The sequence below is a fragment of the Bos grunniens genome, chromosome 23 (genome assembly GCF_055505025.1).
Source record: "Bos grunniens cultivar Pamir isolate PY7600 chromosome 23, Bosgru_T2T1.0, whole genome shotgun sequence".
NCBI lineage: Eukaryota > Metazoa > Chordata > Mammalia > Artiodactyla > Bovidae > Bos > Bos grunniens.
In genome coordinates, this window is record NC_141187.1 from 25,806,368 (window position 1) to 25,861,809 (window position 55,442).

The 55,442-nt window shown below is 45.3% G+C and overlaps 1 protein-coding gene and 1 pseudogene across 5 annotated transcripts; both read left to right on the forward strand.

The window, feature by feature from the left end:
• The first annotated feature begins 642 nt into the window (after positions 1-642).
• On the forward strand, positions 643-45,230 carry PAQR8 (progestin and adipoQ receptor family member 8). 4 transcript variants are annotated; one of them, XM_086369059.1, is made up of 3 exons: positions 836-992; positions 18,035-18,119; positions 40,614-45,230. In XM_086369059.1, exon 3 carries the CDS (start codon positions 40,633-40,635, stop codon positions 41,695-41,697), a length of 1,065 nt encoding a protein of 354 aa, XP_086225185.1. In that variant the 5' UTR covers positions 836-992; positions 18,035-18,119; positions 40,614-40,632; the 3' UTR covers positions 41,698-45,230. The 4 variants fall into 4 exon arrangements, with proteins under 4 accessions (XP_086225183.1, XP_086225186.1, XP_086225185.1 ...); XM_086369058.1 differs by having other exon boundaries at positions 863-992; positions 18,035-18,227; XM_086369057.1 differs by lacking the exon at positions 18,035-18,119 and having other exon boundaries at positions 643-992.
• Positions 18,731-20,551, forward strand: LOC147346957 (translation machinery-associated protein 7 pseudogene; annotated as a pseudogene). The gene has a single exon (XR_015152050.1). The product of XR_015152050.1 is annotated as a translation machinery-associated protein 7 pseudogene (transcript).
• Positions 45,231-55,442: the final 10,212 nt, after the last annotated feature.

A 55,442-nucleotide genomic window follows, 5' to 3' on the forward strand; every position in this document is an offset into this window, starting at 1 on the left:
GATTTTTTAACAGCAAAGCCAGTTTGATTTGTTAATTGCTCCTATTTTCTTTCTTTCTTCTTCTTCTTTTTTTTTTTTTTTGACTGCACCAGGTCTTAGTTGTGGCATGTGGGATCTAGTTTCCTGACCAAGGATGTATCCCGCCCCCCTGCATTAGGAGCAAGGAGTCTTAACCACCGGACCACCATGCTCCCCTGTGCTCCAATATCTTAGGTGTAATTTTCCTTATGGTAAAACATGGACAGCAATGCAGGAAGAGGACAAGTCTGGGGAGGACCAAACGTGGAAATTCCTCTTCTGACCACCTCCACTCCGTCCCTTGTGGACGTAGGTCATGCTTATCGGAACCTGCTAGAGGAGATGGGGGTATAGAAGTGGGTGACGGCCTGTCAGTGTAAGAGGTGTATTTGTATGGAGCGTGTCATAGGGGAGTCCTTCGAGGATGGGTCTCAGGGGTGTGAAAGTGTGTGTCGACAGTCTCCCTCCTCGGCAAGTCATAACATGATTTCATGGGCAGAGTGACCCTGAATGTGCAGATTTGAGTGCTTAAGAGTAGACTGGATTCTGTCTTAAAAGGAGAAGGTTGTGTTGCTTTTCCCCCTCCGGAAAGACTTCTGCAGTGCCCCCCCAACCCCCACCCCCGGAAAGACCAGGACAGCGGCTGACTAGTCTCTTTTTCTCCTGTCTCCTCGGGCCTTCAGCCGCCGAAAGGGGGCCTTGCGGGCCTGACCCCCGGCTGGAAGGAAGAGGCGTAAGTCAACTTCCTCGCCGGCAACACCCGCGGCGGCGGTGGGTGCGCGGGTCTGCGCATCCCGCCCCCGGGCCGGGAAGGGGCGGAGCCGGGCGGAGCCCGCCCCCGGCTGGCCCCTCTTCCTCGCCGCTCCTCCGACCCGCGCTGGCCGCAGTCACCGCCGCCTGCAGGAAGCTGGGAGCGGGATCTTGGGCCGGGAGTGCGGGCTGGGCTGCGTGCACGGGCTCGGCCGCCGCTGCCGGTGAGTCCCTGGGCTGGCGGCGCGGTGCGCGGAGGGAGGCGGGTCAGGACCCGGCTGTTGGGGAGCCCCAGGGCGCAAGCACCGAGATGTCAAGATCGCGACTGTGGGGGCCCCCGGAGGAGCATCGCGAGGTAGAGGAGCCCGGGGGTGGGGAGTCAACATGCCCCCGGTGCTGGGGCGTCCAGGAGCCCTGAAGGCGAGGCAGAGGGTCAGGAACTCGAAGTTGGGGCGTCCCGAAACCCGATCCTGGAGGACTACGGGGTTAGGATCCTGAGATTGGAGAGGTCCCCAGGGGTGCGGAATGAGGGCTGCCCAGTCGGCCTTCTCGGGGCGCCCTCCGTAGGGCGGAGGGGAGCAGAACCCGGGAAGGGAGTGCGGAGAGAGGAAGCCTAGGCGGGCGGGGCAGGAGAGAAGCCCCAGGGAGGGGAGCCCCGGACAGGGGAGGGTGGGGCGACGCGAGTGACTTCTCCGGGGAAGGATGGAGGGGGTTTCGCCGAGAGGGCGGGTGCAGGTAGCGGAGCTGTGCGGAGAATCCGGGGTTCTGTTCTGGAGGATGCGGGATTGGAGAGCTAGAACGCCGCGGCGGGGGTCCGAGGTGACCCGCGGAGCTGTAGGGCGGGCACTCAGGGAACATCTCGGCCTAGGGGACGCAGCCCACTCGGTGGGGTCATGGCCATCTCAAGAGGACATCCTCTCAAGGGAGCAGGAAGGGCCACCCTGGACGAGGTTGGGTAGGGACCCTCCACCTAGCGAGCAGTGTTGGCAAATTAGGCAGGGGGACCGGAGAGGGGCGCACCTGGCAGACCTGCGTGGGCACCGCAGTGCCCTAAGCATCTGTGGCCCTCAGGCACAGACTCACAAAAGGGAGACCTGTGGACTGGACAGGCTTAGGGTTGCATCTCATATTTCTGAGCTGGGTTAGAAGTGATTTTGCCCAGGGATCCGATGAAAAGAGTCTGGGCTTATAGATCAGAATAGCTCTGGAGTGAGTTTTCAAATTGTATAGGTAAGCTCTACCTGTGTGTGTGTGTGTAACTCATAATAAAAGTGTGTGTAATTTTTAGATCCACATGTGCTGCTTGCTTCCTCCTCTTTTGTACTTTGTGAGAGGTTGTTTCTGAGTAAAAACTGAAGGAAAATCAGGAAGGTTTCAGCGTACACACATACAAACTAACCGCCCACAAATGCATTGCATTCCACGGTCTAGTAAACATGAGTATTACACTTTTGGATTGCTTCTGTTGGCGAGGGCTCCCTTTAGTGGAGTGAAAAGGAGTTACCTGCATGGAAGGTGGACTGCCCTTGACTGCCCTCTTAGGATGTCCACAGCCTGGACCCACCCCTGAGTTGCTGCACCCTTGACCAGGTCACCTGGTGGGGCGCTAGCCTACTCAGGACCTCAGGGAATGGCATTCTAGAGTCTGTCTGAATATAAACAAATGACCAACGCACTGTCTGGTTTATCTTCTTGTTTTTTCCCCCCTGTTGTTTGTCTTAGGTGTCTGGCTCTCTTTTACTAGTTAAATAATATTGACATCTTATATTAATGTATTCTATATGGTTAATTATGGGTGGTAATTACCTTAATTATTTGATATAACAACTAATTCAGGAAGACCTAGGGCCTTGGGAATCCTGTTAAGTAGATTTCTCCCTGAGGAGGTTCCTGGGCTTTAAGGGGCAGCGAGAGGGGGAGGGAATGGGCTCTACTCCTTTTCTTTTCTGCTGTAGATATAGGTCCATCCTCTAGTATACACTGAGATTCGAGCTTCCTGGGAGGACCAAAGACTTTTGGCATCTAGTATTTGGCTCAGATGGTAAAGAATCTGCCTGCAATGCAGGAGATCTGGGTTTGATCCCTGGGTGAGGAAGATTCCCTAGAGAAAGGGATAGCTACCCACTCCATTATTCTTGCCTGGGAAATCCCATGGACAGAGGAGCCTGACAGGCTACAGTCCATGAGTTCACAAAGAGTTGTACACTATACACAACTTAGCGAATAACATTTTCACTTTTCACTTTTTAATATGTTGGGCCCATTTTTTTTTTTCTTCATGCAGAGGAAAGCTCATCAATAAGTATGCAAGTTAACGGTAAAGTGATCTATTCAATTTCACAGGTGTCATTTCAGGACAAGTTTTTTTCCATCAGAGGGTGGTCAGAACCTTGCACCAAAATCTGCATTATCATTATTGCGGTAGCATATTTATCCACTTGGACATATAGCTAGCTGATTCTTCCAATTCTTTATCCAAATGTTAGAATAAGTACCTAAGTATTTATACATTCAAATAAATTCGTGTTTCACCCTTTCTTTCTCACCCCTCATCGTGGCAAGCTGTGTACTAATTCTAGTGATGCTGTCATTGCCGAGAATAATTTTGGAGCCCTGCTTTGGAGTTGCCTTCAGAGTTGGCAACACGTTGACTGAATTGCCTCTGTGATGGCAAACCTTCCGCAGTTGGGAAACAGCCAAACGCTTGTGTGGAGCCAACTTTGGTGGAGAATTGGGGTTGTTATAGGAAGTGTGTCCATTAAAGTAATGAAAGTCCTCTTGAAGGGCTAGCAGTTCTACAGGGGTCATCCAGTAAAGAGTATGTGTTTAGGATTGTAAAGTAGTTGCTTTGAAATACAGCCTTCATTTGATTGTTTGCGCTCTGGTGCATGTGTAAAAAAAAAAGCAGAACTGGTGCTAGAGGAGGAAATGGCAACCCACTCCAGTATTCTTGCCTGGGAGATCCCATGGACAGAGGAACCTGCTGAGCTACAGTCCATGGGGTCGCAAAGAGTCGGACACAGCAGCAACTGAGCACAGAGTGTTATACTCTGTCGTACCTTATGGTTTGGGGGCTTCCCAGGTGGTGCTAGTGGTAAAGAACCTGCCTGCCAATGCCGGAGATAAAAGAGACTCAGGTTCCATCCCTGGGTCAGAAAGAGCCCCTGGAGGAGGGCACAGCAACCCACTCCAGTATTCTTGCTTGGAGAATCCCATGAACAGAGGAGCATGCGGGCTACAATCCATAGGGTTGCAAAGAGTCAGACACGACTGAGGTGACTTAACATGCACCAACACCTCATAGCTTATAGGGCTGGAGAAAATCAGCCTTTCTTTTCCCCTTCCATGTCCTCTGTACCAGGCAGTTTCCATCCCCTTGTATTTTTTACCGAAAGCAAAATGAACAAAAGACTTGTTTTTTCCAGCAAAAAAGGTAGTCAGAAAGTCACTTACCCTATTGGGCATTACCAATAGGTAATATTGGTAATTAGGTATCATTGCCTGATACCTAAGTTTTTATGTGAAAAGATCTATATAGAGTCAAGGGGAAGAGAATGATATCTGAAAATCCATTTTAGTTTTGGGATTCCATAGCACATAGCATGAAAAATCAACATATCCCATTTCTGCCTTTGTTTCCCTAAATTCTATTTTCCCCCCTCAGGTTGTATAACCTGAAGTTTCAATACAGCCATAGCTTGAATCTTGATTTAACTGTGATCTTGGACAAATTACTCATCTCTTTTGGCCTCCATTTTCTTACCCTAACATGAAGATGTGATGAGCAGGTACCTCATGGGGCTGTGATGAAGATGAAGTACGATTTGTGTGTGTATAACCCTGAGATCAGTGTCCCTACATAATCAGTGCTCCATAGAGTCTAGCTCTTTGCGTTATTAAGAGTGCTTATTGATCGTTTTGTATTATAATTCCTTTTAAGCCATGTAAAAATTTATAATGTCCAAGTAATGATAGTCCCTTTGGCTGGGCTTTGCAAATGAACCTGTCCTCTCAGGAGTGTTTTAAGAGTGACCTTAACAGCAACCATAGCTAGCTACTTTATTTTGAATTCCTATTGGGCTTCCCAGAGGTAAAGGATCCACCTGCCAAGCAGGAGACTCCAGTTTAATCCCTGGGTCGGAAAGATCCCCTGGAGAAGGAAATGGCAACCCACTCCAGTATTCTTGCCTGGAAAATCCCTTGGTCAGAGGAACCTGGTGGGCTATAGTCCATGGGGTTGCAAAGAGTCTGACGCGAATTAGCAACCGAGCATACACATATTTTAAAATATGAAAAGTCCAGTTTTGAGTGTGTTTTAGGTGTAGCAGTTTGGTAAAAAGCTGAAGGAAAATTGTTTAAAAGCTTCTCCTATAATTTTCTTCCTGATCCAATGAAATATTATTCTAACAACATAGCTCTAGTTCTCTTGGCATATATTGAAACGGATGATTCTGGAGAACGTTTGTTTCAGTTAAATTGGAGTTTTGTTCTGTTCTGTTTTTTTTTTTTTTTTTAGTGGTAGAGAGGAAGAACCTGGCACTGCATTCTCAGTTCTTTCATAAATACCAACAGTCAGTTTTTGCAAATTTATGAATTTTATTATATTCAGTTAATTTTACCTTAATTTTAATGAAATAATTTATGGTTACTATGAAATAGCTGTTTCATGAAATGTTCAACATTTAGTGAGAATTCTCTGTGTTTCAGTGAAGTATGTGCAGGAGACGAGGTATAAGGAACAGATTTTCTCCCCCAGAAGTTCACATAATGTGCCCTCTTACTTAGGACAATACATTAGCGAGAATTGTTGGGGTTTTTTTTTCTCCTAATGGCTTACAAGGCTAAGGGTTAATATGAATTTCACTATATGTTCCTTTCCCTCAATTTCTTGGAGAAGGCTAAATATATGGATCTCTCAATAGTGTTTATATTTTTTGTTATGGATAGATTCTTTCAGGATTAGATCCTACTATGTACTCAGATGCCATAAAAGGAAATAAGGGCTCTAAAATTACTTAGTGAATTGTAAAGTGATAGACAGTCTGCCTTCTCTATGGGGGCTGGTGTGGGGGATGGAGTCTGCATCATCAGGTTCAACCAACCGAGGATGGAAATGTCAATGAAAAAATTAATCCATAGTCAAGCTAAGAAAGAAATGGAACATTTTATTCAAACCAACCTGAGGATTATAACCTGGGAGACAGTCTCTCAGAGAGGTCTGAGAACTGTTCCAAAGAGGTGAAGGTTGTGGCCAGTCTAGATGTGACTTTGGAGAAGGGGGTACATCCAATCAAAGCACACATCTTGGTAGAGTTATTGCTATCTGCAAGAAATAGGTGTCTTAGTTGATGGTTTTAGTGCCCTGTAAGTATGGGAAGATTCTAGAAGCTGGATTCATAAAATTTTCTCCTGAAAATATCTTAACCACCTGAGGGTCAATTTCTGTTGTTCTGTAGCACAAAATGCCTAATCCTGATCTTTGCCCTGAATTCCTTTTGAGGTGTACTGCATAGATCAGTGACCAAAGTGGCTGATGACTTAATCCTTGTAGAATTGATGATGGACAACATTATTTTTACAATCCCCTCCTTTTCAGTCTTAGTTTCGACCATGATTTGGGAGGCATTTTGTGACCACTTTGTCTCATGATGCCAGGAACGCTCCTTCCCAGGTTGGGCAAGGATTTCTTTGATAGGCTTCTCAATGTGCTCTTGGTGGACAAGACTCTGTTAACAGTAGCCAGAGCCTCTGGCCAGCCTGTAATATTGTCCAGGAAATGGTTTCCTCTTGTTGCTTCTTCCCACATCTAGAGTTACACTATTATAATCATCGATCTTATAGAATTGTATATTTCGTCAATCATTTCAAGTCACCTAGTCAACAAAGGTCCGTCAAGTCAAGACTATGGTTTTTCCAGTGGTCATGTATGGATGTAAGAGTTGGACTGTAAAGAAAGCTGAGCGCAGAATTGATGCTTTTGAACTGTGGTGTTGGAGAAGATGCTTGAGGCTTCCTTGGACTGCAAGGAGATCCAACCAGTCCATCCTAAAGGAGATCAGTCCTGGGTGTTCATTGGAAGGACTGATGTTGAAGCTGAAACTTCAATACTTTGGCCACCTGATGCAAAGAGCTGACTCATTTGAAAAGACCCTGATGCTGGGAAAGATTGAGGGCAGGAGGAGAAGGGACGACAGAGGATGAGATGGTTGGATGGCATCACCGACTCCATGGACATGGGTTTGGGTGGACTCCGGGAGTTGGTGATGGATAGGGAGGCCTGGCGTGCTGTGGTTCATGGGGTTGCAAAGAGTCAGACACGACTGAGCGACTGAACTGAACTGAATCATCATTAATTTTACCAGACCTTTGGCCACATATTTGGTCATGCAAGAAACAATCATCTTATTCAATAGGAAGAATACAAGTAATGCAGCTAGTGGCATTAATAAGGTCATAAGTAAGTATCTAAGTGAAGAGCTTCCATTAGATGTGACCCAATATCTCCCCAGGTTCTCTGACCAGTCTATTCTATACCAGTTGCTATATTTAAGGCAAATGATATATTGGTATTGTACATAAAGCTCACCAAAGATGTCTACAGGTAGAAGATGAAGGTGGGTTATCATGACTTCTTAAAGATTGACAAAGTAATGTTTTCTAAAGAGTTGTGTGACTGCCAGAAGAAGCACAAGTGATCTTTCTGATTGAGCAGGGATTTCTGCCATTGGGGAATCCGGTTAATGCATAATGCAGATATACAATGACCAGTGGATGGGAGGGAGGAGGCCAAAGGTCAGAGAAAATGTTTTTGTTTAAATTTTTCTTGTCTAGCCTTAAAATGTCAGTTGAAATAAATGTCAGAAAATAGTCAGGGAAAAAAAAAATCCCAGGGGAATTTGGGGGGAGCATGAATACATGTATCAGTTCAGTTCAGTCGCTCAGTCGTGTCCGACTCTTTGTGACCCCATGAATCGCAGCATTCCAGGCCTCCCTGTCCATCACCATCTCCCAGAGTTCACTCAAACTCATGTCCATTGAGTCGGTGATGCCATCCAGCCATCTCATCCTCTGTTGTCCCCTTTTCCTCCTGCCCCCAATCCCTCCCAGCATCGTAGTCTTTTCCAATGTATGGCTAAATCCCTTCTCAGTTCACCTAAAACTATCACAGCATTGTTAATAGGCTATATCCCAATACAAAACAAAAAGTTAAAAGAAAAATCCCAGAAAGTTCCAGAAAACAAAACTTGAACTTGTCATGCCCAGGCAACTACTTACACAGCATTTATTTTACACAAAACAGTTACCTTGTATTTACAGCTATTCACATAACATTTACATTGTATTAGGTAATATAAGTAATCTAGAGATGTTTTAAAGTATGTGGGTGGATGTGGGTAGGTTACATGCAAATACTGTGCCATTGTATATAAAGGACTTGAGCATGCACAGATTTTGGTATGCCAGGAGGATCCTGGAAGCAATCCCCATAGACACTGAGGGGCCACTGTATAACTGTAGGATGGGGCTATTTTTGTTGTTTATCCCTTCTATAATGGCATTTGGCCTTTGCTCTGTCTGTGTTCTGAATGGTAGTTCACACCCAGGAAAACAGTACCGCAGGGTGGTTGAGATTAGAGCAGGTATTCTTAATAAGGAGCATGGGCAACGATTTTACATCCCTTTCACCCCCAGGCTGCCAGGATATTTGACAATGTCTAGAGATATTTTTCAGAGAAGGCAATGGCAACCCACTCCAGTACTCTTGCCTGGAAAATCCCATGGGCAGAGGAGCCTGGTAGGCTGCAGTCCATGGGGTCGTGAAGAGTCGGACACGACTGAGCGACTTCCTTTCACTTTTCACTTTCATGCACTGGAGAAGGAAATGGCAACCCACTCCAGTATTCTTGCCTGGAGAATCCCAGGGACGGGGGAGCCTGGTGGGCTGCTGTCTGTGGGGTGGCACAGAGTTGGACACGACTGAAGCGACTTAGCAGCAGCAGCAGCAGCAGAGATATTTTTGATTTTCATAGCTGGAAAGGAGAGAGATGTTACTGGCATCTAATGGGTAGAGGCCAGAAATGCTGCTAGATGTTGTATAATGCATGCAACAGCCCTTCACAGCAAAGAATTTTCCAGGTAGCTCAGCTTGTAAAGAATCCCCCTGCAATGCAGGAGACCCCAGTTCAATTCCTGGGGTTGGGAAGATCCACTGGAGAAGGGATAGGCTACTCCCTCCAGTATTCTTGGGCTTCCCTGGTGGCTTAACTGGTAAAGAATCCGCCTGCAATGTGGGAGACCTGGATTCGATCCCTGGGTTGGGAAGATCCCCTGGAGAAGGGAACCCACTCCAGCATTCTGGTGTGGACAGTTCCATGGGCTATATAGTTCACGGGTTCACAAAGAGTTGGACATGACTGAGCGACTTTCATTTTCATTTCAAATGGCAGTAGTGCTGAGAGATCCTGAACTAGATTAAGGGATCTGGAGTGGGGACCAACCGGTGTTAGCATCCTAGAATGACCCTGGCTGAGCTCCTTAAAAATGCAGGTCTGAAATGCTGTTGTTCAATTAGATGGGATAGTGTATATAAAATACTTAGCTCACAGAGTTGCCCAGTAAATGGTAACTCTTAGTATAATGTCTGGTTAGTCAGTCCAGGGACTATGCATCAAAGACATAGCTTTGGCTTTGCACCCATGGTGCACAGATCCAGGTCAGGTTTCCTGATCCCATCCATGTGTCCTAGAGTAGGTAGGGCAGGGACACAGAACTACCTGTGTCTGTGGTTCCTTCTGCATTCTGGTTCTGCTGGCAGTGGGCTGCAGTTGCCTCCAACCAGGTGAGCAGGGCAGTGCTTTGGACCTGTTTTCTGGGGGCAGAGATGAGCTGAGGCTGGAGGAGCTCTGTTTCCTCCTCCACACGTGGAAGGAGGAGAAGGCTAGGTGGTGAAGTCCTCCCCCCACCCCACACCTCCCACCTTGTCTTCTGGGCTCTACTGGGACCCCTATCTCTGCACAGGCACAACTTCCTCTACTGTGAGCAGCCCTGGTGTCTGGCAGTTTCTCTTTACTTTTTCTTAGCCTCTTCTACTCAAGCAAAAGTTCTTGGCGGGTCCCTTCACTTTTAATGAAATACTCCAAGTCCGCTGCCGGTTTTGCTCTTCGTGGGCCTTCTTGGCCATCTGGGGAGGACAGAGGAGGCCGCCCATGAAGCTCAGGCCCCACTTTGACCTTCCTGCTTTGCTGTTTTTCCTTTGCACTTTGAGCCAGAGGAGTGAGTGGTCCATTCAAGCAACCAGAGGCGCCTCAGCGGGATGGGGGTGGGATGACATTCCGAGAGTGTTTAGCAGACCCAGAAGTAAACAAATGGAGTGGTTTTTCAGCTGTGAGCTAGAAACCATCAGTTCTGTGGTTCTCAGTCCTGGCTGTACAATAGAAGTACCTGGGGCTTTCTAAGAATTCAGATGCCCAGGCCCCACCCAAGACAGTTGATTCAGACTCTCAGTGGGGAGGGCTAGGGCATCACATTTTTTAAGATGCTCCTGAGATTCAGAACCATGCCTTGTGAAATTAATGACCTGCATTTAAGAAAAAGGAAGAAAGAGAGAGGAAAACGAAAGAAAAGAGAGCCAAACTAAAAATGAGAGTAACATAAGTAGTGTTTTGTTAAATGTTTATTTTATGATGAATGTATCACTTGCTTGTGATGTAAAATATGTTCTTTCCAAAGGGCTGTAGTCAAAAAAGTTTGAAAACTTTATTTTAGAGCCTTAGAGGTATTTAATTAATGTTGGCAAATTGCCTCTTGAAATATTTCTGTATGTGTTTCTGCTAGACAGTTTTCTAACTGCTTTTATATACCTTGTCAAATACAACTTCTGCAGTCACTCTGTGAGCCATGGAACGCAGATATCATTATATTGATTCTTTCATACAGATGAAGGAAACCTGGGGCTGGAGAGAAGAGAAATTTGTCAAAGTCACAGTGAGAAAAGGGGCAACATGGACTCAAACCCAGGACTTCTGATTACTGCTACAGGGCTCTGTCCACCACATCTTTCTGTCTCTTCTGATGTAGTTGGAGCATGGCCTTGATGCAACTTCAAATAATGCATCAAAATAACTATTGACTGAACACCTACTGATACCAGGAAACATAGAGTTGACCCTTGAGCAACCTGTGGGTTAGGCCATCCTTGGGTCTGGCCTGGTAGTTCTAGCTGAGAAGGAACCTGAAGACTGACCCTGTGGAGTGAGATTGGATAGACTTCCCAGTAGTCTGGGAAGCAAAGGCTATTTTGTTCATTTGTTTATTTATCCACTCACTCATTTATCAGTATTAAAGCCTTACCAGGGCTGGGGTCCATGCTGAACACGGGTAAAGATGGAATGCTGAACTCAGATGCAGTCCCCGCCCTTGTGGAGGTTACAGTTTGGAGGTGAGTACTTAAGGGAGGATGCTGTGCTTCAGAAGCAGGTGGGGAAAGGATTCCTCAAGGCTTTCTCATACCTGAGCACAGAGCTGAAACAAAGCTCAGGCCATGTGTAAACAGAAGTACAGACAGTTGGTTGTACTCAGGAGCTTAGCATGGAAGAACAAGACCTCACGTTAGCCCACATGACATTCAGAACCCCAGTTCCCCAAAGGTGGGGAACCACATTCTGCTGGAAGTCACCTGGGTTGGATGATCAGGTTGAGTTAAGCCTGGGGCTCAGGGTGTGTCCTCGGAGTGTCTGGGAGGGTACAAGCTCCAAGCCATCTAGATAACTAATAAACTGTCCCTTTTCTCTTATGTGAGAAGGACTCCATACCTCAGCAGACCAGTGTTTGTTGAATGAGTGAATTAATGATGATTATGAAGAATGGTCATCTATAATAAAGGTAATGGAAGATGTCAAGGTTTCAAGACAAGCACACCCAGAGAAGAGTCAAGTTCTCCCCACTTTCCAGGCTGAGCTGGTTCCTGGGACTGTAAGAACCTAAAGGCAATCAGAGCTAGGGTTATTGATTTAAGAGTTTAAGGGTTGGTCTTGAGATATTAGCGTTAAGGGCAGTGACATTTATTTCCACTTATGGTGATGTAGTCCAGAATTAAGAAAAGCAAGCAAGAAAAAACTCAATTCTTTTTTAAAAGTATTTTTATTTATTTATTTGGCATTTGTGGGTCTTAGTTTCAGCATGCAGGGTCTTTAATCAGCATGTGGGATCTACTTCCCTGACCAGGGATTCAACCCAGGCCCCCTGGATCAGGAGTACAGAGTCTTAGCCACTGGACCACGAAGGAAGGCTCCTGACCCACCCCCATCCTAATTTTTAAGGAACAGATAATTGTTGCTTTTCACCAGTAACCTGAAGCTATGTATTTGCCCTATTCTTAGCACCTGCTCTCTGGAGGCTAAGAGAATTTCCCAAGAGGTTCAAGATCAATCCGTAGCACAGAAACTGGGAGAGGGCTACTGTTCCCCAAACCACTTGAAGATGGAATAGAAATACTCTGCTAAATGTTGCCTGTAGGTCATACTTTTTGTGAGAAATAAAACTTTGTTGGTAAAATCTCATTTTCCTTTTAGACTCAAACTGCTTGTATAAATTATGGAAGAAAAAAAGAGGAGGATGTAAAAATCAATGTTGAGTGTAATGGCTCTTGAATTAGAAAATTTAAATTCTCCATGGTGTATTTCACCCTGTCCAAAGGATTCATTCCAGGAGTTCAATCTTAGCTTGCTGTTCCTGCACTTAAGCAAGATGAGGGCATCAATATTGTTCTCTTGAGTTGCCAGGAACCCTGAGCACTTTATAAAGTGGCATTAGTTAGTTTCACGCATGGACTCATGCTGGGATTGGAATTGGCTGCAGTTGTAGAATGTCACCCAGACAGACAGGTTCAGGTATAAAGTGCCAAGAATTTCATTGAAACTGGGCAGCATTTCAGCAGGTAGAAACGGATTCGTCAGATCTCATTGTGCTGAAGAGGTTCAGATTAATTCATGAAGTGCATGCACAATTTTGTCCCATGAAAGAAAAAGAAAATATTAGACTGTTTACAGTTATGTGACTGTGATGTGTCTCATGGCCTGGAGGACCATTGTGTCTAGATACATTAACCTAATTCCACAGGATGTAATAATAATAATACGCTCATGTGTGTGAAGGCATACTGAAACACAAAATACCTACTATTTTGATGAATACCTACTCTATTGAAGATTCCTATGTGCCAGGCATTGTGCAGTGCAGTGTTTCTTTACGTTGTCTCTACTGCTTGAAACAAATTTAGGAGAGAGAGATCCCAGTTTACCAATGAGAAAAAGAAAGGAAGTGGCTCGCCCAAGGTCACTATAGTTAGAAAGTGTCAGAGCTGGTTATAGATTCGTTATTTGTGAAAGGGCCTGTGGCAGATGAGTTTGTGTTTAATTTAGGGCTCCTTTACAAAGCTTCTATAGCCTGGAATGGGTCCAGGGTGGGATTTCCTGTCTGCTCAGTTCATCACCCTATATAACAGATTCCAGAAGGTGGGAGTTGCTAAATTTATATATGTGGTTCCTTGAACCTACTGGAAGCATTGGCTCTGGGGGCAGGGGGCAGGGTCTCGGGGTGGTGCATCCAGCTTTTTTTCATGATTTCCTATGCCTACAAAGCCACATATGTGTGTGTCAAATAGCTGCACAGACCATCAAAACTTGGCAATCCTTTGCTTTTAGCTCAGGTGATAGTAGCTTCATTTGGAGCCACCTGCCAGCTCTTCTAAACTCTAACCTGAGATTAGGTGTAACTGACTAAATGATACAGGGTCATGAATCATTGAATGGATGTGGTTGACTTACTTTCAAAGCATGGAAGACTAATAATGATCACTTTGACACAAGTATGATGGGACTTCCCTGGTGGTTGGGCTTCCCTCATAGCTCAGTTGGTAAATCATCTGTCTGCAATGCAGGAGTTCAGTTCAGTCCAGTTCATTTCAGTCAGTCAGTTGTGTCCAACTCTTTGCAACCCCATGAATCACAGCATGCTAGGCCTCCCTGTTCATCACCAACTCCCAGAGTTCACGCAAACTCATGTCCATCGAGTCGGTGATGCCATCCAACCATCTCATCCTCTGTCGTCCCCTTCTCCTCCTGCCCCCAATCCCTCCCAGCATCAGGGTCTTTTCCAATGAGTCAACTCTTTGCATCAGGTGGCCAAAGTATTGGAGTTTCAGCTTCAGCATCAGTCCTTCCAATGAACACCCAGGACTGATCTCCTTTAGGATGGACTGGTTGGATCTCCTTGCAGTCCAAGGGACTCTCAAGAGTCTTCTCCAACACCACAGTTGAAAAGCATCAATTCTTCAGTGCTCAGCTTTCTTCACAGTCCAACTCTCACATCCATACATGACCACGGGAAAAACCATAGCCTTGACTAGACCCGGGTTCAATTCCTGGGTCAGGAAGATCCCCCGGAGAAGGAAATAGCAACCGACTTTAGTATTCTTGCCTGGAGAATCCCATGGACAGAGGAGCCTGGCAGGCACAGTCCATGGGATCGCAAGAGTCGGACACGACTTAATGACTAAAACACACACAACACATCCTCAGTGGTTAAGACTTGGCACTGCTACTGCAGGCGGTACGGAACTAAGATCCCACATGCTTCACAGTGCAGCCAAAAAAAAAACACAAACAGGTTTGATAATGAAAATGCTGGGCAATAATGGGTAGCCTAGAGTGACAGTGAAGATCTCAGCTGCAACCCCCTGACCCGCCACCTTGCTTGTCCCAGAGCCCACCCATGTCTCTAGCGAGGCAGGCATCCCTGTCTTTTGGACCTGGGAATGACAGCCTCGAGGCTTCCTCTGATCTAGGGCAGATCGCATTAGTTGAGCACATGTTTGCTAGCAGTTTTTATCTGTACTATCATCCCTCTCTCTTAAACTTACTATTATGGAACATTTCCGGCAGAGGCGGATAGAATGGTAGAATATACCTCCATGTGCAACCATCCCGCAGCTTCAACAGTTACCAACTCATGGCCAACTTCTCTGCATACACCTTACCTCCAGACAATTTTGAAGCAAACCCCAGCCATCATATCATGATCTGTGAGCATTTCAGAATGGATTTCTAAAAGATGAGGGCTCTTTTATCGTAATTCTTTAAATGTCAACAACCCTGTTAGTCAGGTACCTCCATATCCTTATTTTATAGGTGAAGACAGTGAGGCACAAGGAGGTTAAATTATATTCCCAAGGTCATGCATGGAGAAGGCAATGGCACCCCACTCTAGTACTCTTGCCTGGAAAATCCCATGGACGGAGGAGCCTGGCAGGCTGCAGTCCATGGGGTCGCTAAGAGTAGGACACGACTGAGCGACTTCACTTTCACTTTTCACTTTCATGCATTGGAGAAGGAAATGGCAACCCACTCCAGTGTTCTTGCCTGGAGAATCCCAGGGATGGGGGAGCCTGGTGGGCTGCAGTCTATGGGGTCGCACAGAGTCAGACACAACTGAAGCGACTTAGCAGCAGCAGCAGCAGGTGAACACAGCAGAAGGCAATGTCACCCCACTCCAGTACTCTTGCCTGGGGAATCCCATGGATGGAGCAGCCTGGTGGGCTACAGTCCATGGGGTCGCTAAGGGTCGGACATGACTGAAGTGACTTAGCAGCAAGGTCATCCAAGGCAGAGTCAGGATTCAAATCCAAGTTGCCTAACTCCAGGGCCTGTCCTATTAAACACCATATCCTGTTAGGGTAGCCATTAGACCCCTCTGCTGTAGCTAATCCTCCACTACAGGATTGGATTCTGGAAGTGGAAAAATAGACCCCTAGGGACAACACTATTGATTTCTATGAATTCAATCACCCAGTCATTGTTACAGGTAGGGTCTATTTAGGTACACAGGGACAGAACGGCTGTGAAAGTCTTATAATTGTCATCTCCAGGTATGAAAGGATCGACCTGAAATATTCATGGATTCTCTTTGGGCAGCAAGACTGATAAAGCAGTCAAAAACCTTGATTGTGCTGGTGTTTGAAAGGGTGGAAAAGCCCATAATGAAAAGGACTTCACAGAAAATATGATTGTCATGGTGCTCTGGCTGCCAAGGGGAAGTAAAAGGTTTCTTTTAAAATGAATTTTCCTTTGGTTTTTCTCTCTTGGCAGAAGGAATCAGCCTTCCCACTGAGTCTTTTCAGTTTGTTTCTAGCATAGCTAATTGTGTTTATTTGTCTCCAGAATCACATGCCTGCCTCCTCTCCCTTGCCTTTTCTTAAGGTCTCTTGCCTGCTGTGTACTACGGCTGCTGCCAAAAACGTTCCTCTCACCTGGGAGCAGTTGGCTGACAACACAGAGTAGATGTTGGGAGGCCAGCTGCTCTCCAGAGGCCTGACCTGGCCTCTGGCGCCCAAACCCACCGCAGGGGAGAGGCAGAGAGATTATATAAGCTTGCGGGGAAAGGAACCATGTCATTTGCCTTGTGTGTGCCCATTTGGTCCATCAGTGTTAAGAACAGAGCAGAAAACATGTGAATACTATTGACTGACTGATCTAAGAGCTTTGCTAGCTCAAGTTCAAGAAACTGATTCTCCATTATTCCCCCTATCAAAATGAGCATCACATTGATTTTTCTGTTTAATACTTTTCTTTGGCTTTGGGAATCACTTTTTTTTTTTTTACATCTTTTTAAAAATTTTTATTAATTTTTGGTTGCACTGGGTCTTCATTGCTTTGCAGGCTTTTCTCTAGCTGTGGCGAGCGGGGGCTACTCATTGCAGTGCGCGGGCTTCTCATCGTGGTGGCTTCTCTTGTTGCAGAGCACAGGCTCTAGGAGCACTGGCCTCAGCAGTTGCACCACACGGGCTCAGCAGTTGTGATATGAGTAGGCCTTAGTTGCTCCATGGCATGTGGAATCTTCCCAGACCAGGGATCGAACCCGTGTCCCTACATTGACAGGCGGATTCTTATCCACTGTACCACCAGGGAAGTCCAGGAATCGCTCCCTTTTAAGTGATTCTCAAATCTGTTTCTTTTCTTTCCCTGATCCCTGTGCAGTCTAATAGCAGAAGCCAGGAACCACAGAAGAACCCCCCAGTCCTTCTCAGTCCTCTCACCCATGAGGCTCTCGGTGGTGGTCCTTGTCAGGGTGTAGGTGAAGATGTGTCTAGAAATTCTGCCTTTGACTGTCTCTAGGAACACCAGTGAGGACCTCTGCCAGTGTCTTTTTCAGGGAACATCTATTTTCCTTAAAACTGTTGTTGCAAAAACATAAATATTGTTTTTTTTCTTTTTTTTATGACTGCTGTGACTTCTACTTTTTGAAAAACTAAATTAAGGAAAACAGTAGACTAGGAATTGCTAGCTCTTTGTCATACAATCAGCTCAGGGATGGCAAATACATGGCTTTGTGCCCTGGCCCCCTCCTGAGCCCGGGGTTGGTGGCAGACTTGTACCTGGGTCACAGCAGCTTCCCTGGAGCTCACTGGTGAGGTCGGGGGGAGGGGTGCCTCTCAGTGCAGGACCCCAGGAAGCCAGTTACCAAGGGTTGACACCTATTTGCCCTTTCCTAAGTAAGTGATCTTTAAAGCCCTTCCCAGACTAAAATGGGTCACATTAGGTCTTTAACAGATAGGACCAGCTCTCCTCTTTCCCCAAAAATCAGATCAAAGGGAGGGAATGTGTTACCACTCAAGAACACTAAACCCTTTCTGGAAAACAGATGACAGGGAAATGTTTTAACCCTGATGGTTCACAGAGGAATTGGAGGTGCTGACTCTCCCTTTCTGACCCGTAGTGGGCTTGTGCATTGGGTTTGTAGTTTGGTTGGTGAGTCAGTGAGACTAATTAAAGTCATCCTTTTTATGGAGAACTAGAATGTTTAATGCCCACCGGGGAATATAAAGGAAATGGGATCCCACAGCCTGTCATTTAGGAGTTGCTAATCCAATAGAGCAGTTGTATTAATATTAAGCTGAATTGAGATTTCTTGTAGTTTAATGAGATGCAAGAAGGAGAAACTTAGTGCCTATTTATAATTAACTCACTCTCAGCTGACTAACATCCTTTTGAAGACATTTGGAGGGTGTTAAGATAATGCCTATGAAGCAATGGGACTTCTTTGACAGAAGAGGTGATAAGTATTTATGATCATATTATAGATAATGGACTGGCCTACCGCTGCAGACCTGGCTACCTCCAGGAAGATTAACAGAAGAGGCCAAGCTGCTCTCTCGGTGGTTAGGATCAGGCTGGTGTGCACAAGTGTGATTTTCTCTTGTTTTAATCCACAGCACATTCTTTTACAAGAAAAAGTCAAGAAAAGTCTTTTTTTGCAAGAAAGAGCTCATTGTGAAGGACCAGCAAAGACCAGCAGAGGTACTTCTCCATTTCAGAAGTCTCGGCTGGCTACTGAGAGCAAAAGAAGGGAAAGGGGGTGAAACTTATAGAGCAAAGAAAGCACTACACTGGCCGAGTATTTTAAAGGTATTTCTTTAAAAAAATCAGGCTGGATTTAGAATCCTTCTCCTCTTAACTGTGTACTTTTATCTGGCAATGCTTATCTAAAAATCACACTTAAGCTGAAATCTCTTCTAGCTTACTATTTTGGGCTTCCTAGGTGGCGCAATGGCAAAGAACCTGCCTGCCAATGCAGGAGGCACAAGAGACACAGGTTCAGTCTCTGGGTTAGGAAGATCCACTGGAGAAGGAAATGGCAACCCACTACAGTATTCTTGCCTGGGAAATTCCACAAACAGAGGAGCCTGGCATGCTATAGCCCATGGAGTCACAAGAGTCGGACACAAGTGAGCATACACACACTATTATTTTTTGCTTTCTCCATCTTTTGTTGGTTGGTGGTTTAGTCACTAAGTCGTGTCCGACTCTTTGAGATACCATGAACTGTAGCCCACCAGTCTCCTCTGTCCTGGGGATTTCTCAGGCAAGAATACTGGAGTGGGTTGCCAGCTCCTTCTCCAGAAGATCTTCCCAACCCAGGAATCAAACCCATGTGTCTTCTGCATTGCGGGTGTTCTCCTGCATTACAGGTGGATTCTTTACTAGTCACCAGGGAAGCCTTTTCCATCTTTTAGGATGTCATATAAAAGTAAGCCAGAAAACAAACATTATTTGGGGTTGTTATTCAGGAATGTCCAAACTAGCTGAATTCTCTGGAGTGGGAGAAGTGGCCTGTAAGGCTGAAATGGCAAGCTGGGGAATAATTGCAACTTCTCAGTAGATAACTAGGATCCTTTGTGTAAGGGAGCATGGGGCAGTGGAACTGCAAGTACTGTGCTGACCTTGAGTTTTCTCACAACAATAAGTGCTTGTCTCTGGCCAAGACCATATGATCTGTGGAACTTGCTCGAATAGCTTCTGGCTGGTATTGTGGCTTTTGTTTTCTATTGGCACCCTGGGACTTGAGAACGCACTCCTTGGAGTTTAAAATCATCTCATTTGAATGCTGACCGGATGGTGGGCTTATATAATTGGTTATTAGATACTGAGTAAACTTAAAACTTGAAAGTGACACTTTCTAGACCCATATTTATCTTGTCTTAAGCTTGTAATGACATTCTTTTTTTTTTTTTCAACTTTAATTCAGAAATATCAAGTCATTGGCCTTTAGCATTCTCAGTTTACAGATGGCGCTACTAGTGCCAGAAGGATTGTGGTTTATTTTTAAGTATGTGATTCATTTAATTTGAGGAGAGGATTTGGGCCTTCTGCTTTCCAGCTTACTTTGCCTCCGACATCAATACAGCCTCCAAGAGGGAAGAGTTGTCTGTTTCTTAATGGTGTTTAGAGTGGAAGTGCCTTGTTGGTATTAATGACAGTGTACCTGCTTCCATGTAGCTTTGATTAATCAAGTCTTCAGTTAAACTAATACTTACTGACATATTCCACTTTGAAGGAAAAACATCAAAACACAAGTAAATTAGGTCCTGTTAGAACTTTTATTTAAGAACAACCTCCCAATAAAGCCCTAGGTTCACTGCAGACATGGTCCAATCTTCTTGAGCATCGGTACTTCCGTTACCCAAGCCGCATCAGGACCACTGGCATCCAGAAGATGAAGGACCTGGACAGTTCTGATTATCAAAATTATTGCTTCCACATTTAGGGACTAATGCATTTTAGAAGGAGAAGGCAATGGCAACCCACTCCAGTGTTCTTGCCTGGAGAACGGGGGAGCCTGGTAGGTTGCCGTCTATGGGGTCGCACAGAGTCGGACACTACTAAAGCGACTTAGCAGCAGCAGCGGCAGCATTTTAGAAGGCTCAGATGGTAAAGCGTCTGCCTACGATTCGGGATACCCGGGTTCGAACCCTAGGTCAGGAAGATCCCCTGGAGAAGGAAATGGCAATCCACTCCAGCACTCTTGCCTGGAAAATCCCATGGACGGTCCGGTGGCAGGGTCTGGGGAAGGGGTGGCAGGCGCCGTGTCGGGCCGCGAAGGTGGCAAGAAGAAGCCCCTGAAGCAGCCCAAGAAGCAAGCCAAGGAGATGGACGAGGAAGATAAGGCATTCAAGCAGAAGCAGGAGGAGCAGAAGAAACTTGAGGAGCTAAAAGCAAAGGCCACGGGGAAAGGCCCCCTGGCCACCGGTGGAATTAAGAAATCTGGCAAAAAGTAAGCTGTTCCTTGTGCCTGAAGCAATGATGACCCTTAGTTCCATTCCTGATTAAACACCTGGATTCCCTGCTGTAATATCTGTTGCCACCTATAGCTAGAATGAAGTGTTGTCTTGGAACCTATTGTACATTTAAGAATAAACTTTTGTAAGAAAAAAAAAAAAAAAGAAAGAAAATCCCATGGACGGAGGATCCTGGTAGGCTGTGGTCCATGGGTCGCAAAGAGTCGGACACGACTTCACTTTTTCACTTTGAATAAATGAAGTTGAGACAGAAATCATTTCCTGAATAGTGCAGACATTCCGGACATGGCCTCTCAAGTGAGCCTACGTGGTTCTGGGTTCTGGCTCCACTACTTCCTGACTGGGTGGACTCTTAACCTCTTTTGTCATCTGTACAACAGGTAGAAAGAACAGATCCCATTCCATAGAGTGGTAAGTAGTGATTGTGAGTTAATAATATGCAAAGAACTTAGAATGGTGCCCAGCATAGAATAAATGCTCCGTATATGAGTCATTGTTGTTCAGTCACGAAGTCTTGTCCAACTCGTTGAGACTTTATGGACTGCAGCACACCGGACTTCCCTGTCCTTCACTATCTCGCAGAGTTTGCTCACACTTATATCCATTGAATCAGTGATGCTATCCAACCATCTCATCCTCTGTCACCCCATTCTCCTCCTACCCTCAATAATAATTATTGGCAACTAGATAAAGAGGAGTGAGATGAGGAAAAAAATATATCTCTGGTTTCTGACTTGAGCACCTGGTGAAGCTATTTACTGAACAGGAACAAGGAACATGGGACAGAAATAGGTTTAGGGAAGAGACCAAACCTGTTGTTGGTTGTGTTCATTTGGTTGGTTGTGTTCATTTTGAGGTATATTTGTTATAGCTGAGCAGAGATACCATATGGACATTGAATATGCCTCATTCCAGTTAATGACTAAGTTTTCTGTGTACTAGGGTTCCCTCCTTATTTCTTATGGATTTCTTGTGAGCTGTCAAAAACAAAATAAATTCCAGGTGCTTCAGAAATAGCAGACACGGACAACAGACTTGTGGGCATAGCAGGGGAAGAAGGAGATGGCGGGACGAATTGAGAGAGCAGCGCTGAAACATACATTACCATGTATAAAATAGCTAGCTAGTGAGTGGGAGGTTGCTGTGTGACACAGGGAGCTCGACCTGGTGCTCTGTGACAACCTAGAGGGATGGGATGGGGGTGGGTAGGAGGGAGGGGACCTATGTATACTGATGGTTCATTCACATTGTTGTACAGCAGAAACCAACAACACTGTAGAGCAATTATCCTCTAATTAAAAATAAATTAAAAAAAATAACAGCACATAAAAATTTTAAATTTAAAAAAATTTTTAAAAAGCACAGCACTCAGCAAATGCTTTTGAAAGACCCTAAGGGGGATTCCCTGGAGCCAGGCTATATAGGAGTTCTTGCTGAAAACATAACATGTGATTGAACATCAAAGGTTACTGTTAGTCACAGAAAATAGATATCTCGAGTTAATGATTTTAGTGCTTTTCTATCTTTGGGAAGAGACAAGACCCTTTGCACTCATTGAAATTATTCCTTAGATGTGCATCTTAAACTTTGTAGGGCCAGAAACCTGTTCTCTCCACCCTGAATTGCCCTCAGGATGCACCGTTGGGGGCAGCTGCAGTGGCTGTTGGCTTGATGGTGGGCAGCATTCATTGTTTACTGGAATGGCAGGCAACATTTTTTCATTTGCACCTCCATAAGAAGATGAGATTTGAGCGAGGCCTGGAAGGCATTGTCTGTCTCTCAGCTGTGATACAATGGATGTTTAAATCATCCAGGGCCCACAGGTGGTGTGTGGCAAGACCCAGGCGATGATCACCTGGTGTGTGTCTGTAAAATTCACAGCACTGGGGGGGGGGGGGGCGGGGACGGTGGGCAGCTGACGCAGAAACTGTGGACATGCGCATTTCAACTCAATTGGAAAAACAGGCACTCAGGTAGCAGTTTGCACAGATTATAATCAGATGTCATCTGAGACTTGAGGTTATATTACAGTAAAGAGAATTGGTTGTTCTTGGCCCTTTCTACAAACCCCATAACCTCCAAACAACAGTCAGGAGTTTGATTTTTTATAGTTACACCTAAGTTTGCATGTTGTTGTTTAGCCTGTTTCTGAGCTTTAAACTCCATAAGACTTGGATTTTCAGAGCTTCAGCTGACATTTCTGTCAATCCAAATAGAAGCAGGCCAGCTTGAGAGTACTTGTTCTGTTTTTCTCTGTTTGGTAGGTCATATGGCATGGAATAGTGAGCTGTTTCTAAAAGTCCTGTGAGCTGGACATGTTATATTACTAATTTATGAGGCTGGTATACACAGGTATCAACTTGCCATCATGTAAGTCACTACTTTGAACTTCTGAAAAAATGGAAAGAGGCTTGCAGCATTGGATTCTTGAACTGATTTTTTCACATCTCCTGTTTTAACCTTTCCCATGCCTAACTGAGAAGTACAATGAGCACGAATCTCTACTTTGGAATCAGGAAGAAGTCTGTTACCATGCCCTCATCTCCATTGCACTGAACTTGGAGGGATGAGGGGATGATGAACGTCTGCAGGTGGACCGGCACCTTCACCCCCACAATCCTGGCCCTGGCTGAGGATTCTGAAGCCACGCCAGCAGCCATTGAAAACACACTTGCTGTTTGTGACTCTCTCCCCAGCCTAAAGTTGCAGGATCATTGCTAAGGTCACAGGGGCCTGGTAAAGAAAAGAGGAGCAGACATCTTGTATGACCTGCTGCCTACACGATGGCAATGAGCATCTGTTGGCTGAAAAGGCACAGCACCGAGCTCAGAAACTGACCCCTGCTAAACCCCACCCTGTATTTTGGTAACAATCTTATCTGCCTTCAGTTTGCTTTAAGTTCTGAACAAAATACTTTTTTTTTTTTTGCCACCCTACGTGGCTTACAGGATCTCAGTTCTCCAACCAGGTATTGAACTTGGGCCATGGCAATGAAAGCCTGGAATCCTAACTACTGCCACCAGGGAACTCCCTGAACAAAATTCTTACAAAATTTTTGGCATAAATGTAATATCTTGGGTGCTTTGAAGAGGAGGAAGATTTCTCCCCTTGATCTTTATGCAGAAGCAGCTGTCTACAGAGGGCTTCCCTGATGGTTCAGTGGTAAAGAATCTGCCTGCAGTGCAGGTTTGATCCTTGGGTCAGGAAGATCCCCTGGAGAAGGAATGGCAACCCACTCCAGTATTCTTGCCTGGAGAATTCCATAGATGGAGGAGCCTGGTGAGCTACATTCCATGGGGTCACAAAGAGTCAGACCTGACTGAATGACTGAGTGCACTCGAGTGCGCACGCACAGCTGCCTACAGGCATCTGCCCCCAGGTGGTTATCAAGCTGAGAGTGCCCGGCTTCTCCCAACGCAGCATGTAGATGGTAGAGACAGGCTTCTCTTTGCCCTTGTGGGGAAAGGCACAGGAATACAGCAGACTGTTGTCATTAGATATGTGTCATCCCACGCTGAGAGCAGTTGTTGTTGTTTAGCCACTAAGTCATGTCCAACTCTTTTGCTACCCCATGGACTATGACCCGCCAGGCTCCTCTGTCCTTTGGATTTCCCAGGCAAGAATACTGGAGTGAGTTGCCATTTCCTTCTCTAGGGGATCCTCCTGACCCAGATTGAACCTGCATATCCTGTATCGGCTGGTGGATTCTTTACCACTTAGCCACCTGGGAAGCGCTGAGAGCAGTACTTAGTACCAAAAGAAGGAAAACAAGCTCGGTGGACTCCGTGTTCATTCACTGAGGGTTCACTCCAGACAGATATATGTGCCAGGCTCTAAGTGAAGGAAATGGACTTAAGGTCATGTGAGACAGTGCTTGTTCATAAGGCCTGCTAGGGATATAGGAGAAGTACCCAAACCACCCCAGGACAAGTATGTGATGGCATCACTTTGTGACACAAACTGCAGGTGGCAGAAGGGGTTTTGCTTTGACCCAGTGGATTGGAAGGGCACGGAAGGAATCAGCCTCTGAGAAGTGACTTTAGGGATGAGTGAGGTTTTCAGAGGTAGAGATAGGGAGGAGGCCCTTCCAGGTAAAGGGAACAGTTTGGCCCAAGACCTGAAGTTGTTCGGTTGCTCAGTCATGTCCAACGCTTTGCGACCCCATGGACTGCAGCATGCCAAACTTCCCTGTCCTTCACTATCTTCCACAGTTTGTTCAAACTCATGTCCATTGAGTCAGTGATGCCATCCAACCATGTCATCCTCTGTCACCCCCTTCTCTTCCTGCCTTCTATCTCTCCCAGCATCAGGGTCTTTTCCAATGAGTCAGTTCCTTGCATCAGGTGGCCAGAGTATTGGAGCTTCAGCATCAGTCCTTCCAGTAAATATGCAGGGTTGATTACCTTTAGGATTGACTGAAAAGAAATCCCCTTCCAGGCACACACTGCAGCCTTGTCAAGAAGACCACACTGCAGCCTTGTTTGTCACAGCAAATAAAGGAAATAACCTGTCTGTCTGTCCATAGGAGGAGGGACAAATACATTGGAAAATATTCAGCAGAGAAAATGAATCAGAGAGTCACATAGCAATTAACATGGGAAAAACACAAAACATTAAATTAAGAAAGAAGGCTGCAGAACATTAGGTGCAAAGTTTATATAAAGATTAAAAAACCCCTATATATATATCATTTATGGATTTTTAATTTTGTGTTTTTAAAATTAATCATTACAGGTAGTTATATACTTTTATAATCTCAATATTTTCATATGAAAACATTAGTGGGAATGAAAAACACCAAATTTAGTGTGTAGTGCCTGCTGCTGGGGAGGGAGGAAAGGAGGAAAGGAATGAGTGATTACAGGACGCTAGATCTCAGTTACCTGTTTGGTAGACATAGATGATCTATTTGTTGTTGTTCAGTCACTCAGTTGTATCCAACTCTTTGCGACCCCATGGACTGCAGCACACCAGGCTTCCCTGTCATATGTGTATACACAGTCATCTATATATATGTATATATGCACACACAAAAAACACATACGTAGTGACATATTTATATACATGCATTTATACATTTAATTGAAGTATAATTGACGTACAGTGTTGTGTTAGTTTCTTCTGTACAGCAAAGTAATTTAGATACATATATATATACACACTCATATTCTTTTTAATATTTTTTTCCATTATGGTTTATTACAGGATATTGAATGTAGTTCCCCATGCTATACAGTAAGACTTTGTTTTTATTTCATATATACTGGTTTGTATCTGCTGATCCAAAACTCCTAATTTATCCTTCACCTACCCCTTTTCCCCTTTGGTAACCGTAAATTTGTTTCTATGTCTGGGCGTCTGTTTCATAAATAAGCTCATTTTAGATTCCACCTATAAGTAATATTGTAGGGTATTTGTCTTTCTCTTTCTGACTTACTTAGTGTCATCTCTCTAGGTCTACCCCCTGTTGATGCAAATGGCATTATTTCATTCTTTTTATGGCTGAGTAGTATTCCGTTATATATGTGTACCACATCTTCTTTATCCATTTGCCTGTTGATGGACACTTAGGTTACTTCCACGTCCCAGCTATTATAAATAGGTTTTGCTGCTATGAACATTGGGATGAAAGTGTCCTTTCAAATTAGAGTTTTCTCTGGATCGTGTATATATATTTTTGAATCTTAATATGACACAAGATTTGACAAGCAGTTGTTTGTCGTATCATCCTCTATACTTTTCTCTTGTACGCCAAGCATTTTGTAATTTCAAAATGAAAGAGAAAATCACAGGGCACGTTTGGGAATAGCTAATGGTACAGAGATCAGTGGTTTTCAAACATTAGCCTGACCCTTCGTATAGCCTGACCCTTCATAAGAGATTCGGAGAAGGCAATAGCACCCCACTCCAGTACTTTTGCCTGGAAAATCCCATGGACGGAGGAGCCTGGTAGGCTGCAGTCCATGGGGTCGCTAGAGTCGGACACGGCTGAGTGACTTCCCTTTCACTTTTCACTTTCATGCATTAGAGAAGGAAATGGCAACCCACTCCAGTGTTCTTGCCTGGAGAATCCCAGGGACGGGGGAGCCTGGTGGGCTGCCGTCTCTGGGGTCTCACAGAGTCGGACACGACTGAAGCGACTTAGCAGCAGTAGCAGTCGTAAGAGATTATATTAGGAACCAGGAGTTTCATGGCAGTATTTATCCTTAATGTGTGGGGTGCACTCTGACAGGTTCTGTTCTCTTCACTCTGATCTGTTTCATTCTGCATGAAATCAGCAGTGGATAATGTTGAGGGTGAGGATCAAGGCAGGGAAGATTTTGACTGGCTGCATTATGGGTGTGAGCTTTATTTGGCAGAGAATAAAGCTAGTGGCTTTGTGAGCATAGAACTTTAGCCAAATCAAATAAGATGAAACTGTGGCCAGAGGTTGGAGGACATAAGAAGATCAGTTAAGAGGTTATCATAGGAATCTAACTGGGACAGTGTACCAGCCTGCAGGGGAGTGAGAGAAGGAATATACTGCAGTTAAAAAAAAAAAAAGAGAGAATTTGATGACTGGAATGTTAGCAGAGGAGGAAAAGAAGAAATTTCTCTTTGATTTCAAGGCTTGGTGACCAGGAGATTGGTCACACCAGTCACAGAACTAGACACAGCAGAGGTCTGGTTTTAAACACACGAAGTTTAAGGTGCTGATGGGACCTCAAGATGGATACAGTGATGTCTTGTGGAGTGAAAAGGCACAAATTCAACATGGTCTTGTAATGTTTGATGACCTTCTCTAGCAGTACCCAGAACCTGCTGAGGGAAAAAGAGAAACTAGAAATCAGCAGGGTGCGGCTGGATGGAGGGCATGGAATGCTCCAGAGGGGAAGCCAAGTGGCTAATACGAAGAAAGCATTTAAACAACTATAACGAAGTACTGAAGATGAAGCTATGGCGTCTTCTGGACAGACTGATTGATTAGAGTGTCTCAAAGAACTTAAATTAGCCATTAATTTCCCTGGAGCAAAACTAAGATCAAAAAAATGTCGTTCTTGTCTTACGGGAGCCAAGAACAGTTTGTGTCTAGTTGTCCAGGAGAGTGCAGTCCTGTGCCTACGAGTACACTTCCAAGAAGAGGATTTGTAAATGGAAGCAGAGAAAGTCCTGTTTAATTAGAAGAACGTGAAAAAGAGAGATCATTGCTTCCTGCTGACCTTGACAAAGAAGAAAAGGAAGAAGACCGATAGTAGGCTCAACTTCAGAATCTCACTAAAAGGATAGAATAGTCTTCCTCTTACTGAGAGTTTTTCAGTTAAAAATGGGATGTTGGGATGGCAGTGGGGCCAAGTGAGGTGGGGGAACCAAGAGAAGAAGGGTTGGAGGTCCCCAGGAGCCCAGAGCCTGTGAGCTGGTGGGAGGAAGTAGTCTAGCCGGAAATGAGGTGGGTTGTGATCAGGGGGGACGGGCATCACATCTGAGACCCTGGAGTTCAATAACCCTGAGTGAGAAACCGCCACCACCTTGTAGAAACTGCCAGCAAGGCGGGCAGGTGGTTGTAAAATGATGGCGATGAAGACCAGGGTGGGGCCCTGTTCACAGCTGCTGATCTGAACCAATGACCTTTTCCAATGAAACTCGTCTGCGGAATGACTAAGAGTTTTTAACCAGATCAGCTACTCATCATGAGTTTCTACTTCAACTGTGGAAAAGCCCATAGAGGAGAGGGGTTCCCTTAGGAGAGCCTCCTGGGATGCCTGGGAGGGGACTCTGGACCACACAGGCAAATGTCCCAGCCAGACGCAGGATTTTTTCCGAGGCTGCCATCAGCTCACAGGCAGGCAGGCTCCCACGACTTATCCAGCTCTTCCTATTCCACTTGTGTTTGATGGGTGGAACACAGAAAGCAGTGCCCATACCTTAGGGCAGATTCAGTTCAGAGCTTTGAATAAGTCACTTCAATTCTCTATACCTCAGTTATTCTCATGATGAAGTAATACAAACTAAAAACATGTTTTAAATGTTGTGAGTGACTCCCTTGTGCAACTCATTGAATTTCACAGTTTAATGTAAAGAAGACACAAGTACAACCAGTTACAACATAAGGCTAAGGGGATATAACAGGGTGCAATTAATTCTGCTTGAGGCTGTTGCTGAACTTCCCAGAGAACGTTCTATCTGAGCCTGGACTTGAGAGAGAAGCAGGGTTTGCCAGGCATAGATAGAGGCTTGGCACTGTGAAGTGTGTGGCTTGTTCAGGGAACCAGGACAGTCTGTTCTGCTTTTCTATGCAATGAGAATAAAAAACTAGGTCTCCTAACTCCTGCTCCAGTGTTCTTTGACTTTATTTTTCTTCTGCCTGGCCTCTCTTCCCTGCATCTTTGCTTAGGCATTCTTGGGCACAAAAGTACCAATGATAGGAGGAAATGGACCAAAAGTCATCTGGTGATTGGAAACCCGGTGAACAATTTAAATATTGTTACGGATACCTCCCAAGTGGATGAACTACACCCAGATAAACAACATCTAAGTCAAATGTTCCTGTTGAAAAAATCCCTTATGTGTTCCTTATCCAAAATCTCACCGGTTTTACCTTTAGAAGCAAAGAGGGCCAAAGGAGAGTCTTCTTTCACTTTGTTTTTGAACAAACATCCATTGACGCATTCTGGGCCTCCTTTCGTCTGATAATTGCTGAGAAGAGGAATAAAGGATGGGTAAGTCCATCAGAATGCCTGACGAACTATGGACTGAGGTTCGTGACATTGTAAGGAGACAGGGATCAAGAGCATCCCCATGGAAAAGAAATGCAAAAAAGCAAAATGGCTGTCTGGGGAGGCCTTACAAATAGCTGAGAAAAGAAGAGAAGCGAGAAGCAAAGGAGAAAAGGAAAGATATAAACATCTGAATGCAGAGTTCCAAAGAATAGCAAGAAGAGATAAGAAAGCCTTCCTCAGTGATCAATGCAAAGAAATAGAGGAAAACAGCAGAATGGGAAAGACTAGAGATCTCTTCAAGAAAATTAGAGATACCAAGGGAACATTTCATGCAAAGATGGGCTCAATAAAGGACAGAAATGGTATGGACCTAACAGAAGCAGAAGATATTAAGAAGAGGTGGCAAGAATACACAGAAGAACTGTACAAAAAGATCTTCATGACCCAGATAATCACGATAGTGTGATCACTGACCTAGAGCCAGACATCCTGGAATGTGAAGTCAAGTGGGCCTTAGAAAGCATCACTATGAACAAAGTTAGTGGAGGTGATGGAATTCCAGTTGAGCTATTCCAAATCCTGAAAGATGATGCTGTGAAAGTGCTGCACTCAATATGCCAGCAAATTTGGAAAACTCAGCAGTGGCCACAGGACTGGAAAAGGTCAGTTTTCATTCCAATCCCAAAGACAGGCAATGCCAAAGAATGCTCAAACTACCGCACAATTGCACTCATCTCACACGCTAGTAAAGTAATGCTCAAAATTCTCCAAGCCAGGCTTCAGCAATACGTGAACCGTAAACTTCCAGATGTTCCAGCTGGTTTTAGAAAAGGCAGAGGAACCAGAGACCAAACTGCCAACATCCACTGGATCATCATAAAAGCAAGAGAGTTCCAGAAAAACATCTATTTCTGCTTTATTATGCCAAAGCCTTTGACTGTGTGTATCACAATAAACTGTGGACAATTCTGAAAGAGATGGGAATACCAGACCACCTGACCTGCCTCTTGAGTAATTTGTATGCAGGTCAGGAAGCAACAGTTAGAATTGGACATGGAACAACAGACTGGTTCCAAATAGGAAAAGGAGTATGTCAAGGCTGTATACTGTCACCCTGCTTATTTAACTTATATGCAGAGTACATCATGAGAAACGCTGGGCCGGAAGAAGCACAAGCTGGAATCAAGATTGCCGGGAGAAATATCAATAACCTCAGATATGCAGATGACACCACCCTTATGGCAGAAAGTGAGGACAGTGAAAAAGTTGGCTTATAACTCAACATTTAGAAAACGAAGATCATGGCATCTGGTCCCATCACTTCATGGAAAATAGATGGGGAAACAGTGGAAACAGTGTCAGACTTTATTTTTTGGGGCTCCAAAACTGCAGATGGTGACTGCAGCCATGAAATTAAAAGATGCTTACCCCTTGGAAGAAAAGTTATGACCAACCTAGATAGCATATTCAAAAGCAAAGACATTACTTTGCCAACAAAGGTCCGTCTAGTCAAGGCTATGGTTTTTCCAGTGGTCATGTATGGATGTGAGAGTTGGACTGTGAAGAAAGCTGAGCGCCAAAGAATTGATGCTTTTGAACTGTGGTGTTGGAGAAGGCTCTTAAGAGTCCCTTGGACTGCAAGGAGATCCAACCAGTCCATTCTGAAGGAGATCAGCCCTGGGATTTCTTTGGAAGGAATGATGCTGAAGCTGAAACTCCAGTACTTTGGCCACCGCATGAGAAGAGTTGATTCACTGGAAAAGACTCTGATGCTGGGAGGGATTGGGGGCAGGAGGAGAAGGGGATGACAGAGGATAAGATGGCTGGATGGCATCACTGACTCGATGGACGTGAGTCTGAGTGAACTCTGGGAGTTGGTGATGGACAGGGAGGCCTGGTGTCCTGCAATTCATGGGGTCGCAAAGAGTCAGACACGACTGAGCGACTGAACTGAACTGAACTAAACTAAACTGAAGTTTATGTTTCTGTCTCAAGGAACTTGCGACCCAGTAATTGGCTGTCTGCACGCACAGCAGGCAAGTAGCATGCAAGTCCAGACATCCTGCTAATCAAACCATGTAGGACAGATGAGTAGGCAAGTGTTCTGGGAGGAAAGAAATCAAGATGGCCTGGAGAAAACTCCATGGCTAGTATAGAATTTTACTAAGCCCTTGAGGATGTCTGGGCTTCCCAGGTGGGGCTCAGTGGTAAAGAATCCGCCTGCCAATACAGGAGATACAGGAGACAGGAGTTTGATCCCTGGGTTGGGAAGATCCCTTGGAGGAGGAAATGGCAACCCACTCCAGTATTCTTGCTGGGATAATCCCATGGACAATGGAGCCTGGCAGGCCATAGTCCATGGGGTCACAAAGAGTCGCACATGACTGAGCAACTGATCAGGAATGCATGCTTGAGGATGTCTATAGAGAAAACTGTGAATGAAATGACGTGCTAGAAAATTGAAAAACCCCAGTCTTGGAACCGCTGATAGAGTGTATGGCATTTGTTGCAAAAGGGTTAACTGAATTGCTAGGAAACACCTAACTCCTTGCGCCAACCCAGCCTTCCTTTGTTATCAGATTCTTCTGTGGAAAGTACGTTTCCAGGATTGATTTCCTGCCAGTGGCAATCTGTGGTTCTCTTTGGGGTTTACCTGGGCTGGCCCACGTCCCAGCAGGTTTGCGGAACCTGGGTAATAAAGCTTCCTGCAGGCGAGAGATTGCGTAGCTGAAGCCAGACTGTGCCGAATGAAGCCAGTGGTTCCACTCTTGTGGAAAGTCCTAAGAGGCTCCCTGTCCCTAGGCTTTAATTACAGGTGGTTCAGACTGTAGAGCTCACCTTTACCCAAACAAGCAGTCTCTGAAGGAAAAGGATCGTCACACCCAGCCAAGCTGGCCATTGACCTTAGACTGCCCAATGCATTCTAAACTGTTCCCAGCTCCTCCGCATTCTACCACTAGCATGAAACACAGATGCTACTTATTACATGTGGAAGGTACATTCTGGGTCTGTAATGAGGCGTTTTGAAAATAGTACCTGCTCAAGTGAGGAGAGGGCTCTCTGGTGGCTCAGCAGTAAAGAATCCGCCTGCCAATGCAGGAGATGCAGGTTTGATCCCTGGGTCGGGAAGATCCCCTGGAGAAGGGAGTGGCAACCCACTCCAGTGTTGTTGCCTGGGAAATCCCAAGGTCAGAAGAGCCTGGCAGACTCCAGTTCATAGGGTCGCAGAGAGTCAAACACAATTGAGTGACTAACACTTTCTTTCTCCTATCCATATTAGGGAGAGCCACAGAGGAAGAGATTCAGAGGCGGGGATCCCTGAGCCCAGGTGACATGTGTTCCTGGCAAACAGGTGTACCTCACCTTTTTTATAGGCAGGATTCAGCTGTGCCAGGGCCTACAAAGTCAGAGATGGACTCGCTTATTAAGGCGCTTTGGGTTTGTGTGCTGCAAGAAAAGTCTTTTGACAATATTGTATACACAATATTATATATACTGTACTGGCTTTCCGAAGCTCAGAGAACATGATTGCAGCCTTACCAGCAGATATTACACAATTTTTCTCCTTTAACCAACCCCCTCATCTCCACCCCCATGACCCTTAGCTTACACTGTGGCAAGTATAGCTATGTTACTCCTGCGGCAAAAATGTTGCCTGTCATTCCATTAACAGAGAATGCTTTCCACCATCAAGCCCTCATCCATTGCAGCTACCCCTCAGGTGAGTCCTGGGGGGGATTCAGGGTGGAGAAAAACTGAATACTGATCCTAGAAAGTTTAAGATATATATCTAAGGAATAATTTCAATAAACCCAGACTCTTACAATTTCCCATACGCAAAGCATTAACATCATTAACTTGAGATATCTGGTTTTTTAAATAAGCAGTTGATCTTTTAATGTTCCACTACATTTTTTTTTTTCCCGAAGAAATTTCCTAATATATCCAGGCCTCTTTCTTATATCTTTGGAGCGGCTCCTCAGAGAGTCTGAGAGGCTGACTCCTCAGTAAGTTCTGCTGCTACTGCTACTGCTAAGTCACTTCAGTCGTGTTCGACTCTGTGTGACCCCATAGACTGCAGCCCACCAGGCTCCCCATCCCTGAGATTCTCCAGGCAAGAGCAATGGAGTGGGTTGCCATTTCCTTCTCCAATGCATGCAAGTGAAAAGTGAAAGTGAAGTCGCTCAGTTGTGTCCAACCCTCAGTGACCCCATGGACTGCAGCCTTACAGGCTCCTCCGTCCACGGGATTTTCCAGGCAAGAGTACTGGAGTGGGGTGACATTGCCTTCTCCAAACAAAGTCTAGAGTTGCATTAATAGAACCAACCAATGTTGGCACCTTAGTTAACATTAGGGATAAAGTGTATATAAGAAGCCTCTATACTATCTTTGCAACTTTTTGGTAAATCTAAAATTATTCCTAGACAAGTTTTTAAAAATCTGAACATAAAAGCTGCTTCTATTGATAGCTGTACATTTATGATAATGAATTAAATATTTTACAAAGACATTCTGACTTTGTGCTCTTGAGAAAGCCAAGGTTGCCAAGAAAATCCATGAATCTATTGTAAGTTTAAAGCTACCCGGTCAAATATTGCTGACTGGAGTCTAGTTTGCTTATTTAGCCCTGAGGGACACACTTGCTTTGTTTAATAGAGGACATCTGTTAGCAGAAGAGCACCGTCATCTCAGTTGGGGAAGTATCAAGTTCTTAGCAATGACATATATTTCAAGTTAGGAAATGTGGTCTTTTTCCAAAACATATTTTAGTTCTTCTCAATGATTTAAAAAGACTGATTTAGTGATTTAAAAAGAAACATTTCCCCTGGTATTGTCTTTCTCTGACTTTCCAAGTGGTTTATCTTAATAACTTTGGCCACCGATTACCCAGAAGACATACACAGGTTGGGCTAGGGAAAGTTCTGCTAATAAAACATAATTCGCAACTTTTAAGTTGTGTATTTTTTCTCCAGTCGACGCTTCTGACAAGAAGGTCATTAGCATGATATACTAACTAGTTGAGCTTGAAATCCACAGGATAACACAAGTAAGTATATATTCCTTTATATTGCTGGAATGTTTTGGCAGGTGGGGAGAAGGATGTACTAATTAAATATATTGATTAATCGTTTTACCAGTTTTTGTAGATTTGTGTCAAATATTCCTATTTGTAAAACAGCAATAAGTTCATTTTTCCGGTTATAAAAGTAGTAAATACCCATTGTCAAAAATACAATAGTATTGACTCATCCATCACTTTGAAATATCTGTATTGATGTTCTGATTATATTTCATTCTTTCTCTGTGCCATAGGTATATCTTTACAAAAATGGGATGCATACTTCTAATTTGCTCCTTTGTAATAATGTCTTTCATTCATGTATTTATTCAAGTCTTTGTTGAGCATCTACTATGTGCTGTTCTAAGTGCCAGAACAGTGAGAAACAATGGAGCACACATTTCTGTCACATGCATCTCTCTATAGCAACAAGTGCAATATATCTACATAATTATCTTAAAGGGTGTGTAGTATTCCATTGTATAGATTTATCAGCATTAAATCAGAGCTCCCAGTTTTGGATGCTGAAATGCTATTTGTTTGTTGTTGGTGGTGGTGGTGGTGGTTCAGTTATTAAGTCGTGTCTTACTCTGCGACCCCATGGACTATATAGCCTGCCAGGCTCCTCAGTTCATGGGATTTCCCAGGCAAGAATACTGGAGTGGGTTGCCATTCCCTCCTCCAGGGGATCATCCTAACCCAGGGATCGAACCCACATCTCCTGCTTGGCAGGCAGATTCTTTACCAAGGAGCTCCCAGGGAAGCCCCTATTTGTTTTTTTAGGTTTTCTTAAATATGGAGTGGATATGCGTTAACAGCTGGTCAGTCTGAACCCATGTTAAAATTGTCTCTGCTAATAATAGAATTCTGCTGGTACTGCCGCCTTTTAAAATATGACTTTATAAACAGTGGTCTGATCCTTGGCAGATGCGGCTGCCAAGTTCAGTGTGCGCCCAGAGGCCTCTTACTTGATGGATGACTGTGGAGGTCCTGGGGTTTTCTGAGGCTGTTGCAAGTCCACTTAAGTCTCTGGTCAGACCAAAGGCTGCTCACAGCAGGGTTCCCTGCCTTATAAACAGACACAAAGCTGGCATTTTGGCCACTGTTCCTCCTCAGTCATTTATGGTTTTGTAGCATTGTGTGAGGCTGGGTATCTATGGATTCTGGAAGCATTTCTTCTTCCCTCTTTGATGGAAATTGCTGCTCTTTTGTTCTCTGTCCAACAACCAGCAGGCCACCTTCCTGCCATCTGTGTGAGCCTCCTCCCCCCACTACAGTGACACGAGGTGATGTCACTGGGTCTGTTGGTTGGTGACTTCAGCTCACGGCTGGACCTTCAGCACATAGCAAAACATAGCCCAGATGGATGACAGAATTTCATAGCATTCGAACGTGTAGAGACTGTTCCTTCATTTTTATGGACAAAGACACAAGTATAGAGAATTTGAACCATGTGCCTAAAATCCTATATGAATGGTAGGGCTGGAATTGCTAATTCCTCATCCAGGCTTCTCCAGGGAATTGGCTACTCCAAGTCTGTAGTCAGTTCCCCTAGGGCCCTTGTAATTAGGGAACATCACTGCCTTAAGAGTCCTCTATTTGGCCTCCAGATAAAATATCATCAATGCCAAACTATGTCCATTTCCCAAATGTGCAGCTTTTAATTTTTTTTTTAGATGGCATACTCTAGGTGTAAAACTATTAGCTTTATTAATAGTTTTAAAGGAGAACCCGAGATAAACTTTAAGATTGGACTCCTAAATAGTCCAAAGTATGATGTAATATTTTACAGTCCTTTCATGGTACAGGTATTATACTCAAGAAACAGAACTTTTGATTCCAATCCTATTACAATCTAAATCTAATTAAACTCTATATAAAGCAGTTGGGGGAGGTATTATGAAGAATCTATAAATGTATCCAAAATTATTAAATTCCATTTCCGTTTTCAAAGATTGCATTAAAATCAATCATAAGGTACAAAATATGTAAGTTACTAATTGTAACCCGTCTGTGTGTTCTTTAGCTCAAATCTTGCTGATACTTTCATGTGCAGGGTTTGTCTTTTCAAAGTACCGTTCAGCTACTGCTCATTTTTCATCATTGACTCTTTTGTCTAAGACGTAGAGAGACAGGAAAACATCTCCCACCCACTCTTATTTATGAGGAGAATGACCTTGAGTAGTTAAATGTCTTGGGCATGGCCACATAGCTCATTGTGTAGAGCAAATATTAACAGCCAGACTTCCCAACTTACAAACCATGATTTTTTTTTCCCCCTTCAACCTGGCAGACCAGAATGAAATTGGTGCTGTATGTCTGGGCCTAAAGAACTGTTTGTTCGGTAAATCATGATCAAGGGTATGATTATTTTATATGCTGCAAACCGTTTTAGCCTGAGAACTTGCACACCACAAAGTCCCTGCCCTTAAACGGACTGGCTGTTGGTGGGGAAGTGAGTGCATCACCAGGGGTCAGGGGCTGGGAGAGAAGTGTGATGGGGAGGCAAGGCCAGGGTAGGTGGGAGCTAGGGCACCTTGGGGGTGGAGGTGGGGAGTCAGGAGGGGCCTTAGGGAAAGCTGGGTGTGTGTGTGTGCCTGCACCAGCACCATGGCGTCAAGATGTGGTTTCCTCCAAAGAGTGCTCTCAGACTTTACAGCTGGCGCCCCTTTTTAAAAATTTGTATTTATTTGGCTGCACTGAGTCTTAGTTGCGGCATGTGAGATTTCGTTCCCCAACCAGGGATTGAATCCAGGCCCCCTGCCCTGGGAGCGCAGAGCCCAAGCCACTGGACCAACCAGGGAAGTCCCTACAGCTGGCCCTTGGATGCCTGTTTCTGGAAGCAGTGCCCACTCTGTGTTGGTGAAGTTAAGCCTGTCTAAGGGGGTAGTAGGGTGCTTTCCTGATGGCTCAGCAGGTAAAGAATCTACCTGCAATACAGGAGATGCAGCAGATGTGGGTTCGATTCCTGGGTTGGGAAGATACCCCGGAGGAGGAAATGGCAACCCACTCCAGTATTCTTGCCTGGAGAATGTCCATGGACAGAGGAGCCTGGCGGGCTACAGTCCATGGGGTTGCAAAGAGTCAGACACGACTGGGCGACTAAGCACACAGCACTTAGTGGGCAATGCGGGTGGAGCATAGCAAGCAGCTTCTTCCGGGATTCCTTCTCCCACAGCTCATACCCCCAGTGACTCACCTCTTTTTTTTTTTCAACAGTAAAACCAGACTGATAACTTTCATTTCATCTCCCTCTGTGCTTCACCAGACATGGTAGAAACCTGTGTGTAAAGAATAGAGCCCTTTAGCTCCCCAAGGCCCCCGCGAGCGTTGCTTTCCCATTAGAGCTTCTCAGCCAACGCAGATCTTAGCTTCGGTGCCGTCCCGTTCCAGGCCCAGCCCTGCAGTGGATCCATCGATCCCAGGGCCAGTGCACCCCACCCATGCCCCACCTCCCCTGCTGTGCTCAGTCACCAACTGCCACAGAGGTCAGCTGGAGGCGAGGCTGTACCGAACTTAAAACTCCGGGCTCTTGGATCCCTCTGCTGGCTGATAGCGGAAGCACTGCTTAGCTTTTCCTCTTTCTGTTTTCTTGTTTTTAAATGAATTAAGGCATTCAAATGATACCTTTTTGTTTTTTCTGTTTCCCGCTTCCCCTCTTTCTGTCTTTCTGACTGACTCTTAGTTTCTCTTGGTGTCTTTAATTCCTCTATGGGCACAGTTCACAGCCGGATCCTGGTGGGGGATCCGTGGTGGGTGCTGGCTAAACAGATGTCTCAGGACCCGGTATAGAGCAGGCCTTGGGCCCTCTGCTCATCAATGCCCCCTGCCTCTCGCACCAACCACCAACCATGTCATAATAATGGCAACATTTTGCCAGTTGAGGATTTGGGAGCAAGCCCCATGTTGAACGCTTTACAGGCATTACATCATAAAGTCCTATGTCATTAGCTCTGCTTCCCAGATGACAAAGCCCAGGCTGGCGCTGCAGGCATGTCAACGGGATCCAGATCTCTGGAGCCAGCGTCGTCCTTCCAGCCACACAAGGGCCCCCTCCTCGGGAGCCTGGGCTTTGACCCTGCTCTCTGCCTGGACATCTTCTACCCCCACTGCTGCTGCTGCTGCTGCTAAGTCGCTTCAGTCGTGTCCGACTCTGTGCGACCCCATAGACGGCAGCCTACCAGGCTCCGCCGTCCCTGGGATTCTCCAGGCAAGAACACTGGAGTGGGTTGCCATTTCCTCCGCCAACGCATGAAAGTGAAAAGTGAAAGTGAAGTCGTTCAGTCGTGTCCGACTCTCAGCGACCCCATGGACTGCAGCCTACCAGGCTCCTCTGTCCATGGGATTTTCCAGGCAAGAGTACTGGAGTGGGGTGCCACTGCCTTCTCCGACACCCCAACCCAAACCCACTTCCCCATTGTCTCTTGGGAATTCTGACTTTTCCTTAAAAGTTAGTTCAGGGGTCACTTGGAAAAGCCCACTCACCCACCCCTTCCACCTTCTGCTTTGGTTGTTTACAGAGACCTCGTGGTCTGTGGGCAACAAGTATATCTCTCTTATTCGAATTGTTTGGATCTGTGTTCTCTGTTCTATTCATGTATCGCTTATGGGTGGCCCCTGTACTGTCCTTAAATAAATATATTTTATCAATTGTTAAAACACAAGAAACAGTGAACTGCCCTCGCCTCTCGTGGGGCACTCATCCCAGGTTTCTGTCATGATTTACCTGTGTATCTGTCCATCCTGTAGAGTCTGACCTCCTCCAAGGCAGGGAGCAGATCTAATCAGTCTCCATACCCCAGCACAGAGCCCAGCTCCCAGTTATAACATAGCAGCAGGATTTGACATTCAAGCACCCAGATGGGCCAGGCAGAGTGCTCCTCACTTTATTTAGAGTCTCTCATTTAACCATCAAAACATCGCACCCAATATGGACAATGATCACCCCATTTTACAGATGAAGAGACTGAAGCTTGGCAAGGTCTGTGACTGGCCCAAAGTCACCCAGGGAGCAGCCACCCAAACGCTTAACTCCAAGTCTCCCTAGACTTTTTTTTTTTTACATTTTATTAATTTTCATGCCCTACATTTTTGACCCGATGAGGTATTTTTTTCCCTTTTAATATTGATTAAGAAGTGTGTATGGGAAGATGACATTTTCTTGGCTAAAATCTGCAGTGCCCTGAGAAACACTGCTGTATCCTTTGCTAAAGGACTCTAAAGAAAGGGAGGACATTTGAATCAATCAGGTTTTGAATTTTTCTGAAGAAAAGAGTTTGAGGAATATGAAGGTATCTGTAGATAGACTGAAAATCTATTGCTTTATTCAGTAACTTTATCTGAAATTTTGCAGCTCTTTTATGAAATAATCACCGTGCTCATCTGGTTCATGTATCACCTAAAAATTCCAAGTGCAAGTTAAATTTTTGAAGCCTGAAACTTATTGGATACAGATTTGGGTACTCAGGAAAGGCGAGTCCAAAACTACTTGCTTTCCAGAGCATAATTTAAACACACACACACAATCTTTGCAATTAGATTTCATGTTAAATTTAGGCCACATGTTCATTTTGTTCAACTCTTAAGATTTCCCAGAATATTCCTTGGTCTTTACCACCCTATGGATGACCTTGAATTTCAAGTTACTATTGCTTATCTCAGATTTTCAAGTTCTCAGTGAAATTAGTGGATAATTTAAGATTAGTGCTCAAGAAATGTAGACTCTCATTCATCATATCAACATTGATCATTTTTGTATTTCAGTAAAATACTTTGTACTTTTAGAGCCTGTCTGATTACATTTTAATATTGTCTTGTTTAAGGGTGTGTGCTCGTTGTGTTCAACTCTTTGTGACCCCAGAGACTGTAGCCCACCAGGCTCCTCTGTCCATGGGATTTTCCAGGCAAGAATACTGGAGTGGATTGCTATTTCTTTCTCCAGGGGATCTTCCCAGCCCAGGGATCAAACCTGCATCTCTTGAGTCTCCTGCATTGGCAGGCAGATTCTTTACCACTGAGCCATCTAGCAAATATCATCTAGCAAAGCTTTAAAGGTACCCTTAGTTACTTGGTAGATGTCATAAAAATAGGGTTGCTAACATTCCCTTTTGGAGAAGGAAATGGCAACCCACTCCAGTGTTCTTGCCTGGAGAATCCCAGGGACGGGGGAGCCTGGTGGGTTGCCATCTCTGGGGTCGCACAGAGTCGGATATGACTGAAGTGACTTAGCAACAACATTCCATTTTACAAGATGCAACTTGGCCTCACACTGTAGAGGGTAGAAGAGATGTCAAAATCAGAATATCAGGACAGTAAGGGACCTTGGTCCAACTCTATTATTCTACATATGAAAAAAGAATGAGGCTCAAAGAAGCTGTCTACAGTCCCCGCCTGCCCAGCTGCACTAGAAAACTTGCCCCTCTCTCACGGCATCTTTGCCCATTTTTACTGTTTCCTGTAGGTAGCATCCCGGGGCAGCCATGACGACCGCCATCCTGGAGCGTCTGAGCACCCTGTCCGTGAGCGGGCAGCATCTGCGACGCCTGCCCAAGATCCTGGAGGATGGGCTGCCCAAGATGCCCGGCACCGTCCCCGAGACCGACGTGCCCCAGCTCTTCCGGGAGCCCTACATCCGCGCCGGCTACCGCCCCACCGGCCATGAGTGGCGCTACTACTTCTTCAGCCTCTTTCAGAAACACAATGAGGTGGTCAACGTCTGGACTCACCTGCTGGCGGCCCTGGCCGTCCTCCTGAGGTTCTGGGCCTTTGTGGAGGCCGAGGGCCTGCCGTGGGCCTCTGCCTACACGCTGCCCCTGCTCGTCTATGTCCTGTCCTCCATCACGTACCTCACCTTCAGCCTCCTGGCCCACCTGCTGCAGTCCAAGTCGGAGCTCTCGCACTACACCTTCTACTTCGTGGACTACGTGGGCGTGAGCGTCTACCAGTACGGCAGCGCCCTGGTCCACTTCTTCTACACCTCCGACCAAGCCTGGTACGAGCACTTCTGGCTCCTCTTCCTGCCCGCCGCCGCCTTCTGTGGCTGGTTATCCTGCGCCGGCTGCTGCTACGCCAAGTACCGCTACCGCCGGCCCTACCCGGTCATGAGGAAGATCTGCCAGGTGGTGCCGTCCGGGCTGGCTTACATCCTGGACATCAGCCCCGTGGTACATCGCGTGGTTCTATGCCACCTGTCTGGCTGCCAGGACCCAGCAGCCTGGTACCACACCCTCCAGATCATCTTCTTCCTGGTCAGTGCCTACTTCTTCTCCTGCCCGGTTCCGGAGAAGTACTTCCCTGGTTCCTGTGACATCGTGGGCCACGGGCACCAGATCTTCCACACCTTTCTGTCTGTCTGCACACTCTCCCAGCTGGAGGCCATCCTCCTGGACTATAAGGGGCGACAGGACATCTACCTGCCACGCCACAGCCCCCTGTCCATCTACCTGGCCTGCCTCTCCTTCTTCCTCGTGGTGGGCTGCAGTGCAGGCACTGCAGCCTTCTTGAGACAAAAAATCAAGGCCAGACTGACCAAGAAAGATTCCTGAGGCTGCCAGGTGGGGCGCGGTGTGGAGGCAGCCTGTCGTGATTTGGGGAGAACTTGAGTCAACAGTAGGAGATGACTTTGTGTTTTTAAGAGTGGGCTTTTAAATGAGTACATATTTCCAAGGGTGGCTATGGCTATGGCATTGGGAAGCCAAAGGTTCCAAGAGTTTTGTTATCATTGTCGTGAATGAAAGGTTTATCTTTCATCCTCTGGGCTGTAGCCTTACGAGACACAGGAAGGGAAGGGACCTCGGCTAAGGTTCGTTGGACACGGAATTAAGAACCATCTTCATGCCTGAAAGTTGAGTAGAATTCTGACTGTGGCCTCTGGGGGCCAGCCCTGGACTAAAGGGAAAATCTAACTGGACTGAAAAAATTACAAGGTGGCTGGACCACACTGTATTGAAATGGGCATTCTTCTGCGATGCTGGTCTTTGGTGATTGGATACTGGATTCGTCTGACTTCTGGTCCCTTCTCTAGCCCGCTTTTCTCAGGATGATGTCTGCCTGGCTGTTTTCTCCAGAGTGCTATTCACTCCCAGCTGTACCTTGCATGGGCATAGCGAGGACGATGAAGCAGTCATGCTTCCGGGAAATGCTTGGATCCAGGCAGACATTCAGGATATTTACTCTCATATAATACTAATGGAAACGGTACTAGAAAATACAGTGCCAAGAGCCATCAGGAGGCCCAGCCAGTAAGCATGGCTACTGTTTGGTGTCATGGGACCCTTCTGTTTTATCCCTGTGCACTGCAGGATTACTTGATATCTACTAGGGCTGCCTTACATGCCAGAAGATCTGGAGCTTTCTTCAGATAATCTTCTCCAGATTTTGACCAGCATGTTCAAAAAGCCCCTGGTAGAGTGAATTGGTTCTAGGGATCTGATTATTTCAAGAGGAACTCAAGGTCCAGCCTCTTAAATAGATGCTGCCCCATGAAGGACCCATGTAACTATCCTAGTTCACGGTCCTTGGGAAAGCATTGTACCTCAGCTTAGAGCAGCTTAAATCAAGCCCCAGAACAGGCATGTGTGTGTACTCATGCAAGGTTGGTCCCCGAAGGCTCCTTTGGGTGAGGCTGGTGAACTGAGCACCCTGTAGGCAGAATGTTCGGCTAGGACATCACTGGCCAGCAGCTTCTGTGGGATGGGGGGTGGGGGTGGGTACTTACAGTTGATGTGTCCTGGCTTCGCAGCCCCCTGAGGACCGCCTTCTGCAGTGATCCAGGGAAGGGGGCTGCATTGAAACCCTCCCCAAAGACTGCATTTCCTATCAGTATAAGGTCTCTGTTTACTAAAAAGGGAGGTGGCTTTTCACTCCAGTTTGATGAACCTCCTCTCTTCCTAGGTTACTGTCTTTGCATCTTTTTTTTTCCCTTTCTCTTGAGAGATGTGTAGGGTTTGTGCCTTATAAATGAAAATTTACAAACACTTAATACACCGCCATGTGGAATTTCCTGTTTGAGGTTATTGGGATAAGAAAAGAGAATTCATTGCCTTTCAACCGGCGGATGAAAGAAACTCAGAACACTGGAATCGCTTATCCGTCAGAAGACTCTTTCGACCTGTGTTTTTTGGGAGAGAAAAGTTCAACTGAAGCTTTCCTATAATCTTTATATCAAGAAAGCACAGCAGGAATCCCATGGTGGTCCAGTGAATAGGACTCTACACTTCCACTGCAGAGGGTGTGGGTTCAATTCCTGGTTGGGGAACTAAGATCCTATGTGCTGTGGGCAGCCAAAAAAAGAGAAAGCATATGTCTTGTCAGCTATGTTGTTTCCTCCTGGTGGATTCCTCCTGGAATCCTCAAATATCTGAACTTCTGTGCTACCCATGTGTCTTACACGAGCTTCTGGCATCCAGGCCAAATTCACCGCCAGTAAAGTTAGGGACCCTGAACAGGATTGAACTGATAAACAAAGGAATAGAAAGTTGCATCAACACAGTGCAGGTAGAGGGTCAGTTTAAAATGGAGACAAGAAAGCATCTGAAATGTTCATAATTATGGATTTGGAGACTCTCTTCTTGTAAAAGTTAAAAGAAAAGTGTACGTCAAGCTCTTGAATGTAACCATGGTGGCCATGGTGGGCAGAGATCTGTAGGCCAAATGCAAGTATTTTTAAAGAGAGACTAGAGGGGTGATTCTCTATGCCATCCACAGACCAATGCCAGTCTGCACACGAAACAGTCTGTGACACATACAGAGCGACACTAAGTGTTTAGATATGAACATAAAATTCATAACATTTTGATTTTAATTTACCCAAGCATTGGTCCACCAAGTGATTGGAAATTTAAAAAGAAAAAGTATTTTTTCACCAGAGATATTTGAAAAGCATTGAGGTAGGAGACTACTATCTCATTAGAAATTCCAGTATCTCATGAGAAATACAGAAACGGGAAATGCAGGCGTTTTTCACTATTCAGATTCTTGAGGGTTACACACTCCTTTTAAAACAATTTCATTAAAATGACTGAATCAGTGAGGAAGCGACCTTGTTTGTTTAAAAGGAATAATTAAGTATTTAATAAAGGAGATGGTTTTTCTTACTCTACCAAAGCCAACAGTTGACATCTACTGGAAATTCTGCTATTATCTCTCTCTCTGTCTCTTTTTTTCTTTTTTTTTTACTAAGACTTTCAATCTATTAAAATGTAAATGCCTCTAAAAAAACTTAACTATCAGTCAGTTATATCTTGGGAATAAAGTGGATATTGTGTGTACCCCTCTACTCAACGTGAGAGGGGATAGCAAGGTGCAACAAATTGGGCAACTATTTGCCTGATTCCCTCTTGCAAACACTTCCTGACCTGTATTTACTAAGAAGCTAATGTTGCTGCTCTTCAGATGTTATGGTTTTATCTCCCACCTCGGCTGAAAGTACCTCACTCAGTAACACTACTCTCAATCCTCCGATGGAAGCTTGAAATAGTAGGAGCTCAAACCACGGAATGGAGGCAGTTCTTTCCTGCCTCTGCTGTCCATCAGTTCCCCAATTGTACCGGGTTGCTTGAAAACATGAGATTCTTCCGTTGCCGTGCTGTAGTTTCAAGTGAGTCCTCCAGATGGCGCTCAAGTCTCATTCAGAGGAGGTACGGCCATTGTCCCCAAAGCCTCAGCCTAATTGTGTTGGTCCTAGTATTTCGCTTGATGTCTTGGCAAAGAAAACATAGAACTGTTTTCTGTTTATATAAATCGACTTACACAAATGACCATTAAACATTTTGTAAATGGGTTATTGTACTCTCAACAGCCATCTTGTGTCTTTGACAAGGTCTGTCTTAAAGAAAAGTTTTATCTAGACAAACATTGTCAGAAGGAGACCAGGACACTTCATAGCCACCTAGAGGTAGGAAAATATAAAAGCTTAAAAAAAGAAATCTCCCTCCCCAAGCTCCCAAAATACCTGCCCCTCCCCAAATCCCCACTTGGTAGTAGATCAAATGGCACCTCCCTCCCCTCAAAAGCTATGGAGTTGATTTTTCTGAGGATTTCAATCTAACTGAATAAATATTTCTGATCTCATGGACAATGGTGTTAAATATTCCAAACTTTTTGAATTGATGGATTATATTTTTTGAAGCCTAAAAATTATGAATTATACTATTGTATACTGTGTGTGCTCGAGTCACTCAGTTGTGTCAGATCCTTTGTGACCCCTTGGACTGTAGCCCACCAGGCTCCTCTGCCTGAAAAATAGAATTTTCCAGGCAAGAATACTGGAGTGGGCCATTTCCTACTCCAGAGGATCTTCGAACCCACGTCTCTTATGTCTCCTGCACTGGCAGGCGGATTGTTTACCACTAGTACCACACCTGGGGAGCATTATATCATAATAGGTAACTATGGTTTGAAATGTGTCACCCAACAGCCAAAGGATTCTGTGGCCTATTAGATTTAAATAGCTGTGGAAAAGGTGATTCTGTTATCACGATAACAGGAAGAAAATAGCGTTCTCTGCCTAGAGGCTGTGTTACCAACCAGAGTTCTTTGCCTCCTTAATCAATAGAAATTGATCAGAGGCCAGATAAGAAATTCAGGCAAGTCTTTACCTCATAAAAGAGGTATGCATACTCAGTAGGAATCCCTACCCCCTCCCAAAGTCATTGGTTATTTCTCATTTTAAAATAATACATGCTTTTTAAAGAAGATGCCAGGGATTTCCCTGGTGGTCCAGTGGTTAAGAATCTGCCTTCCAATGCAGGGGATGAAGGTTTGATCCCTGGTCAGGGAACTAAGATTCTACAAGCAGCATCGCAACTAATCCTTTACACCACAAGGAAGACCCAGCACAGCCAAAAAAAACACAAAACTGATACTAAAAAAAAAATTTTTTATGAAAATGCCATAAAATAGAGAAAAAAGATACATCATTGGCCCATCATTAAAATGAATCCTTTCAGAGTAAGGATAAGTCATGTCAAAATGTTGTCAATAAGTTAATGAGCAGTGTAATATAGAACTTCCTGAAAAGCAGGAAATTAGGAACTCCTGGGCAACCTAATACTTTGATTCTGTAGAGTACAAAAAAATCAAGTCTGGCTCAGCTCTCAGTCATGTGACACTCCCTTCTGACATTTGTGATGGCACTGTGGCTGGGATACTGGCTCATGATACAAAGCCAAGGATACATTATCTCTGGTTGAAAGAACTCTGAAATGCGAAGCAAGCCCTCAGAGAGTCCTCTGCTAGAAAGGCTTTGGCGGGAGGCAGAGCCAGCCTGTGGAACATCCTGATCCAATGGCAGTCACTCCACAAACACTGAGCCTGCAGATGCCAGGCCCTGATCTAGGCACCAGGATGCAGCCATGGGCAAAACAAATTCCAGCCCTGATGGACACTTACGCTCAGCAAAGGGGAGTGTTACTCACTCAGCTGTGTCCGACTCTTTGTGACCCCATGGACTGTAACCCGCCAGGCTCCTCTGTCCATGGAATTCTCTCTGCAAGAATACTGGAATGGGTAGCCATTCCTTTCTCCGGGGAATCTTCCCTACCCAAGGGTGGAACCCCGGTCTTTTGCATTTCAGGCAGATTCTTTACTGTCTGAGCCTCCAGGGAAGACAACAAGCCATGAGTTCCCTCGTGGCGTAGTGGTTAGGACTCCTCGCTTTTAGCGCCAAGGGCACAGGTTCAATTGCTGGTCAGAGAACTAAGATCCTGCAAGCTGTGTGGCCATTAAAAAATAGCTAATGTGTTAGAAGGTGATGGTGCCAAGGAGAAAGCAAGGCAGGAGGAGGCAGAGGGATAGGGTGAGTGTGCAGCTTTAACTGGGATCAGGGGAGACTACAGAAAGAGGCAGGGAAATAGCTGTGTTTTATTCTCCAGCAGAGGGAAGAATTGCAAGGACCCTGATCTCTTCAAGAAAATTAGAGATACCAAGGGGACATTTCATGCAAAGATGGGCTCGATAAAGGGCAGAAATGGTATGGACCTAACAGAAGCAGAAGATATTAAAAAGAGGTGGCAAGAATACACAGAAGAACTGTACAAAAAAGATCTTCACGACCCAGATAATCACAATGGTGTGATCACTGACCTAGAGCCAGACATCCTGGAATGTGAAGTCAAGTGGGCCTTAGAAAGCATCACTACGAACAAAGCTAGTGGAAGTGATAGAATTCCAGTTGAGCTATTTCAAATCCTGAAAGATGATGCTGTGAAAGTGCTGCACTCAATGTGCCAGCAAATTTGGAAAACTCAGCAGTGGCCACAGGACCGGAAAAGGTCAGTTTTCATTCCAATCCCAAAGGAAGGCAATGCCAAAGAATGCTCAAACTACTGCACAATTGCACTCATCTCACACGCTAGTAAAGTAATGCTCAAAATTCTGCAAGCCAGGCTTCAGCAATACGTGAACCGTAAACTTCCTGATGTTCAAGCTGGTTTTAGAAAAGGCAGAGGAACCAGAGATCAAATTGCCAATATCCGCTGGATCATGGAGAAAGCAAGAGAGTTCCAGAAAAACATCTGTTTCTGCTTTATTGACTATGCCAAAGCCTTTGGCTGTGTGGATCACAATAAACTGTGGAAAATTCTGAAAGAGATGGGAATACCAGACCACCTGACCTGCCTCTTGAGAAATCTGTATGCAGGTCAGGAAGCAACAGTTAGAACTGGACGTGGAGCAACAGACTGGTTCCAAATAGGAAAAGGAGTACGTCAAGGCTGTATATTATCACCCTGCTTATTTAACTTATATGCAGAGTACATCATGAGAAACCCTGGACTGGAAGAAAGACAAGCTGGAACCAAGATTGCTGGGAGAAATATCAATAACCTCAGATATGCAGATGACACCACCCTTATGGCAGAAAGTGAAGAGGAACTAAAAAGCCTACTGATGAAAGTGAAAGTGGAAAGTGAAAAAGTTGGCTTAAAGCTTAACATTCAGAAAACAAAGATCATGGCATCCAGTCCCATCATTCATGGGAAATAGATGGGGAAACAGTGGAAACAGTGTCAGACTTTATTTTTTGGGGCTCCAAAATCACTGCAGATGGTGACTGCAGCCATGAAATTAAAAGACGCTTACTCCTTGGAAGGAAAGTTATGACCAACCTAGATAGCATATTCAAACGCAGAGACATTACTTTGCAACAAAAGTCCATCTAGTCAAGGCTATGGTTTTTCCAGTGGTCATGTATGGATGTGAGAGTTGGACTGTGAAGAAGGCTGAGCGCCGAAGAATTGATGCTTTTGAACTGTGGTGTTGGAGAAGACTCTTGAGAGTCCCTTGGACTGCAAGGAGATCCAACCAGTCCATTCTGAAGGAGATCAGCCCTGGAATTTCTTTGGAGGGAATGATGCTGAAGCTGAAACTTCAGTACTTTGGCCACCTCATGTGAAGAGTTGACTCATTGGAAAAGACTCTGATGCTGGGAGGGATTGGGGGCAGGAGGAGAAGGGGACAACAGAGGATGAGATGGCTGAATGGAATCACTGACTCGATGGACGTGAGTCTAAGTGAACTCCAGGAGATGGTGATGGACAGGGAGGCCTGGCATGCTGCGATTCATGGGGTCGCAAAGAGTCGGACACGACTGAGCGACTGAACTGAACTGAACTGAGAACCTGTATGAATGGAGAGGTTGGAGGAGTCATCATCTGAGGACAGACTGTGAGGGCTGTGTTAGGACTCGGTCTTCTACTGTGATTTCAGGTGGGAAAATACCAGGGGAGAATCCTATCTGACAAAATTATAGAGGAGGCATTTATCTATGTGGACTCATTGCTAATTGCACATGAGCTTTGCTGGTAGAACACAGAGCAGATGCTGTGGCTTGCCAATGGTAACACAAAACCAGGTTATCATTAAGTTATCCCATTTGTGGGCCTGGCTCAATAGATTGCTTTTCTGCAGACACACTCCTGTGCTCACAGGTTTCTTCCCAGATTTCCTGCCATTTTTTTAGTGCCTAGAATGCTGACCTCCATTCCCAGACAGGCTTTGATGTTTCCTTAAGTTCTACTGACTCTGGTTTGTACCCAGGTCTCCCCCGCTCTGCGTAATCCTCCAGGTAGAAGTGCAATGAAACGTCCAGGGCAGAGTCTGCAAATAAGGAATAATAATAACTTGAACAGTTTACATTATTTAGTGCTCACCCTGCGCCAAGTCCTTCGCTCAGCTCTTTGCTTAAATTCTTTCCTTTAACCCTCATATAATCTCTGGGAAGTAGGTACGTTATGGTCCCTACTTTATAAATGAGAAAATTGGCAGATTAAGTAAAAATTTCCCCAGACTGTTTCCCCAGAATGTTAAGTAATAGCATCTCACAGAAACTCAGGCCTTTGATCCAGAGTCCATATTCTTAGGCACAAAAACAAAGTGAATGTAGAAGGCCCTTTGGTCTAACTTTCTTGTTGCCAATTGGGTGAACCGCAAACAGTATAGAATTGAAAGGGAAATGTCATGAGGATCTTTTTTTTACTTTTTTCAAGATAAATGAAATAAAGGCAGTTCGTATTTCATTTCTGGATACTTTGGTCAAGAAAAGTCCCTAGGCTGTGATTATTGGTATAATACCAATGGTGAGATTCTTTTCTTAAAAAAATTTTTTTTTAATTTAAACTTTTTATTTTGTATTGGGGTATAGCCGATTAACAATATTGTGACAGTTTCAGGTGAACAGTGAAGGGACTCAGCCATGCATATACATGTATCCCTTCTCCCCTGAACTCCCTCCCCATCCAGGCTACAACCAATAGTGAAATTCTTAAATATTCTTTGTGCTAGAATCCCCTGCAGACCTGGTCACATGAGTCTCAGAGGCTGCAACCACCTGGATAACCTCCAAGGACTGCAGGCAGCTCAAAGAACAACCAAGCCTGCTCACGTCAATTCCCTATGTTTCTCCTGTGAAGCTTTCTTCAACTTCAGTTCAGTCGCTCAGTCGTGTCTGACACTTTGCGACCCCATGGACTGCAGTACTCCAGGCTTCCCTGTCCATCACCAGCTTCCAGAGCTTACTCAAACTCATGTCCATCCAGTCGGTGATGCCATCCAACCATCTCATCCTCTGTCGTCCCATTCTCCTCCAGCTTTCAATCTTTCCCAGCATCAGGGTCTTTTCCAGTCAGTTCTTCACATCAGATGGCCTAAGTATTGGAGTTTTAGCTTCAGCATCAGTCCTTCCAATGAACACCCAGGACTGATCTCCTTCAGAATGGACTGGTTGGATCTCCTGGCAGTCCAAGGGACTCTCAAGAGTCTTCTCCAACACCACAGTTCAAAAGCATCAATTCTTTGGCACTCAGCTTTCTGTATAGTCCAACTCTCACATCTATACATGACTACTGGGACTAGAGGAACCAGAGATCAAATTGCCAACATCCACTGGTTCATCCTCAACCTGTTAAAAATACCCTAGTTCTCAGAGTCACTCAGAGCACCATTCTGGCTAAAACAGTTTCTTGCTGCTGCTGCTCCTAAGTCACTTCAGTCATGTCCGACTCTGTGTGACCCCATAGACGGCAGCCCACGAGGCTCCGCCTCCCTGGGATTCTCCAGGCAAGAACACTGGAGTGAGTTGCCATTTCCTTCTCCAATGCATGAAAGTGAAAAGTGAAAGTGAAGACACTCAGTCGTGTCCGACTCTCTTGGTGACCTCATGGACTGCAGCCTACCAGGCTCCTCCATCCATGGGATTTTCCAGGCAAGAGTACTGGAGTGGGTTGCCATTGCCTTCTCGGAAACAGTTTCTTAAAGGCAACTTAATAGCAAACATCTCCATTCAGCGTTTTTTTCAATCAAGAACAAATGACCCCAGAATTTGACTAATTTTGCTGTAGGAGGGAGGAAACAGCATAAATTTTGTGCTCAATCAGTGCAAGTGGCGATTGTTGTTGTAACCATTATGATTTCTATCACTCCCGCCTGAACAGGGGGCTGTGGATTCTATCTAAACTCGCCCACCCTCCCCGTGGGCTCCTGAAATTTCTCACCAGAGTGGAAGCTCACTGCCTTGGAGAGCAGTTGTTCTCCACCCATCACAGACTAAGATGTATGTATTTCCCCACGGTCCTGCGGGTGTTTTGGTGAGAGTTCCTCCTTCCACCCTCTGCACATCACAGACCATGATAGGCATCAGTGGAGAAACTTCCTGCAGTGCTCAGACCCACCCTGACAGGCTGGAAGCCTAATCCTTTCATGTATGTGGTCCCCAGGTTCTCAGCCTGTGGAGGAAACCCTACTGCTCCACTCACTTGTTTATTGCTTATTTTTTTATTGGCATATAGTTGGATCAGTCCTGGGTGTTCTTTGGAAGGACTGATGCTAAAGCTGAAACTCCAATACTTTGGCCACTTCATGAGAAGAGTTGACTCATTGAAAAAGACTCTGATGCTGGGAGGGTTTGGGGGCAGGAGGAGAAGGGGACGACAGAGGATGAGATGGCTGGATGGCATCACCAACTCAATGGACATGAGTTTGAGTGAACTCTGGGAGTTGGTGATGCACAGGGAGGCCTGGCGTGCTGCAATTCATGGGGTCGCAGAGTCGGACACAACTGAGCGATTGAACTGAACTGATTTATAATGTTGTGTTAATTTCAGGAATACAGCAAAGTGAATCAGTTAGACATATATCCACTCTTTTTTAGGTTCTTTTCCCATATAGGCCATTACAGAGTACTGAGTAGAGCTCCCTGTGCTATATAATAGGTCCTTAGTGGAAGTCACTCAGTCGTGTCTGACTCTTTGCAACCCCACGGACTATACAGTCTGTGGAATTCTCCAGGCCAGAATACTGGAGTGGGTAGCCTTTCCTTTCTCCAGGGGATCTTCCCAACCCAGGGATTGAATCCAGGTCTCCCACATTGCAGGGAGATTCTTTACCAGCTGAACCACCAGGGAAGCCCTGGTCCTTATTAGTTATCTGTTTTATATATAGAAGTATGTATATGTCAACCCCAATCCCCCAGTTTATCCCCCTCTTCATTTTTACTTCTTGACTCACATCTATTACAGCTTGAATTATGTCTCCCCCAAAGATATGTTGACGTCCTAATCCCCAGGATCTCAGAAAGCGACCGTCTTTGGAAATGACAGCTGCAGATGTGAGTGATTGGGAGGTGATACTGAAGTAGGGTGACCCCTTAGTGCAGTGTGACCGATGTCCTTATAGAAGAGAGAGACACGGAGAGAAGGTGAGGATGCAGGGCCCCGGGATGGCGCACAGAGACACGCGGGAAGAACAGCGGAGATGATGGAGGCCAAGGCTGGAGGGGTGGTGGGAACACCCAGAGGCCAGGAGGGGAGGGGTGACCCTGCGGGGAACGTGATGTCTGACTTCCGGATTCCAGAAAGGTTGGGGCATAATGTGTGCAGTCTAAGCTCCTCGGTTCTGCTGCTGTGCGATGGCTGCCTTAGGATGTTAACACCTGTTCCAGGCGATCTCAGCTTTTACCTCCATCAACTGACACAGTCTGGCCACCCAGTGGCGTGGATCTCTCAGCTCAGCAGGCTCGAGAAGGGCTGGGGGGAGATGAGAACACGGAGACCCCCGCCTCGCCACCCACACCCACTAAAGGGAGGCGCAGATCTGTGGTCTCACGCGTAAACTCAGTGGAGATACTCCGGGAAGCTTATCACGCATGTGGTGGGAGGTTAAATTCAGAGAAGACATTCTGAACAGCTGGTCCCAGTGCCGCTAAAGGAGTTCCCACACATCCGACCCCACCCCGGTGAAGCCGGGGCACCTGGGCCCCCTTGGCAAGTTCCCTCTGGGGTCCTGGCCTCTTCTCATCTCCCACAGCCACCCATCCACCTGCCACGGCTGCAAAGTCACAGTCTGCTCTCCGTCCCCGTGGTGTCAAAAGGAGATGGTGACCAGGGGAACCGGACACGGGTCCAGGGCGCTGAGGGAAACCCTGATCCCCAGCCTCCTCCGTGGCACAAAGGGGAAACGGGTTCCTTTCCGTAACCCAGGCTCAGAGTTTGGAGTCCCTCCTACCTGCTAAAGGATGTGGGGTGTGTAGGTGTGTGTGTGTGTGTCTGTGTCTCTGTGTCTGTATCTTTGTGTCTGTTCTGTGTGCATCTGTCTATGTGTGTGTCTGTGTGCCTTTGTGTATCTATGAGATGTTTTCTGAGAGTTTGGTGAGTCCAAGAGGAAAGCGGAAAGAAAGACTTAAGTGATAGCCACCAAGCTTCCTAAATGTTACGCAGGCTTTAACATGCCCAACACACTTGCCCCTTTCTCTGTCTTCAGTTGATCATTATTTTTCCAGTTCCCTGTCTCTCTTCAAACAGCCCATTCAGGAGAGTCCCCCAGACCACATTAAGGCAGTCACTGGGCACTTCCCACAGGTCACAGAGCTGCTAATCGGTAGAATCAGGGCCCAGCCCCAGGCCATCTGGCTCCAGAGTCCATACTTTTTTTTTTTTTAATTTTAACTTTTTGTTATAGAAAATTTCAATATATTCAAAAATAGACAGAAGTAGTTAGTGAAGTGTTTTATCGTGTCAACAAAGGTCAACTAATGGGCAATCTGGCTTCATCTACCCTGACTCACTTCTCATATTATTTTAAAGCAAATACCAGACATGTTATCGTTTTCTCCATCATACACACTTGGGTATGTATCTCTAAAAGTTTTTAGAGAAGATGAAGACATTCTTGCAAAACCACCATACCGATCATTTCTAAAATATTGAAGAACAATTCCTTAACATTCTTGCGTTCAAATTCCCAGCAGTCTCATTAATGGCATCGTTATTTTAAAAGTGTATTTGTTTACATTAGAATCTCAGCAGGGCCCATACATTGCAGCTGGTTAATTTGTCACTGAAGACTTTTAATCTATTGGTTTCCCTTCCACTTCACTCTTTGTCCCCTTCCCTGCAATTCATTTATTGGTAAAAATGGGTTGTCTGTCCTGAAGAGCTTTCTACAGTCAATACTTTCAACCAACACATCATTCTGCTTCCGGGGAGCTATGATATGGACTCCTCCTTATGTAAGATTTCAGAGATGGGACAGCTCTAGACCTGAGACCCGCTGAGGCTCCCTAACTCCATAAAGTCATAGCTGAAATCTATACCTGTGAGTATGTGCTTTTGGGGAAGACAGGACAGCTTTCGCTAGGTTTTCAAAGCAATTAATGATCACTAATTCTGGCCCAGCCTTCTCAATGTAAAGATGAAAAAAAAAAAAAAAACCAAAAACACATGTAAGGGGAAAAAAAAAACTCGTGTAAGTTGTCCATTCATAGAAACATTCATGACTCAGGGAGGACATGAACGTGGCTCTCAGCACTCTCAACATGGCTTGTTACTTTCTGTCTCATGCTGCCTATGTTCTGTTCCATGCTGTGTACATTCTGTTCCATGCTGCACATGTGAGAAGAGAGAAGGATGAAGAATGGATCGAGATGTTGAGTGGGAGCTAAGCTAAACTAAGTCACTTCAGTCGTGTCCGACTCTGTGCGACCCCATAGACGGCAGCTCACCAGGCTCCCCCGTCCCTGGGATTCTCCAGGCAAGAACACTGGAGTGGGTTGCCATTTCCTTCTCCAATGCATGAAAGTGAAAAGTGAAAGTGAAGTCGCTCAGTTGTGTCTGACTCTTAGCGACCCCATGGACTGCAGCCTACCAGGCTTCTCTGCCCATGGGATTTTCCAGGCAAGAGTACTGGAGTGGGGTGCCATTGGCTTCTCTGCTGAGTGGGAGAGGAGGCACCAAAGACATCTCCCCATGTTCAAGGTTGTCATTTACCTGAATCAGTGGATTCACGTCCTGTCTGCATTTGGAATTCAAACCTGTAATCAACATTACTGTACCATCACTCTAACACATCTCTTTCTCCATCCTGTGAAATAACAAGGCAGAGAGGTCTCAAAAACAGGATGCCAGAATCAATGATCCCTCACATGCTGAAGGAGGAATATCTTTCCCAGCTGTGCGAGGATTGGGATTAAGTGTAAGAAATACCCAATTAGTAACCAGTCATTCACCCACGTTTCCTTAATCTCTTTTGACGTGGGGATTTTGCACCAGTGAAATGAGGGGCTGGGTGGTGGTAATCACTTTCCAAGTTTTTTGACTCTGACCACAGTAATACCCACAATACCAATGGGTGTATTTGAATACATCTTAAAATGTTTTCCCACTGAATTTCACCCATTTAACATTTGATGCATCCTGATAATTAATATTCTATTTCTTTTTTAAAAATAAATTCTGGTTGTCACGATCATTAAGATGATTTAAAGACCTAGTAAAGGGGATACACTGGCAGTTTGAAAAGT

Coding starts and splice junctions, on each gene's coding strand:
- PAQR8 (XM_086369057.1), top strand. CDS start 40,633: ATGACGACCGCCATCCTGGAGCGTCTGAGCACCCTGTCCGTGAGCGGG.